The sequence below is a fragment of the Primulina eburnea genome, chromosome 2 (genome assembly GCF_022965805.1).
Source record: "Primulina eburnea isolate SZY01 chromosome 2, ASM2296580v1, whole genome shotgun sequence".
Taxonomy (NCBI): domain Eukaryota; kingdom Viridiplantae; phylum Streptophyta; class Magnoliopsida; order Lamiales; family Gesneriaceae; genus Primulina; species Primulina eburnea.
Genome location: NC_133102.1, coordinates 32,451,305 through 32,523,393, shown reverse-complemented (window position 1 = coordinate 32,523,393; position 72,089 = coordinate 32,451,305). Strand labels below are relative to the sequence as shown.

The 72,089-nt window shown below is 38.0% G+C and overlaps 3 protein-coding genes and 1 non-coding gene across 7 annotated transcripts; 3 read left to right on the top strand and 1 right to left on the bottom strand.

The window, feature by feature from the left end:
• Positions 1-21,144: 21,144 nt before the first annotated feature.
• On the top strand, positions 21,145-33,425 carry LOC140823033 (uncharacterized). Of its 4 annotated transcripts, XM_073184106.1 has the most exons (10): positions 21,427-21,565; positions 23,702-23,783; positions 23,886-24,088; positions 24,217-24,319; positions 24,825-24,904; positions 25,000-25,077; positions 31,832-31,923; positions 32,730-32,844; positions 32,952-33,077; positions 33,160-33,425. In XM_073184106.1, exons 2-10 carry the CDS (start codon positions 23,765-23,767, stop codon positions 33,268-33,270), a joined length of 927 nt encoding a protein of 308 aa, XP_073040207.1. In that variant the 5' UTR covers positions 21,427-21,565; positions 23,702-23,764; the 3' UTR covers positions 33,271-33,425. The 4 variants fall into 4 exon arrangements, with proteins under 4 accessions (XP_073040205.1, XP_073040206.1, XP_073040207.1 ...); XM_073184104.1 differs by lacking the exon at positions 23,702-23,783 and having other exon boundaries at positions 21,145-21,565; positions 23,876-24,088; XM_073184105.1 differs by lacking the exon at positions 23,702-23,783 and having other exon boundaries at positions 21,146-21,565; positions 23,876-24,088; positions 32,733-32,844.
• Positions 33,426-43,620: 10,195 nt separating this feature from the next.
• Positions 43,621-43,728, bottom strand: LOC140824919 (small nucleolar RNA R71). Its single transcript, XR_012116533.1, has one exon. It is a non-coding gene; the product is annotated as a small nucleolar RNA R71 (small nucleolar RNA).
• A 1,682-nt stretch (positions 43,729-45,410) lies between these two features.
• Positions 45,411-48,372, top strand: LOC140824219 (uncharacterized). The gene is made up of 3 exons (XM_073185815.1): positions 45,411-45,462; positions 47,783-48,193; positions 48,239-48,372. Exons 1-3 carry the CDS (start codon positions 45,411-45,413, stop codon positions 48,370-48,372), a joined length of 597 nt encoding a protein of 198 aa, XP_073041916.1.
• A 16,857-nt stretch (positions 48,373-65,229) lies between these two features.
• Positions 65,230-67,842, top strand: LOC140824218 (uncharacterized). The gene is made up of 7 exons (XM_073185814.1): positions 65,230-65,326; positions 66,197-66,312; positions 66,679-66,794; positions 66,838-66,965; positions 67,155-67,279; positions 67,373-67,447; positions 67,528-67,842. The coding sequence occupies exons 1-7, from the start codon at positions 65,230-65,232 to the stop codon at positions 67,840-67,842; spliced, it is 972 nt and encodes a 323-aa protein (XP_073041915.1).
• Positions 67,843-72,089: the final 4,247 nt, after the last annotated feature.

Genomic DNA, 72,089 nt, shown 5'->3' with positions numbered 1-72,089 from the left:
ATTGATACCCTTGATTTCTTGCTGGAGGGTGGTGCGCGTAAGTGGTGGAGGTCTACCTCTGCACCGATAGTTCAGCGACAGGGTCGAGTTCTTTGGGCCGATTTCCGAGCCGCTTTCATGTTGCTTTACTTTCCGCCAGCTCTTCTGCAGACCAAGGCGATTGAGTTGATCAATCTGAAGCAGGGAAGTTTGTCTGTTGATGAGTATCAACAGAAGTTCTTTGAGTTGCTTCCGTATGTTCCACATGTCAGTGATAATGCTATGGCCAAGTATAACCATTTTCTCCAGGGCCTCAATCAGGAGATTTATGATCGGGTTGTTGTCTGTGATGATCCGACATCGTATGAGGGTCTTGTGAACCGATGTCGCCAGGCTGAGGGCAGTTTGCTGAGAGGTCGAGCCATGCAGTCTGCTCGTCCTACTAGTTCTTTGGGTCCCCGCGCCAAAACATTTAAGAAGGCTGGATCTACTTCTTCTTCCTCTGGATCTGGAGGAGTTCACCATTTTGGGAGGAAGAAAGGCCCGTGTCTTAATTGCGGGAAGGATCATCCGACGGAGCGTTGTCGCAAGGTTGCGGGTGCTTGTTACAAGTGCGGTGAGATGGGCCACATGAAGAGAGATTGTCCACAGACGGGCGGAGGATCAGGATCTGGTTCTCAGGCTTCAGTTCATCAGAGGCCACAGCAGGGACAGTCTACTCAGGGTTCTAACCTCCGACCGCGTACTCAAGGGCAGGTCTTTGCTCTTAACCAGGATCAGGCGGCTGAGGAGAACGAGAGAGTTATCGCAGGTGTGTTTTTATTATGTGGATTACCTGCTTACGTTCTCATTGATACTGGTGCATCGCATTCATTCATATCTGCGAGATTTGCTAAGCGTCATAAGTTACCTTTCACTTCTTTGGACGTTGTGGTATCTGTTTCCACGCCGATGGGTCATTCGGTGCTAGCTAAACGTCTAGTTTTGGGTTGTCCTCTAGAATTTGAGGGAAATATTTTAACTGCTAATTTGATGATTCTTGCGATGGAGGATTTTGATTGCATTCTGGGAATAGATGTGCTGACTGTGTTTAGAGCTACTGTGGACTGTTATCAGAAGTTTGTGCAGTTTCGTCCAATTGAGGGCGACAGTTGGTTTTTCTATGGAGAGGGAGCGCGACCCCCGATGCCTGTGGTTTCTGCTCTGAAAGCCTGTCGTGCTTTAGAGTCGGGCGGGGAAGGCTACCTTATCTATGCTATTGATTCGTCCGCAGTTAGTGTCGGTATCAGTGACATTCCAGTGGTTTGCGATTTTCCGGATGTTTTTCCCGAGGAGATTCCTGGTTTTCCTCCCGTTCGGGAAGTGGATTTCGGCATTGATTTAGTGCCAGGCACGGCACCAATCTCTAGAGCTCCTTATCGTTTAGCTCCATCGGAGATGCAAGAATTGAAACAGCAGTTGCAGGATCTTCTTGACAAGGGGTATATTCGACCCAGTGTGTCCCCGTGGGGAGCACCAGTTCTTTTTGTCAAAAAGAAGGATGGTTCTATGCGGCTCTGCATAGATTATCGGCAGTTGAATCGTGCTACGATAAAGAATAAGTATCCGTTGCCACGGATTGATGATTTATTTGATCAACTGCAAGGTACCTCTGTATATTCCAAGATTGATTTAAGGTCTGGTTATCATCAGCTTCGAGTTCATCAGGGAGACATATCGAAAACTGCATTCAGGACCCGGTACGGGCATTATGAGTTTCTGGTTATGCCTTTTGGGGTGACGAATGCACCAGCAGTTTTTATGGATCTGATGAATCGGGTATTTCGGGATTTCTTGGATAAGTTTGTTGTGGTGTTTATAGATGATATCTTAATCTATTCGCATAATCAGCAAGAGCACGTACAACACTTAAGGATTATTTTGCAGACACTTCGCGAGAATCAGCTTTATGCGAAGTTGAGTAAATGTGAGTTTTGGACTGACAGAGTTGTATTCCTTGGTCATGTCATTTCTAGCAAGGGAGTTTCAGTTGACCCGAGCAAGGTGGAAGCGGTATTGAACTGGTCGCGTCCAACGACAGTAGCCGAGATCCGCAGTTTTCTGGGATTGGCTGGGTATTATCGCCGTTTCATTGTCAACTTCTCTCAGATTGCTAAGCCACTCACTCAGCTCACTCGGAAAGATGTTTCATTTGAGTGGACATCAGAGTGCGAAGAGAGTTTTCTGGAACTTCGCAGACGTTTGACATCTGCGCCTGTTTTGGCTTTACCGTCTGGATCTGGTGGTTTCAGTGTCTACACCGATGCTTCTTTGCAGGGACTAGGGTGTGTTCTGATGCAGAATGAGCATGTGATTGCTTATGCGTCGAGACAGTTGAAGTCTCATGAGGAAAACTATCCTGTTCATGATCTGGAATTAGCAGCGATCGTTTTTGCTTTGAAAATCTGGCGCCATTATCTGTATGGTGAGCGATTTGAGATTTTCACTGATCATAAGAGTTTGAAGTATCTGTTCACTCAGGCTGAGTTGAACATGCGTCAGCGTCGTTGGATGGATCTACTCAAGGATTATGATTGTGAGATCAAGTATCATCCAGGATCTGCGAATCTCACGGCCGATGCTCTTAGTCGGAAGGTGAGATTGTCTGCTCTTCAGACTTGTGCTGTATCTGAGATTATTCAGGATTTCTGTTCGATGGGATTCAATTGTAAGCATCGGAAGGGAACCGACGGTATCCGTGTAGCTACTATTTTGTCTGAGCCAGTTCTGTATTCTCGGATTAGAGATGCTCAGATGTCTGATTCTAAGGTTCAGAAATTAGCTCGGTTGGCTGATGGAGATAATACTTCTGGATTCCACTATCAGTCCAAGGGTCTTTTGTGTTTATCTGGTCGTGTTGTTGTACCGGAAGATGACACTTTGAGGGAGGAGATTTTATCCCAGGCTCATCGTAGCAAGTTGAGTGTTCATCCGGGGAGCAACAAGATATATAAGGATTTGAGGACTCGATTTTGGTGGAAAGGTATGAAACGTAATGTTTATCAGTATGTCTCCAAGTGCCTAGTCTGTCAGCAGGTGAAGGCTGAGTATCGACGACCTGGAGGGTTATTGCAGAATCTTCCTATTCCGGAGTGGAAGTGGGAGCATATCACGATGGACTTCGTGACTCACTTGCCTATGTCTGTGGGGAATAGAGATGCTATCTGGGTGGTAGTGGATCGGCTTACTAAGTCTGCCCATTTTCTTCCGTATAACAGAGATTTCACTTTCGATCGGATGGCACGGTTGTACATTCAGGAGATTGTACGGTTTCATGGTGTGCCCGTGAGTATCGTTAGTGACAGAGATCCTCGTTTTACATCTAGATTTTGGGGCAGCTTTCAGCAAGCTTTGGGCACTACCTTGAGTCTGAGTACTGCATATCACCCAGAGACTGACGGTCAGTCAGAGAGGACTATTCGTACTCTTGAGGATATGTTGAGATCTTGTGTGATGGATTTCGGGCCAGCTTGGCAGGATCATCTGCCACTGATAGAGTTTGCATACAACAACAGTTTTCATAGGAGTATTGGTATGTCTCCGTTTGAAGCATTGTATGGTCGACGTTGTCGTACTCCTTTGTTCTGGGAAGAAGTCGGAGAACGACAGGTCGAGGGTCCGGAATTGATTCAGCAGGCCATGGACAAAGTTCTTGTGATCAAACAGCGGATTAAGACTGCTCAGGATCGACAAGCAAGTTATGCGAACTCTAAGCGCAGACCTCTTCATTTTGATGCAGGCGAGAAAGTGTTTCTCAAGGTATCACCTTTTCGGAGGATTCTGAGGTTTGGACTCAAGGGTAAGCTATCTCCGAGATTCATTGGCCCTTTTGAGATCTTAGAATGCGTGGGAGATTTGGCCTACAGATTAGCTTTGCCACCGTATCTGTCTAGTGTTCACAATGTGTTTCATGTGTCCTTGTTGAGACGATACGTAGCGGATGAGTCTCATGTTTTGCATCCAACAGAAGTTCAGCTGAATCCGGATTTGTCTTTTGTGGAAAGACCGGTTTCGATCTTAGACCGGAAGGATAAGGTACTGCGGAATAAGACTATTCCTCTTGTCTTAGTGCAGTGGCAGCGCCGAGGTACTGAAGAAGCTACTTGGGAGCTAGAGAGTCGCATGCGGTCAGAGCATCCAGAGATGTTCTAGTTGTAGTATTTTCAGTTATGATTGTAATTTCAGTTGTGCTTTCAGTTGTAATTCATTCTTAAGTTGAATGTATTGTTGTTCAGAATTGTCATTCTTCAGACTCGATTTCGCGGACGAAATCCTTTTTAGAGGGGGAGAATGTAGTATCCCGATGCCTAATTTGAGTTAATTATTGGATTAATTGTATTTCGGTGGGATCGGAAGGACCGAACCGGGTTCGGATCGTCCGAAGTTGGTTCGGATCGTCCGAAGTGGGTTCGGATGGACCGTTCTGTTCGGAGTCAGACGAGTCATGTCATGTCAGAGTTCGGATCGTCCGATCAGGGTTCGGATCGTCCGAAGACAGGTGGCTGGACACGTGGAAGACATGCAATGTTCGGATCGTCCGAAGTGGATCGGATCGTCCGAAGTGTACCGGATCGGAGCGTCCGAAGTGGATCGGATCGTCCGATCGTTGTCTATAAATAGAAGCGCGAGGCTTCACTTTTCACTCGCCAATTCCGAGAGTTCCAGAGCGTTTTAGTCGTTTCTGATGGGTTTCTAGTCTTTTCCCGAGGTTCGGGCACTAGCGGGGAGCTACTGGTTTTGTAGCGGAGCTGTGCTCTAGTTGGGGGCTAGCGGCATCAGTGGGCTGACTACGGACGCAGGTATAGTTCTGGGTTCCCTTTGAGATTTGGGAGTATCTATTAGTCTAGTTAAGGCTTTTAGATGTGGTTTAGTGATATGGTATCACTTGGATTGTAGGCTTGATTCTAGGGCTGATTGCTAGGATCTACTGATTTGAGGTACGAAAGTACTATCCGAGATAGCAGGATTGAGTATGCTTTACTATGTGTTGCATGTTTATATGTTGCATTATTATCTGTCATATGATGCATGGTTTATTATGCGGCATTTGCATAATCATGTTGAGCCTGATTATCTTTGAGATAGCCTGTTGAGAGGGTGCTCAGCCCTCATTTGTTGTGGATGGTTGGACCCCGTTGGCCGACGGTGGTCAGGTCACCGGTATATCCACAGGTTCATTTGGTATGGGAGCCACCTCCTGGTGCGACGGCGCAGAGTGCTACATACCTTGACGTCATTTGTCTGAGCAGTATTTCGATATACCCAGAACCTGGTATCCAGTACATTTTGCATACATGCATGTCATAGTCTTGTATACTCATGCTTTCGGTACTGAGCGTTTTATGCTCACGTCCTCGGTTTATCTCTGTTTTGGACACCCTATTCGATGGGGCAGGTCTCAGGTTAGACGGTCCAGGAGGGAGTGGACAGGGAGCTGGCAGAGGTTGACTTGTAGTTGTTGGTATTTGTTCTTGGAATTTAGTTCGATCTGGTTGTTTAAGTATTTTGTACTTACAGATTCGATTGGGTTGTATTATTGTTTTTCCGCTGTTTACCTGATTCAGTTTTAAATGTTAATTTTGCATGCTTAAGTTCTGATTAGTAGGTGATTCTGGAACGGGTCACTACAACTAGTGTTTAATTAATTCAACACTTGAATTAATTTAATTTAGTCCATAATAATGCTTATGAAAATCACAATTTTCAAATATATTATTTACTTGGCCAAATTTTAATTTAGGAACACTTCCATAAATCAAAATTTACATTTCTCTCATAGAAGTCATACTTCTATTTTTCTTTACACTTATAAACTCATTTATAAGCCGTTCAACACATTGAACTAGTTTCTCCTTTATAGAACTCATACTTCTAATTTTTCCTTACGCTTATAAACTCCTTTATAAGCCGTTCAACACATTGAACTATTTTTACTTCTCAACGGGATCTAGAAAGCTAGTACTTGTGTGGCCCTCAATGGTTCACTGATACAACTAGCCGTGGGTTCACATCTCTATGTGATTCGGACTAAACATGTCCTTATATGAGCATACCCCAATTGCTCCATTCTTATTTATCAACACATTGATAACAAGAATGTCAGAACTCAAGTCTGATAGTACCCAACCAATCATGTTAAACGCCTAGCAGCATCGCTTACATGATTCCCTAGGTATCAAATGATAGTGCCTGCAAGAACCATTCAATTATGGTTAGCGTACAGTACGGTCCCTTCAACTCGTATATCCCGATCAATTCGACAACCATTGGTTTATCGAGAGTTGTCAATGAATCGATACTATGTGTCATGTCGTAGTTGCATCAATGGTGTAATCTATGAAACCCCTTTCATAATTACAACCATACTCTGGCCAGAGATTTCAACCTACATACACATGATAACACATAGGATATCCATACCCGAAGGTAAGCGGTGAATCCCCGACTACAATGCATCGACTCCTATATGTTTCGACATGACACCCAACCTTGCCACCTGATGACCCCATAAGAGTCGGTAAACAAGTCAAAGTGAAATGCTAACACATCGAGTCTCAATGTTGTCCTGGGTCATAAGGACTAATGGTGTACAACCATAAACTAGGACGTTTCCACTCGATAAGTGAGAACCACTTGGAAAGTCCTTTAATGGAGGGTTGTTCAGTGCACTCTACCAGGAGCACCTATCTGCATGCTCGGACATCACAATGTCCCCTACCAATGAAACATGGTACTCACATCGCAGATACTAGTCTCTAACTCGAGCGGCCTATATCCATCTTAGTGGCGGCTGAATCGACTAGAAACCGTTTAGAATATACAGTATTACAAATATGAGTTTCATGATACTCATCATATGAGCATCTCATATTCTTTCTACTATTTGTATATTCAAGGGCTTTATCTATGCAACTAGCATGGGTATACAGATAAAGATGTGCCAAAATAATAATATCAAATATTACTAAAATAAAGATTGATTATACATAGAGTTTCATTGTGAACACTCGGCCAACACTTGGCTCGACGGGCACCTACTCTAACAGTAGGTACTGCATGGTGTGTGTGTGCCGAAAAGGAAAGGCACGGACCCCGTCTATAGGTCTGGGTCAGGGTCCGTGTACCTACTGTGAAGGGAATACTCGGAAAGGAGAGGGGCACGGTCCCCGTGCCAGGGTCCGTGTCCGGGTCCGTGCACCTGCGGGACGCCAAAACCTGCGAGAAGAAATCTTACACTATGCATATTCCACCCAACAAACAACATGGAACACAAGTGGACACCTCAAGACCCATCCTGGACTACTATAATATTGACTCAAACTTCTACAATCGCTTCCAAACAATCACACATCCTAAGCGACACCATAAACTCGTGGACACGAATTTGGCATAACGATCAAACCCTATGACCACTATTGAATACAAGGGCCTAACGGCCCTAACCAACCCGTTGAATATCAACCCAACATCATAGGAATCATACCTAGACGCAGCAACAATCACCCGTCGATTCCCCAACGAAACCTACAACAAATAACTTCAAGAACACAATTTTCGTAAAAATTCGCAGTTTGAGCAGTCCCACGAAAAACGCCATAACTCACTTAATTTTCATCCAAAAATCTCTAATTTTATATCAAATCGAAGGCATCGAAAAGTTCTACAATTTTGTAGTTGAAAGATTTCTCAAAATCTCGACTTAAAAATTGCAGTTTCAACCAGAACAGTAAAAAATGTAAATTTCATATCTAAAGAGGGTTTCAAAAGCGATTTAAACATGATTGCTCAAACTTCTACACAACATACACAAGGTTTTACGCATAAATAATAACGCACGCATAATATGACATGATCGATGCATCAAGAACAGAATATACGTGCCTTTAAATCTTTAACGTTACCGAACCGACGATATCGAAGCGGAAACGGTGCGAGGCTTGATCCGGGACGATCGCGGCACTAATTATCTTGCGATGAAAACTCTCGAAAATTGATGGAATGGTGAAGGGGGTGGGGCGGCTGCTGAATGCTATGGAACCCTAGGTTTGCTCTCCAAAATAATGGGGAAAGAAAATGTGTATGTGTGTGGTGTGTGTTAGACGTGTAGGTGTGTGCATAAGTGTGTGTGCGTGAGTTAGGTAGTAATTTAGGGAATGATTATTGCTTAATTAAACCATTAATCATGCTAATCAATATACTAATTAAAATGTTACTCAATTAGCCAATTAATTAAAATGCTATCCCTACTCACCTTTAAATAAAAATTCCCTAAATAAAATAACACACATTAAATGCTACTTTTAAAAGGTCTAAACTCTTAAATTACTAAAATATAAATAAGTGTTTTAAAATACTAAAAACTTAATAAATTATTTAAAATGCCCCACTCTTAACTTAAAATAAAATATCACATTTAAAATCGCCAAAATCGTCACCGGTCTCTTTTCCTCGATTCCGCCCCGAATAATCGCCTGAAATATAACACTCAAGGAAAAAGTTTTAATGTGCATCATATAATCATTTAAAATAATGCAAATTCATAGATCATGAATTAAAACACAAATCAATGAATTAAGCATGCATTAAAACCATTTAATAAAATACATAAGGAATTTAATAACTTGCACGCACGTGGTTCATGTGGATCTCAAATTTCGGGACGTCACAAGAGATATGACTGAAAAAGTGAAACTGATTCAGAAGAAAATGAAGGCAGCTCATGACCGACAAGCCAAATATGCCAACCTTCGACGACGACCGTTGGTATTTGAGGTAGGAGACCGAGTATTCCTGAAGATTTCTCCTTTTAGAGGTGTGGTTAGATTTGGAAAGAAAGGGAAATTGTCTCCACGATATGTTGGTCCTTATGAGATTCTCGAAAAGATAGGAGATTGTGCCTATCGACTCGCCTTGCCGCCTTCATTATCCGGGATACATGATGTTTTTCATGTATCTATGCTTCGGACATGTCTCCCCGATGATTCTCACGTTATACAGCCAGACGAGACCGAGCTGGATGAGACATTGAGTTATGTCGAGAAACCGATTCGGATTATCAATCGTAAAGGAAAAAAAAGCTCAGAACAAAGACGATTCCTCTTGTAAAAATTCAATGGACTCGTCATGGCATCGAAGAAGCTACTTGGGAGACTGAATCATATATGAGACAAGAATTCCCAGCATTATTTCACTGATAGCAACAGTTCTGCAACACTGTCGCTATATAGCGACGATTTTTAGAAAAACTGTCGCATTTTTTAAATTAGGGACGGTTTAATAAAAAAACCGTCGCTATTAGCGACGATTTTTGCTTAACCGCGACTGTTTTTTATTAACATTCGTTAATTGCGACAGATTAATAAATAATTGTCCCTGTGTTTCTTTAACCGTCGCTATTAGTTTATCAAATTACCGTCGTTAATAGCGACAGTTTGACCGAAAACCGTCGTAAATTATCTATAAATATTCGCATTTTTGGTTCATTTTCCTCCACACAACTTCACAACACTTGAAATTTTCCTCTTTTAGACTATTTTAGTTTCGATCTAGGGTAAATTTTTTCGTTTCAATTTTTGGTAAATTTTTTAGTGTTAGTTAAGATCATGAATATTCTAAGTATAGTTAGATTGTAAGTTTTTTAGATTTATTAAATTATTAAAAGTAATTTTTTTTATTTTACTGATAAACTTAGCGACGGTCGTCATGAAAAACTGGCAAACCGTCGCTAATTTTAGCAACTGTATATTAAACCGTCGCTAATTAGAGAGTTTTTATGATGTCCGCTAATTTTAGCGACAATATGTCATAATTAGCAAAACCCGTCGCAAATAATACCTACGACAACGGATTTTTCGTATGTCGTTTTTGTTGTAGTGCTCGGTTGTTCCAACGGATGTTACTGACCATTCTTTGAAGGTTCCTCGTCCTCCTACAATCTCTTTTAGGATATTTTGAATCGTACGTCTCCGATTTTACATAGTCAGAGTTTCGCAGACATTATTGACTCTGTGGAAGAAATGCCTGCTATGATGGTTCGTGATGGGATTCCCGGTATTTTGTTCACGGGTCAGGTTATTTCCTCACTCCCTGCTCCTTTTAAATTTGCTTTGTTAGGGCGCATTTTTGGGAACCGGGGCATGACCCCGAATAAGGATATTTTATCTGCTCTTTCTTGCACTGGTTTGCTATGCTCCCACACTGTTAAATTTCTTCCTCGTGGGTATATGGTTCTTACTCTTTCTTGTGAGGAGGATTATTTGAAGTTTTGGGAGAAACCTGAGATTTCCATTCAGACTGTGGTTACTCGGTTTTCTAAATGGACTCCGGAGTTCAAGTATGAGGAGGATTCTTCTGTTGCCCTGGTTTGGGTTAGGTTTCCTGATTTGTCGCTGCATCTGTATGATAAAAAAAGCTTGTATCTGATCGGAAAGATTTTAGGTAATCCTGTTAAAGTAAATTAAGACCGCTGATGGTTCCAGGGGATCTTTTGCCAGGGTATGTGTTGAGATTGATGTACTTCAGGCTCATCAGAGAAGATTTGGGTAGGATGAGGTGATCATAGTCAGATTGTTGAAGTTATTTATGAGAAAGTTCCCTATTTCTACTCTCACTGTAAGATGTTGGGACATTCTCTTGAGTTTTGTTCCCGTCTTGGCAAGTCATATCGCCCGCGCAGGCCAAACCCTCATGGTAAGGGTGTTGTATTTGATTCCCCATTTCAGGCTCCTAGCATGCCATCTCAGGGTGTTACTTCTGATCAGACCCCCTCTAGTGATATTGTGACGTCCCGAAAATTTGAGGTCCACATGAACCACGTGTGTGCAAGTTATTAAATTCCTTATGTATTTTTCTAAATGGTTTTAATGCATGTTTATTTCATTAAATTGGGTTTTAATTCATGATTTATGAATTTGCATTATTTTAAATTATAATATGTTTAGTTGATTCACGTTAAAACGTTTTCCTTGAGTTTTATGTCTCAGGCGATTATTCGAGGCGGGATCGAGGAAATGAGACCGGCGACGATTTAGGCGATTTTATAATGCGGTATTTTTATTTTAAGTTAGGAAGGGGTATTTTGAATAATTTATTTAGTTTTAGTATTTTAAAACCTAAATTATTTATTTAGGAAGTTTAGAATTTTAAGACTTTTAAAGTTGGCATTTGTGCATTAATTTTAAATTAAGAGAGTTTATTTAAAGTTAATAGTGGATTAGCATCTTTATAACATTTTAACTAGCATTGTTAAGGAGCAACTTGATTAGCCTTTTATTTAGCAATCTAATAGGACAATTAAACAATTAAATTACCTAAATTTTACCCTAACACACGCACACACACCACTAACACACACTTACACACGTTAAACTCACACAACACACACATACGCATTTCAATTGAATATTTTGATAAGAAAACTTTAGGGTTCTTGGCACCACAGCAGCCGCCCCTTCCCCTTTATTTTCCAACTAGTTTTCGGAGCTTTTATTGCAAGATAATCGAGCCACCATCGTCCCGGATCAATCCTAGCGCCATCTCCGCTTCGGTATCGTCGTTACGGTATTTTTAAATATCAAAAGGCACGTATAATCTGTTCTTTCTGTATCGATCATGTCATATTAAGAGTTGCGTTGTTTTATGCGTAAAAGTATGTGTGTGACGTTCGTCGTTTGAACGGAAATTGATTCGGATCGGTTTTGAATGGATTTTAGATCTGAAAACTCGTTTTTACTGTCCTTTCTGAATACTGCGAATTTTCGGTACATAATTTGAGAAAACTTTCAACTAGAAAATTGTAGAACGTCTCGATAGCTTCGATTTGATATATAATTCGAAATTTTTTGATGAAAATTGAGTGAGTTAGGATGCTTTTCGTGGAACTGCTCAAACGGTGACTTTTACGAAAATTGTGTTTCTTTAAGTTTCTGTTGCAGGCTTCGTTGGAGATCGACGGGCGATTGTTGCTGCGTACGGGTATGTTAGTAGTGATGTTAAGAGTGTCTTTGAGGTTTCGTTTCATGTCGATAGGCACTCGAAGTAATTAGAAGTCGTAGGAGACGGTTTGATGTCATTGGTCGTATTTTGGGTCGTTTGTGTCGTAGAGCGAACGTTATTGCTTTGGAACGTTTGTACAACTTGTATTGATATTATGGAATGCTAGGATGGGTCTCGAGGTGTCGGTGCATGGTCCGTATAACCGAGTCTAGAAGGATAAATATTAGGTGTTCAGAATTTTCGTAAGTTCGCGATTACAGTGGGTACACGGACCCGTACACGGACCCTGACACGGGGTCCGTGCCTTTGTTTTCTTCTCGGAGTCTTTTTCCAGTATCTACACGGACCCCTACACGGATGAGGGCACGGGGTCCGTGCCTTTGGGTTTCACTTAGTGTATATTTCCAGTACCTACACGGACCCTCACCCGGACCCTGACACGGGGTCCTTGCCTTTGCTTTCCTTCGGCGTCAATTTCCAGAGCCTACACGGACCCCTACACGGATGTAGATACGGGGTCCGTGTCCTTCATTTTTGGGGAAAAATAATTTAGTATGCTTTGAGGTTAGACGTCATGGGTTAGTACAATGATTTACAAAGTCGAGTCATGGGAATTGTAGAACGTCCTAAGGAATTGAATGAACTCGTAAGTGAGCATGATTACCTACGTCTAAGTATGCAAGTTAAGCATGTCAATTCATGATCAGTATGCGCAGTAACGGCCCCGATCGAAGTCCAACGAATCCCTCAACGCCAAGTAAGTATGTATGACGTGCAAAGAAAATATGTTTAAGTTTTTGAGGTATGCTAATTGACTTGTGACCAAATTATGAATGGGTTTGGAAGTCGGTGAACGTGGCCGAGGACCTCTCCGCCCCGTTAAATTATGAACGGGTTAGATCGTGGTTGGGAAGCGTTAAATTATGAACGGGTACCAACCAGCCCGTTAAATTATGAACGGGGATCTCATGTATGCGGCAGTGGATACGTCCCTGTCAGCCCAGTACTGTGGTTTGTCTGATCAGGCATTTATTATGTATGGGTCACTTGCTTTGAAACATCCTCTACGCAAAATGATGAAGTTATGTATGTTCAAGTATGCAGTATGTTTATGAAAGTTTATGTTGATGGCACGTCTAGTTATGTACGTACGTATGTTCAAGTTTATTATGCCAGTTCAAGTTTCAAGCTATGTATGTCCTATTTTAAAGTTGCATGTGATTTTATTATGTACTACTCGTTACTACCAGTTTATACGTGTTGAGTCTTTAGACTCACTAGACTTGATCGATGCAGGTGAGTATGTTGATGAGGAGACAGGAGGTGGTGACCAAGGGGCAGGCTTGGACTGAGCGGGAGGCTAAACCCGAGGACCGCCATGTTTAAGTTTTATGCAAAAGTTAAATTACTCTGATTTCATATTTTGATGGAAATACTTTGAGCAAACCTTTTGTGAGCAAATTTTTATTTTAGTTATTTTGAACAACCATGTCTTATGGGGGACTTGGTTGAGATATTTTATGGCAGACATTGAAAGTATTTTTACATTCAAGAAAATTTTTAATTTTTCCGCAAATTTTAAGTATGAAAAGTACGGTTCGCTACAGTTGGTATCAGAGCGGTGTTCTTGTAAAGGGTTATGCCTACTGCCAGTCGCAAGAAGCTCACGAAGTCACACCTCAAGTCTGTAAGTTTTAAGGTTTTAAATTATTTCATGTATTAAGCATTCAAGTCATGATTTCAGCAAGTGCATGTTTTAATGCAATCACCTGTATGTTTACATGACGTACGTTTTAGAATACATGTTTATCTGTCGTTATGAATTGAGATTGGATCTCTAAAAATTTTATGCATGTTACGACATGAAATGAGAAATTATTTAATTTTCTTGCATGCTTGCGTGGTGGACTTGGACATGATTAAGAATTTAGCTTTTGGGCGTTACGAAGTGTTGATAGCGATTTGAGTATATTGATTTTTGGTTATTAAGCACTGATGTTCTACTCTTTCAGTCATAAGTTAGTCATGAAAATTCCGAATGCTTTTGGGAAGTAAAATTTTTTAATACTGATGATTCGTGGTTACTAGATGAGTTAAGTTTTGAAAACTTCGTATAAAGATTAATGATTCGAAATCTGTGACGACCTTTAGAAGTATAAAGAAAAAAAAGAGTATAATTTGGGATTTTAAGTATTGATGGAAACGTAAGATTAGTTATAAGGATTGAATTGCATAAATTGAGAATTTTAAAGACCTAATAGTAATAACCAGTAATTGAGGACTCAAGTGCAAAAAAAAAATTCTAAGGGACTATTTTCGAATTTACCGAAGTTTGGGATTAAATTCTGAGTTTTGAGGATTTTAAGGTTAAATGAGGCAAAAATCGAAAATTTTATTGGGGACCGGAAATGCAAATTTCGTGTGGTTGTCGGGCCAAAATAGTAATTTTCGAGAACTTTAAGGGCCAAATTACAAATTTCGAAGTTTTTGAGGATTAAGTTCGAACTTTTGAGGAACACTTGAGTAAGATCAGCAGCTTTTCGAGGTTATGGAATTGATTTTGGGTTTAATAAGCTTAAAATTATTGAACTTTATGTTACGAGAAATCTATAAGATGGAATTAGGAACGCCAAAGACTTATGGGTAATTGTAGGATTTTCAAAACTATGGACAAGGTTGAGTGATTATCAAGGAAATTAGGATTTGATTTTGTAATTGTTAAGAAATTGGGGAAACTAGTTTAGCGACAAGTGAGAATTGAATGGTTTAAATGATAGGAATTTTCAGGGATTTAGGCTAGAAGGATATTTCGAACCTTTATATATCTGGGTTATAATGTTATAAAGAATGGTAATCAAGGACATTGTTGGATGAATCAATCTTAGGCTTGAAAGGTTAAACGTTTGTGAAATAATGCTGTGGCAAATTAGGAATTCAGAGTGATGAAGATTTAAGGTAAAGTTGATCGGTTAGCTAAGTTATAAGAGTAGACATTGAACTAGCAAATTTTTGGGAAATTAAGTTTGACGTGTCATAAGTTTTAGTCATGATCTTAACAATTAGGACTATATTTTTGTTGGAATATGGTTTTTCTAGAAAGTTGGGTATGATTGATGGTTAGGCTACTCGATAGACGCATGTAAGAATGGAGGTAGACATCCTATCTTCAGAAATTTTTGTAAGTTATTAAGAAACTTGAGAATAAGTGAATATGTGGGTTGAAATTATGTTGTCCAAAACTAATTGGGTTGCGTAAGGTTGAATTTCAAATTTATAGGATATTTGTTCATACGAAATTTTTGGGTGAAATAAAAACAAAAGGGAATTAGTAGTGTTCAACATAAGTTATCAATGAATGAATATTAAGATTTTTATTGAGTAAGAAATCCAAAAGCTTGATATGGGGATTCTAGAATTCTATCGGTTATAAGTGGAGTTGATTTATTAGAGTTAGTCTATCATTAACAAAGGAAACTTATTAAGTTTTATATGCTAGAATTAATTGAGTATTGAGGATACGTCTAAGTGGGACATACGTTCCAATGAGGAAGGTCCAAGTGTCTTAGGCATCAACTATATTGTAATCGTGAAGAAAATATTTTAAGCATGTGATTGATGCTAGAAATATTTTATTATTTAAGTAGAAGATCAACATTATGTATGTTGAGTTTATGGATTTTTGTTATTCGAAATTAAAGATTGGCAATAATCTTATATTTGAGACGTACTTGTAAATCACTAAGTTACGTAAGTTTGGTGTCGTAAGGAAAGATCTGATTCAAGGATTGTAGGCCAATATTATTATGGGGTTAAGATAAGATTTAACTTTTAAGTGTATTGTCGAGGATAGAAGTTGCTAAGTAACCTTTGGTGCTAAGAGTTCTTAAGTTGAACTGCATAAATGCTAATGTAATAGGTCGTTGACATTACAGGTATAGTATAAGGAATGTAAGATACGATAAGTTTGAACCTCCATTTCTAATATTGAGAACGGTGAGAAAAGTCAGAATTCGAGGTCATAGTAAAGTAAAGCTAAGTTACCATAAGTCGTTTTAAGTCGCGATTAGAAAACGAGGTTTTTTTTTTTGGTAGGCAACTTAATTAGGATTGAAGAGACGTAAAGACAACATAAGATTTAATTTTATTCAGAGTAGCGCAGCGGTAGCATGGATCGTTGGGATACTAGAATTAAGAATCTAACTTTTAGATTATCGAGGATAAACGAATTTCGGGGACGAAATTCAAATTAAGGGGGATAGATTGTGACGTCCCGAAAATTTGAGGTCCACATGAACCACGTGTGTGCAAGTTATTAAATTCCTTATGTATTTTTCTAAATGGTTTTAATGCATGTTTATTTCATTAAATTGGGTTTTAATTCATGATTTATGAATTTGCATTATTTTAAATTATAATATGTTTAGTTGATTCACGTTAAAACGTTTTCCTTGAGTTTTATGTCTCAGGCGATTATTCGAGGCGGGATCGAGGAAATGAGACCGGCGACGATTTAGGCGATTTTATAATACGGTATTTTTATTTTAAGTTAGGAAGGGGTATTTTGAATAATTTATTTAGTTGTAGTATTTTAAAGCCTAAATTATTTATTTAGGAAGTTTAGAATTTTAAGACTTTTAAAGTTGGCATTTGTGCATTAATTTTAAATTAAGAGAGTTTATTTAAAGTTAATAGTGGATTAGCATCTTTATAACATTTTAACTAGCATTGTTAAGGAGCAACTTGATTAGCCTTTTATTTAGCAATCTAATAGGACAATTAAACAATTAAATTACCTAAATTTTACCCTAACACACGCACACACACCACTAACACACACTTACACACGTTAAACTCACACAACACACACATACGCATTTCAATTGAATATTTTGATAAGAAAACTTTAGGGTTCTTGGCACCACAGCAGCCGCCCCTTCCCCTTTATTTTCCAACTAGTTTTCGGAGCTTTTATTGCAAGATAATCGAGCCACCATCGTCCCGGATCAATCCTAGCGCCATCTCCGCTTCGGTATCGTCGTTACGGTATTTTTAAATATCAAAAGGCACGTAAAATCTGTTCTTTCTGTATCGATCATGTCGTATTAAGTGTTGCGTTGTTTTATGCGTAAAAGTATGTGTGTGACGTTCGTCGTTTGAACGGAAATTGATTCGGATCGGTTTTGAATGGATTTTAGATCTGAAAAGTCGTTTTTACTGTCCTTTCTGAATACTGCGAATTTTCGGTACATAATTTGAGAAAACTTTCAACTAGAAAATTGTAGAACGTCTCGATAGCTTCGATTTGATATATAATTCAAAATTTTTTGATGAAAATTGAGTGAGTTAGGATGCTTTTCGTGGAACTGCTCAAACGGTGACTTTTACGAAAATTGTGTTTCTTTAAGTTTCTGTTGCAGGCTTCGTTGGAGATCGACGGGCGATTGTTGCTGCGTACGGGTATGTTAGTAGTGATGTTAAGAGTGTCTTTGAGGTTTCGTTTCATGTCGATAGGCACTCGAAGTAATTAGAAGTCGTAGGAGACGGTTTGATGTCATTGGTCGTATTTTGGGTCGTTTGTGTCGTAGAGCGAACGTTATTGCTTTGGAACGTTTGTACAACTTGTATTGATATTATGGAATGCTAGGATGGGTCTCGAGGTGTCGGTGCATGGTCCGTATAACCGAGTCTAGAAGGATAAATATTAGGTGTTCAGAATTTTCGTAAGTTCGCGATTACAGTGGGTACACGGACCCGTACACGGACCCTGACACGGGGTCCGTGCCTTTGTTTTCTTCTCGGAGTCTTTTTCCAGTATCTACACGGACCCCTACACGGATGAGGGCACGGGGTCCGTGCCTTTGGGTTTCACTTAGTGTATATTTCCAGTACCTACACGGACCCTCACCCGGACCCTGACACGGGGTCCGTGCCTTTGCTTTCCTTCGGTGTCAATTTCCAGAGCCTACACGGACCCCTACACGGATGTAGATACGAGGTCCGTGTCCTTCATTTTTGGGGAAAAATAATTTAGTATGCTTTGAGGTTAGACGTCATGGGTTAGTACAATGATTTACAAAGTCGAGTCATGGGAATTGTAGAACGTCCTAAGGAATTGAATGAACTCGTAAGTGAGCATGATTACCTACGTCTAAGTATGCAAGTTAAGCATGTCAATTCATGATCAGTATGCGCAGTAACGGCCCCGATCGAAGTCCAACGAATCCCTCAACGTCAAGTAAGTATGTATGACGTGCAAAGAAAATATGTTTAAGTTTTTGAGGTATGCTAATTGACTTGTGACCAAATTATGAATGGGTTTGGAAGTCGGTGAACGTGGCCGAGGACCTCTCCGCCCCGTTAAATTATGAACGGGTTAGATCGTGGTTGGGAAGCGTTAAATTATGAACGGGGACCAACCAGCCCGTTAAATTATGAACGGGGATCTCATGTATGCGGCAGTGGATACGTCCCTGTCAGCCCAGTACTGTGGTTTGTCTGATCAGGCATTTATTATGTATGGGTCACTTGCTTTGAAACATCCTCTACGCAAAATGATGAAGTTATGTATGTTCAAGTATGCAGTATGTTTATGAAAGTTTATGTTGATGGCACGTCTAGTTATGTACGTACGTATGTTCAAGTTTATTATGCCAGTTCAAGTTTCAAGCTATGTATGTCCTATTTTAAAGTTGCATGTGATTTTATTATGTACTACTCGTTACTACCAGTTTATATGTGTTGAGTCTTTAGACTCACTAGACTTGATCGATGCAGGTGAGTATGTTGATGAGGAGACAGGAGGTGGTGACCAAGGGGCAGGCTTGGACTGAGCGGGAGGCTAAACCCGAGGACCGCCATGTTTAAGTTTTATGCAAAAGTTAAATTACTCTGATTTCATATTTTGATGGAAATACTTTGAGCAAACCTTTTGTGAGCAAATTTTTATTTTAGTTATTTTGAACAACCATGTCTTATGGGGGACTTGGTTGAGATATTTTATGGCAGACATTGAAAGTATTTTTACATTCAAGAAAATTTTTAATTTTTCCGCAAATTTTAAGTATGAAAAGTACGGTTCGCTACAGATATTGACTTTACTGAGCATGGTTCAAAGCGTCCTTGACATCGGCCTGTTTTGAGGAAAGATCCGAATCGGCCTATTTCTAAGAAGAATTATTATGAGGTTCTGAATGATTTACCTACTGACTCTGGTCTTGGTGAGTCTTTGGGTGTTGTGCAAAACCGTCCCCTAAAGGTCAAGTCTCTTCTGAGTAAGCTTGCGGTGGAACAAAATGCTAGAGGGAGTTATCTATCTCTAGTTGTGGCTCCGTCTATCTCATCTCAGGCTACAGTTATGGTTGAGGTTGTGTTTCCTGCTGTTGGAGTTGTTCTTGCACCTGTGGTTGTTACGGTTCCGGTGGTTGATACTCCTGTTTCTGTTACATTGCCTTTATTTGCTGTGGGTTCAGGGAGTGCGGGCTGTGAGGAGGGTGCCGTGTCTTCTTCTACCACTGATTTTTTATCTTTACCGCTCCCCGGTTGTATGCGCTCTCAGCAGCGAAGGTATTACAGACAGAAGGAGCTTCAGGCGAGTTTACCATATGGGCGACCTCCTGATCTCCATTGATTTTTCCGCCTTTTTTGACTTGATGTGAAGAGCATTCACTGAAGAGTTCTCCTTGCCCATCGTTGTGATTATTTTGCTTGATGTATTCCGAGGCATCTGCTGGTTTGTTGATTTTTTGTTCTGCTGTATTTTGGGTTGTCCTGTTGTAGTATGTTTTTATTTATGTTTTGTTGTTATGATGTATAGCTTTTTGTGGTAGTCGTGGCCTAGTCCCCCTCCCAATAATAAAAAAAAAAACATATTGTGCTACTTTATAACATCGACAACACGATATTTCATGGGCTCCAAATATATTAATAATTATCATTATGCTACTTTTAGAGCACCTAAAAATATCTCATTAAATTGATTATTAACAACATGTTATGCTATTCTAATAGTATCAATAGAACGATAATTATTTTCTTTCTCAGTTGTTTACATTATCTTGCTGATAACATATTATAAATCATAAAAGAACTATAAAAGAATATATGGAAGAGAAGAGAGAATGAGGTACCTCAAAAACTTATGTGAGACGGTTACACGAGTCATAATTTGTGAGACAGATCTTTTAATTGGCTAATCAATGAAAAAATATTACTTTTTATGTTAAGAGTATTACTTTTTATTGTGAATATCGGTATGATTGACCTGTCTCACAGATAAAGATTCGTGAGATCGTCTCACAAGAGACTTACTAATGAGGTAATACCCTTATGCAATTTTTAATTGAACTCAATCATCTTATCTATAAAGAAAAATAAGAGAATTTTTTTTTTTTACATATGTTATTTTGTCAAATTTATCTTTTTTTACAGATGTTATTTTGTAAAATTTATCTTGATCACAAATCTATAATAATAAAGGATGTCTGGTAATAAATGATGGTGATTAGTGGTGTTCAAACTTCAGATAAAACCGAAAAAATCGAAAATCCAAACCGAAAAAACCGAACACTAAACCGAACCGAAAACCGAATTTTATAATTCGGATATAAATGTTAAAATCGAAATTAATTTGGTTCGGTTTCGGATTATAAATGTCAAAACCGAACCGACCGAAAAATCCGAAATTTAATTAAATTAATAATGTTATTTTTATTTAATATTTTTAATTGAGATGATATTAGTGAATGAAGAATTATTTTGAATAATACTTAGTTGATTGTTGTTTATGTAATTCATTTGGACTTTATATTTAAATATTTTACTAAGAAATCATTTAAAAAGATAACATATTATATTTTATAATATATTTATATTATTGATTTAAATAATTGTATCAAAACCGAAATAACCGACCGAAATAACCGAACCATTTTGTAGAAAACCGAACCGAACCGAAGAAAAATGGTTCGGATATCGGATTATATATTAGTAAAACCGAAAACCGAAATAAAAAACCGAAAATCGAACCGAACCGACCGATGAACACCCCTAATGGTGATGGCGAGGAAAGGCCCACCCACACCCATGGGCTCCTTACTTGTTAATCTCGGTTGTGTGGTCCACAAATGTTCGAAGCAGGGCCAAGGTTCATTTGTTGGCCCAAATTACGCAACCTTCTCCTCCTTCGTTTCGTTTGTCCTAAAACCCTAGCCCATTTTTGTGCGTGTAAATTCTCCTCCATTGTTACTGAATCGAAACACTGTAGATGGCTTCCTTCTACGTGTCTTCTTCCATGGAAGCGCTTTCCAGTTCAACCTCGCAGCTTCCCAAACTCTCAGATGCCACCCCCACTCACTCTCTTAAGACAACCCACTGCAATTCTCTCTTGTTGAAATTCAATTTAAGCTCCTCTAGAACCAAGACGTCGCGAATTTCGGCGCTGCATAGCAAATTATCGGAGGATGGCAGCACGGAAGAGGACAGTCGGTTGGATAATAATAGTACTCACAATGATGCGTTCAGTTTAGTCTCGGGAGAACATGATTTTCCATGCCAGGTAATAAGTTATTGGTATACATAGCAATTCTTCTATTCTTCTTCTTCTTCTCATTGTGTGAATTCGAGCTGGTCTGGTGATTTCTTGATGATTCGTTTCATGTTTTCTCTTTTTCTTTGGTATGTCCTGATCAAAATTTGGGATTTGATTGCCTCTAGGTATCTTGTACTGTGCTTTGCTTGTGAATTTACCACGAGTTTCTTATCCCTTTTCCCTTAGAAAAGCAAAGCGATAGCCATTATTCTTTCTTCTGATTTATATTCACATTGGGTTCAGCTGAAAGAAGAGGTGCAGTGTACTCGATGCTTTTCCTTTTCACCGAATATGTTAATTTTCTCATAAGTTTTAGCCACAAATGTAGTTTGCTTCTTATCAAGTCACAGGTGGAACTGTTTTATGATTTTGCTTGTAGTGCCATAAAGCATGGCCTTGAAACTGGAGATGGAAACAAGTACATAAAACTAGCCATTCGATTTTAGTGATTGTAACATGTTCCATGGAACATCCTTTGTTCCAAACATGTAAAGCTTGTTCATAACCTTGTTCGAACATCTGTAAAAAATTGAAAAGTGGGGAGTTTAAACTGCAGTCTACTGGTACAAAATTTGATCACAATTAACCATATAGATAATAACTTGCATGTCTCAGTTGATCACAATTATAATTACTTAAAAAATTTATCATATTTATATTTTAGAATACCAGAACAATTAGAAAAATAACAGAATACTCATATTAAAATTGGCTCCACTAATACCATGGGTTCGTCTGGGCTTTATCTGATCTCAGTCTTAGCTATTTGTTCCACTAGGCAGTCCGGATAAAAAATTAGTTACTTGCACACAATGCTTCCAGTTGTTTAACACCCTAGGTAGACCTTTGCATGCCCAAAATGATTCTATTATTAGGATATACGCATCTACCACTTGCTTCCAAATCACCAATAGCTGTAACTGTTACTGTTCAAAAACTCATTCTCATGTTAGAAGTAGATTTCCTTGCATCATTGATGAAGGATTACATGGTACTTTATGAACATATAATGATTTGAACACGTCTCTTTTCAAACTGTATTTGTATGTATGTAAAAAAAATGGTTTCATCAAAAAGTACTCAAGAAAGGACGGAAGCCAGAAAACTAAGTGTTCTCGAGACATAGGGTGATTCGATCTGTAGTTGTATACAAATTGTAGCTCGTGAAATCTCCACCAGCAAGAGCATATTTCAGCAGGCCATTGTGATTTTAGGTACCATCATTTGGGAGATGCAGCAAAATCTTGAGAATCCTTTTCTGTTATACTCTTTACTTCTAAGTTCTAACAGAAGAAAAGGAGTACTACGATGAAATCCGTTCTATAAGTTTGATGATTAATCCTTTCTTGAGAATCTATTGTCGTCGCAGCCCTTCATGTGGATGACAGTTTGGCGTATATGCTAGAAGACTAGATGTAGGGTCAGGACTTGTGTCTTCAACTATAATTTAGTTTTGACTCTCCTTTTTGTCGTAACTTCATAGTCTTCAAATTACTCTGAGGAGGAGTAGTAGCTCTCTCCCATCTTTATCATACCATTTATGATCTCATTACTCCTTTTTTGTCACTTGATGAGAATTTAGTTCCCGTTGCTGTTCGGGAGAATAAGAGTTTAGTTCTTGATTTTCAAATGTTCTAGTAACTTCATTAATTTTGAAGATGAAAGGATAAATTCCCAACTTTTAGCTCTTCTTAAGTCCTAATGTCTCGAGACTGGGCATGGGAAAGATCCAATCCTTATACCCCCATTACACCACACACTAACCTCATCTCATCTCAAGAGAACTCACTTGAATGCATGACTTAATGATAATGGCAGTGATACTTTCATTTTTGAGCCAGGAGGCATTATGAGGGGAATGGATTGAAACGAGATATAAATGAATACATAATGATAGTGAAATATTAACCAACGTTTTTGGAAGCTTCAAATTAAAATCTAGCTAAATGTAACTACAAGCTCAACTTTTGAAAACATTGAATAAGTAGGATTTAGTTTTAAAGAAATTGTAGGAGTAAATGATCGAGGGTTTACATCCTACTTTCACGAAGCTTGAAACTGTCAGGAAGATAGATAGATATCTAATTGTTTCTTATGTTGTAGTGTGGCAGAATGCATATTCTTGGCTCCTGCTGACAAGCTAGTGTCATTGTGCTTACTCTGTTCATGAGTCATGATAGGATTGGTTAGTTGTTATTTGTATGTAGTAAAAACATATTTGGACATTTTAAAACGCTTTTTCAGATTTATTGTGATGTCATTTCTCGTATCCTGAAGGATAATTCAGATCTTAGACAAAGTAACCAAACGGATACAGATTCTGATTTAAATTTGACGACACCACCTCCTGTGATCTCATATGGAAGCTTAACTGGGGGTGGGACAAGAGCTGGGCTTTTTAGAACGCCGATATCTGGTGGAGTGCAAAGTGCAACTTCTGCTCATGGGTTACCTAGACCGGCCTTAGCAGTTCGAAATTTAATGGAACAGGTAAATTTTTTATTTGCTGATATATTTTGTGCAGTCATAGTGATATACCTACGCTGGTCCAATCTTAAACAAAAACTACCTCTAACGTGTTGTTCCTCTATTATACGGCTTCGTTGAAATATGAGAAGGCCAGGTTTGCTCATCTGTGTACTGTTATGTCTCGGATGCACCATCGTCGGGAAGGCTATCCATTTGGTTCCCTCGTAGATTTTGCAGCAGATCCTATTGGGCGTAAGTATCATAAATTTTTTGCTCTTATGTCCACCTCTGGATTGCCTTGTGTGCTTTCTTGCAGTGTCATGTTTATCTTTAGTTTCAATAAAATTTTGATCCATTTTTATTTATTGCTGACATTTCATGGAATTTGATAAGTTATTAGTGTTACCCTATGTAATTGGCCTCAAAGATATTCTCTTTAATTATTTATAGTGTTAACATTTAGACTTTTTATTTGATTTGAATGACAGTAGAGGTGTATTTGGTTCACGAATTGGATGTAAGGGATTCAGAAAAACATAATTGAGAATTCAGAAAAAATTGATGTACCAGATGCAGCTTTTGGTACTAGTAACTGGGCTTCTTTTTTTGGTGCAGAAGTCGCTCCTGATTCTCCATTTCGGGGGTCATTAAGATCTCCCTATCAAGCTCTTAAAAATAAATGATTGAGTCATTGAGAATGCCCCAACCGAGATATTCATCTTGACATTGGATTGGTTGTTTGACTTATCTTTTGCAGATCCAATCTTTTCGTTTTCACCATTGGCTATACATACAAGGAATTTGTTAGCTGATCCAAGGTGCTCTCTGGTTGTACAGGTAGCTGTTTCGTTTTGCAATATTTTTAGCTGTCATCACCAAAAATATTTCCATGTATTTTGTTTGTGGGTTTGACAAACATGAAAATTCACTAGATTCCTGGGTGGAGTGGCTTGTCAAATGCACGTGTAACGATCTTTGGTGATGTGTACCCACTCCCCGAAGACCAGCAGGTGATTTTCTTCTTCAGCTGATTTCATTCATAAATGTTTCACTTGATATGCAATATATAAGGTAATGACTTGCTTTGGAATTCTTACATGTTTGATAGAAATCATTTTACATAATAAGCGGATGAGTAATCCGCACAATGGGTTAAAAACCCCAGGGAAACATCACTCTAATAATTTCATGCCAAAACAAATTTCCAATCCCTAATCAATTCTGAGACAGACAAATGACTGAATTCTTTAATGTTGGTCGTCCAACTAGCCACCCTGAACCTGATCTTCTCTTAAACCTGTTCACCTGTCTCGTACTCATCTTTGAAAATTCTGTTATTTCTCTCTAGCCAAGTAGACCAAAATGTACAATGTACCACCAAGTACCAGAAGATCCTCGTGTTTGTGCTCCAACTTCCTCCCGGATCGATAACAAATGAGCATGCCGCCCTCTGTGGTAAAACATAATAAAAACCCAATTCCAGCTGAATTATTGTCCAAATACCCTTTGAGAAAGAGCAGTGGAGCAACAAATGATCCTGATCTTCGTCATCATTTTGACACAACGTGCACCAATGCGGACTCAACACACAATTCGGCCACCTTCGCTGCACTAAATCACAAGTCGGTAGTCTTCCCAATGCCACGATCCACGAGAAAATTTGAACCTTTTTAGGGACAAATACTTTCCAGATGTTTGCGTGGCACGCGAAGAATGGAAAAGACGAAGGTGGAAAGAAGGAAATGTAAAAAGATTTAACAGAGAAAAGACCCGAAGAATCCCCCAACCAAATTCTGAAATCTCCCACTCCCCTTTCTAATCTAACCGAACCCAGAACTCCCAAAAAATTAGCAAACTCACTCAATTCAACCTCATTTACATCTCTTCTAAATCGCACATCCCACTGAATTGAAAGAACACTCGACTCCGCTGTCAAGAAAGTGTTGATTGGTTTATTAGTTGATGTACAAATTTGAAAAATAGATGGAAACCTTTCTTCGAACGACTGACACCCCCCCCCCCCCCCCCCCCACACACACATCTTCCCAAAATCTAATGATATTGCCCTCTCTTACCACCCCTCCCACTAGTTTCTGAAACGCCGGATAAGCACGAGACATGAATTTCCATGGGCTTCTAAAAGTCGAAATCCTTGCTAACCCCGCATCCCACCCATTATCTTGTACTCCATAAATGCTTATTACTATCTTTTTCCACAAAGACTCCCTTTCCACCGACCCTCTCCACCACCATTTCCCCAATAGTGCTCTATTTCTCATACAAATATTCCCCAATCCTAGTCCTCCCCTGTCCTTTGGTCTACTTACATGTGCCCACCCAACAACATGACAATGCTTATCTCCATCTGCGCTGTCCCACAAAAAATCCCTCATTATTTTTTCCATTTTTTTCTCCACCCGGCTTGGAACTCTAAATAAAGACATGTAATATGATGGCATAGCGCTCAACACTGACTGAATCAACGTCAAGCGACCACCCCTTGATAGGAATGCCTTTTTCCATGCAGCTAGTTTCCTTGTCATTTTTGATAAAACCGGTTCCCAGAAAATCAATTTCGTAGGATGACCCTCCAAAGGAGCCCCTAAGTACTTGATCGGCCAGTTATCTCTTTTATATCCAATTGCCTGAGCCAAAGCATCAACTGCCTCTTGCGTTTGATCAATCCCCAACACAACACTCTTCTCCCAATTAACTTTCAATCCTGATTTAAGCCCAAAACACGTAAGTATATTTGCTAAAACCAATACATGCCTCTCTGTCTGAACCAAAAACAAAGTATCGTCGGCGAACTGAAGGTGAGATATCTCCAATTTCGCCCTCCCTATCTCGAACCCTCTAACCTCATCCGTCCCCTTGGCCTTATCTACCATTCTTCCCAAAGCATCAACGACCAAGTTAAAAAGAAAAGAAGATAAAGGATCCCTCTGTCTAAGTCCTCTTTCCCCTTTGAATTTACCCCTCGGCCTTCCGTTGATGAATATCGAGAAAGAAACATTTGAAACACAGGCCATCGTCCACTTCCTCCATGTCACACCAAATCCTTTCATTCGCAGCACGTAATCCATAAATCCCCAATCGACATTATCATAGGCTTTTTCCAAATCAACTTTGAATACCCACCCTTTCTTACGTTTCCGCCGATATTCCTCAATCACCTCATTAGCAATGAGGCAGCAATCAAGGATTTGTCTTCCCTTAATGAAAGCACACTGATTCTCCGCTACAGTACTTGATAAAACCTTTTTCAATCTGTTAGTCAACACCTTAGCCATGATTTTATACAAACTCGTCGTCAAGCTAATCGGTCGAAAGTCCTTCACCTTAAATGCATCTTGTTTCTTAGGAATTAAACAGATATAAGTTTCATTTGTGATACCATTAACCACACCGCCCACATGGAATTCAGCGAACACTTTCGATAAATCTTCTTTGACCGTTTCCCAATTTTGTTGGAAAAATGCCAAAGTAAATCCGTTAGGCCCGGGTGATTTCGCTCCATCACAATCAAACACCGCTTTTTTATCTCTTCCATCGAGAAATCTAATTCCAGCTCCTCCGAGTCAAGCAAATCTATGGGACACCATTCCACTCCATCGAGCTCCCCCCCCCCCCCCCCCAGCCCCGTCCGATTTTCTGCACAAGTTCCTGTAGAACTTGATGATGTGATCCTCAATTTGTTTCTCATTCGTAATCACTGTCCCGTCATCCAATTCCATTTTATCTATTGTCGCCTTGTTCCTTCTATTTGTAGTAACGAATGAAAGAATTTCGAATTCTGATCCCCTTCCTTTAGCCACTTAATTTTTGCTCTTTGGTTTTCCATTTGAAATTTCTCAAAAGACACATTTTCCAATTCACACTTTGCTGCCCTTCTCTCCTCATTCAAAGATTCCGACCATCCCCCCTCCGCCTCGATCTCATCCAATATCTTAATCCTGTCTGTCAATTCTTTATGTCTAACACCAACAGCCCCAAAAACCTCTCTACTCCATTTCAAAACTTCCACTTTGGTTCCTTTGAGTTGGTTCATAAATTCATACCCTTCCCACCCTTGGCAAGCCACATTGTTCCACCACGCCTTAACCAGATCTTTGAAGTTTAGTTGGGACAGCCAAACATTTTCAAATCTAAACGGGGCAGGTCCCCACCGCAACTTAGAAGTATCAAGTGTCACAGGGCAGTGGTCTGATGTAATTCGTGGTAATACCATTTGCCTGAAATTGGGAAATAAAGCCCTCCATCCCCTGGAGAAAAGAAATCTGTCTAAACGGCGACAAATCGGATGTGCCCTTAAGTTTGACCATGTAAACTTAGCATTCAAAAGTGGAGGATCGTGTAATCCCATCTCCTCAATCAATCTGTCAAAGCACAACGTGCTCGATGTGTTGGTTGTGCTATTAAATTTCTCTCTCGTATTTCTAACCACATTAAAATCCCCTCCCAAACACCAATTTTCACCACAAATTGAGCTCAATCCCGCTAAGTCGTCCCAAAAAAACTCTCTATCTCTTGGTTTCACTGGACCGTATATGGCAGAAAACCGCCACTTGGTATCTTCACTCCCATTTATCTCAATGGACACTGAGTAATCCCCTATCAAGTTATTGCTCACAACCACCAATCTCGGATCCCACATAACCAGTATTCCCCCGCACTTCCAACCGACGGTAGGAATACCCAATCAACAAATCTATATTTCCACAAACTCGCCACAAAACGTTTATCCACTTGCTGCTGCTTAGTTTCCAAAACCACTACTATATCCGGATTTTCCTTTCAAACCACCGTACGAACTAGTTCTCTCCTTTTTGCCGCGCCTCCACCCCTTATATTCCAAGCACAAATCTTCATAACATAAGGATTGATCTCTTCGAGGTAGATCCTCGATCATAGTTAATATCACACTTCAACCTGTTTAGTTCTTTTTTTAAGATCCCAGTCGATTTCTTCACTCCCTCCCAGCATCCGTTTTCTGTACTCCCTCCCCCAATCTCGACATCAACACATGCTTTTATCCACTTTAGCCCGGCTGGACATCTTTCTCTCGGAACCCTGCGTTTCAATTCCCCTGACTGCCCCCCGCCTAAAATACCACTAGACATCCCCAATACTGAGTAGGACGAAGGTAAGAGACAGTTGAGAGTGAAAGAATGATTAAGAAAGGTTGAATGAAAGCCTGAAAGTACCTGCCCCGTATTAGATTGGTCATTAACTGGTGGAACCGTTGGAATTGGTTCGACAATAGCTGTAGAATCCTTCAACGGTGAGAACAGCCCCTTCGTTACCACATCTTCCTCAACTGATTTAAAAGACTCCTCTGAAAAGTAAGAGTGTTGGCTGTCAGAGTCAGAACTATCAAGCTCATTCTCGAAAGAATCCTCCTGTGAGTCGTTGAATTCTGGTTCTACTCTATCATCACAATCGTGACCCCACTGCTCCAGGCAGTCTTGATTGATAAATATTCCTTCAGCGCAGTTCCCATTCTCTACGTAACCCACATTTCCTTTGCTTTTTCTGGTATACACTTTCCCATAGGAAGGCACCCATCGGTATCTGCTATTCGTGGCTTCCGAGATATTTTGGTCCACAACAACATCTGTACTCATAGAGTGGATTGGTGAATGTCTGAACTCGTCGACCTCTTTTGGAACAACGTTTCGCAATATCTTGAAGACTTTTCCCCCCAACTTAGAGGCTGCTGATAGATTCTCCGTAACAGCACATTGATTCTGATTCCTCACTGATTTTGTCCCCTTCATCGAAGAATTCCCCTGCGCACCAAGAATTGAATTTTCATTGCAATCATTTTCGATGTAGCCTCTGTATCCTTCGTGGCTGCGTTTTGCAATAAAGGTGTCTTCGCATCTTTCTGTCCACCAGTAGACCAACACATTGGCACTTCCTTTCACACCGTATTTCTTTCCATATTTTTGTTGCCCCAGCCCGCCAACGATTTCTTGCCATTCACTAGTACTTGTGCATAAGTTTGACGTTCGTAGTGTTTGTAGGCTTTCGAATCAAACGAATCTACCCGAATTCTGACCTCTATGCTCCCCTCCTCAATCGGAATAATCATCTTGTTATTAATAAAACCTCCAGCCGTACCCTTCACCTTAATCTTGGCTGCCTCCATGTCTCGGAATTGCTCTGTATCATTGCTAATAGCCAGTAACCCTCCGCATTGATTCCCAATAATTGTAAAGGTATCTCTCGACCATAGGTTCCAGGGTAGCCCCGATATGCTAAGCCAACTGTTGCAACATTTGTCTACCACATCTACTGAGTTGATATCCTGTCTCCATGCCTCAAGCATCAAGCAAACCCCACCGTCGAAGAATCCCTTATGCAGCTTTGAGAAATATGCAAAATCCTCTGAATTCGATGGCCACCACACCGCTTTATTCGCTTGAAATGGAAACAATTCGACGACTGAATTTGGTGAATTCCGGAGGACGGCTCGAATGCAATCCCAAGATATATTCACCCTATTTTTTGTAACAATGAGTGCTTCATTCCACTTCAAATCATTTTTAGCCCTAATGGTGTCCTCTTTAGCTGCCATTGGCCCTCGAACACGGTTCCTTTGCGTGGATCTATCTTTGTAATTCTCTGTGGTTCTTCTCACCGTATTGTATTCATGACGAGGCCCATGCTGAATATCCCATCTTCGGTAGTTCCTTGACAGTAGCTTACCCATAATATCCGAAATGTTCTTCCATCCCCCTGATTTGAATCCACTGGGCACAATTGTGATCTGTTTTTTTTGCCTTTCGAACCGAATTTATTAACCTCAACAAAACTTCCACATTTGTTAGTGAATCTTTGTACCTTGAAAACCGCATTCTTTCCTCTGTAACGATATAACTCAGCGCCTGACCCGGAGTTGTCCGAGAAATCCTTGAATCTCAAGCTTAACCACCTTGCTTCCTCCCTATCGAAATCCATCATGTAGCTCGTTCTTCTAGTTTTTTCAGCCCACCATACCGATCTGCCCCCGTTTCCCAACCTCAAAGTAAGAACTTTGTGTTCAATCTTAATCACTTCATCCACGCTCCACGTGCTTGGGGTATACATAGTGACCAACCCAACGATTTTCTGAATAAAAACCACTTGCAAAAGAAAGCCAGACAGATTAATAACGACTCGAACGGAATGGGCTGGAAGAATGGAAGTTGACCGATGAATCGATTATGCACAAAGGAAAGGGCATTTTGTTAAATTACAGCTAGAAAACGAGAAAAAGTGAGTAAATGATGTCCGCCGAAGGCCGACAGCCGTCGCCGGAAGCGAAGAAAGGGGCGATCAAACTGAGTCAGGAAAAGAGGATGTTAATAGAACAGTTGAAGAAGCCGATCGTTTGATTTTTGAAAAAAGGAGAGAGCATTTTCAAAAAATGATCTCACTAGAATTAAAGATGTGATCCAGTTTTTTCTCACATGTGAGTAGCTAGTAATAAGAATGACTACTGTTTAGAGCTATTGGTCATCTCGCCACATATTTGGAAGAAATTTTCATCTGAATTTTGACCTTCTTTAATGATTGGTACTTGTTGGTGTTCATTTAGAAACTCGTTTATATGTAAATATTAATGATTGATGCTTATTCCTGAAAGTTCCATACATAATGGTGGAGTTACTGTATGCAGCTTCACGTGTCTCAATTTACTGGCATTTCACAACCCAGATGATTACAGTTTTATGCTTTATTTCTTGTTGGTGGTAATCATGTCTCATTGCATTACAGGAATGGGCTCATAAACAATATATGTCAAAACATCAACAAGGACCTTCTCAACAGTGGGGAAATTTCTTCTATTTTCGGATGCAGAACATAAGGTTTGTGTATTCTTTGACATAGTTGTTCACAATGATTAGTTTTACAAATGATCGGTTTACTTTTTTATTTATATTTAAGACATTATATCTTAATATTAGTCAAATTTGATGACTTGCATGAGTTGACACCATATAGAACTGCATGGAATCTTCCTCTTCCCAAGCATGACCTACTGCACCTGTTCCGTTGTAGTGTACTGGTGCTAGTTTCATTGAATAATCACTCACCAGTTATCACCAAAAAAGAAAAATAGGCTTCCATTTTCTTCCTATTTTTGAATAAACAATGGTTAAAGCATGATATATCTTCCACACAGAATTCATGAGGTGGATTAATCAAATCCCCTCTTTGGCTCTTTGCTACGTGAAGTGCTGCTTCAACCAAACAAGTGATTTGAATAATTGTGATAGTTGCATACTTGCATAACTCGGATTACTGCCTTTATCTGTGTGTATCCTGGGCATGACACTTGTTTGATTGTTTTGAAGTATTTTTGTGTATTGTTTGTATTTTGGCTGGGACCAGCGATCTTGTGTCGGTCACCTTCGATCACAATTCCTTGATCAGACTTTCTATCCGCTGTTGTATTGTGGATTCAATGGCCCTATTAGCTACATTTACTTGTAACATATGACTAGAGTTTAAGCTCGATGCTCCTCTTTATGTATTTTTAATGTTTATTTGTGAATAAGCCCGAATCAATGGTGATTTAGAACAAATAAGTTGGAGGAAAAGAATAGTAAAACGAAAAGCTACTGTTGAGATTAACAGCCTTAAGATTTTGATTTGCTTTATCACCTATTAGCAGTGATATCTATTTCATTGGAGGCTTTGGAACTGTTGCTTGGGTTGACGTTAAAGAATATGAAGCCCTTCAACCTGATAAGATTGCAGTTGATGGAGGCGAACAAAATCTAAAGGTTTATCATCTAAATTTCATTCCATTTATAACCGAGAGTTGTGTCTTGATCAAAGTGATGTTTTATGGCTCCACTTTCTTTTAGTAACATTTATGGTACTCTTGTAGGAATTAAATGCATTATTTTCGAAGCCTTTGAAAGTTGTTTTGTCTAAAGAAGCTGAGGTAGATGATGCTGCTCTCATATCAATAGACAGCCGGGGTGTTGATATTCGTGTGCGCCAAGGCACCCAGGTTTCCTATAGATTGTACTGTTAAATAGAAGAGGTTGTTTTGTTTGCAACATGTTTTTGATTGGTTTGATAATACCTCACAGTTCAACATTCAGAGGATTTCATTTGAACAAGGACGGATTGTTGAAACACTAGAGGAAGCTAAAGCAGCGCTTTGGAAGCTCATAGATAGAGGTGCTAATTTACACAAATGACCTCCACATCTTGGAAGATTTATGATAATATTTTTTGTATAAAGACAAAAGAATGCGTTTGTAGATTATATTATTATTAGCAGGAAAAATGTTAAGAGGATCTTGTATTATCGGCATTGATATTTTATTATTATAATTATCTCTACTATTTATTATTATAAAGTAATAATAATCATAATAATATATGAATTTTCTGAAAGGGAGGTGCATTATCATTTGTCGGGGTTCCATGAAGACGTGTGTGCGGGGAGGAAACTCCTAAAAAATGCCAACTCACTGTGTTTATTGTACTTTTTGTTTTTGAATTAACTAATTTGTTTGGTTCCTTCACCTTGTGCTGAATGAGTTTTTACTTATTTTGAAGGGATTTTTTTTTATGATGGGTGAGAAGCAAAAGAGAGAATGTTTGGAAATAAAAATCAAAAGTTAATATAAATTTAAATTTGAATGCTACTTAATTATTTTCAAATTTAATCTTTAATAATGACAATAATATCTTAAATATTACATATTTTTCAATTATCTAAATTTTAATATATAGATCATTAACAATGTATTTATGTAATTATTATTATATTTAGAATATTTTTTATATAAATTAATTTATTTTGTAAAATTATGAATGAACATTTATATGAACTTAATAAGAATATTTGTTAAAAAATAAATGTTTGTTAAATATGATTAGAATTTTATTAATTTCCTTCAAAACTCTTAAAAACTAATACATAAATATAAGTCTTCATTTTAAAAAAATTTCAAAAATGTTTATACAAATTGATAAAAATTGTAATATATCATAAGATTTCTAAGGATAAAAACGTCAAATCATTATTTTAAATCACAAAATAGTAAAAGCAAAACAGAAGGTGAAGCGGAAGTAGGTACCCTCATACAAACCAAAAACACTTTCACTCAACTGTAATTCAGGAAGAACTTTCTACAAGCTCTTACAAACACACTCTGTAGGTGTCCGTAGGGTAAAATGAATGACATTTAAAGGAATCAAATCCAAATTCTAAAAATTATCACACTTCAATTCTGTTTTCAATACGATTCTTTAAATTTAAAGAGCAAGATCAACCATCTTCTTGTAAATATGTTCATCAAAATCAATTCATGTGGCTAAAATATTAAGAAAAATTCTGGGAAATAATAATAGTCTTTGTTTTGTTATGTGACTGAGTTAGTGTATGATTTTAAATATTAAAATTGTAATATTAATGTCACCTATAATTTGTACCAAATTGATTAATATTTATTTATTCATTTTTAAAAAGGTTATCTTTTTTTCCTTGTGATTATCAAAATTCTGAGGGCTTTTTAACAGTTTACGTCACATTTGGTACAAGTTTAATAAAGTAATGTAAAAAATAAAAATTTAACAATATAATGTGTCACGCCTCTTCAAGAGGCAAGAGGCGTGACTTGTTTTTTTTTTTTTTAAATAAAACCAGTCACGCCTCTTGAAGAGGCGTGACTTGTTGTTAATTTTTTTTTTTTAAATAAACAAGTCATTTGCTTTATCACCACATGTGAAAAGCTATCCAACAAGACTACATGTGATAAAAGCTGCGATACATTAAATTTCGGACTACACATTATTAAAGCTGCGACACATTAAATTCACATGTTGAAAGCTGCGGAGACCATATTTTTAAAAATTTTGAATTTATTATGATATTATAAATTTTCTACTATAAATTGAACACTTGTTTCATTCTTTTCATTCACTCGTTTCATATTTTTCATTCACTCTTCTCGTTTTTTCATCAGTAAGTTTTTGTATATGTTTCAATTTCTATTTTTACATTTCGCATATTTTTCAAAAGACGCGGACTCAACACATATTTTTTTTTTGTTTTTGCAGGTTTCTTTTATTTGGACAACTTATATCAAGGTACGTATACTTACATAAATTAATATTTTAATGATTAATTTTATAAATGAAATTATTATTTATGTTAGACTAATTTTGTAGTGTTATTTAATTTTTTTTTCAATTTTAATAATTACGTGATTTTTTAAAAATTACTAATTTTTTAAAAATTACTAATTTTTGTAAAGAAGCAACTTTCCTTATTATTTTTTTGATAATTTGCACACTTCCATTAATAATTTACATTATTGTTAAAAAAAACTAGCGTTATTGTTTTTTTTTTTAAAAACAGGCGTGACTTTTCAAATAATTTTAAAAAAGCGTGACTTCCTTTTGAATAATAATAATTTTTAAAAAAAAGGGGAGTCACGCCTACCAAGTAGGCGTGACTTCCCTTTGAAATTAATAAATTTTTTTAAAAAAGGAAAGTCACGCCAACCAATTAGGCGTGACTTCCCTTATGTTTTAAAAAAAATCACACTTCCTTTATTTATTTTTTATGATTAAAAAAATTTAAAAAAAATTTAATTTAATTATTTAAAAAAATATATTTCTTCCATTAATAAAAAAAACGTATAAAAAATCATACTTCTCTTATTTATTTTCTATGATTAAAAAAATTTAAAAAAAATGAAATTAATTATTTAAAAAAAATATTTGTATCGTTGATCGATACAATATGGTCAAAAGCTGCAAATTTATTTGTTGATAATTGGATGGTAGTGAGAAAATTTAAAATCATATGTTTTATCTGTTTTGGAAGCACACGTGACTTGATTAGTTTTTTTTAAAAAAAATAATTTGTGATGTTATTGAAGAACCATGTTACGGTAAAAAAAATGAGTTGCAGTTTTATTAATTATTAACATATGCTTGTTTGGATTTTTTTAAAATTTTACGAAAAAACGTTATAAAAATTTTAATTGTAATTCGTGTGTTAGAGTGATATGAATTTTTTTAATTATTTTACGAAAAAACGTTATAAAAGCAGCAGCGGAAGTACCAGCTTCATCATGAAATCCCATCGAATCGAACCCTTCAGTTATACATGGAATGTATGATTCAGGAACCTCAACATCTACATTATGCTCAACGAAATCCTTTTCGATATACAATTCAATACACCGCATTTCGTTAATAGAATCCAGCATAAACTGTAAATTGTTGTCATAATTGATGTCAAGATGCACTTCTACGCAATGTGACTTATCCATGTAGGAATATTTTGTTGACAATTTTAAATTAAATTTTGAACTTTCAATATTTGTCAGACGGTATATTATTTCTTTCAACTCATGCAAATTAATAGATCTTGGTATTCGTGTTGCCCTCAATGCAGTGGTACTATATTTTACGGTGTGATGTCCTATAATAACATTACCACCTACGAATAAAAGCACCGGCACACTATCCATTCCTTAAAAAAAAATCAATAGTTCACACAAAATAAAAAGGTAATAAATTTTTTTATAAAATTTCAATTGAATAACAAAATGCGAAATATAACAAAATAATACACTATAAAAATTAATTTACATATGCTTTCATTTTTATTATGAATAATTATAATAATAATGACGACAATGCTTATTTTGTTTTACTGAACAACTACTATCAATAATAATATTTTTTTATTTAGTAATTAATTACTAATAAAAAATAATTATGATAATAAATTTCATACTAAATAGGAAAATAATTTAATACTAAAATCATTTATATGTATATTTTTTAAATAAAGTTTTTAGAAATAATAAATTTTATTTTGGTTATGTAAAATAATAATAGGTCCTACTAAATACAAATTAAGTCAATAATAAAATCATACTACTTATTTTTATTTAATAAATTAATAAAAAAAAATTATAATAATAGATTTTATGTTATTTGTGTAAAATAAATCAAGAGTAATATTTTTTTTATAACATACCTAAATAAAACAAAAAACCATAAGAATTACAATTGTAAGTGTTATTTTTATTATAAAATAAAAAATCGTATTTCTTATTTATATCTTACAAGTTAATTATAATAAAATAATATTTTAATAATATTAAGTTTTCACAAATACGCACGTTGAATAAAATAATAATTAAATAAATTAAATATACAACTAATTCTATGTTTAATAAATTAAAAGCAAAAATACAAAATTTATACTAATAAATTTTATATTACTTGTGTAAAATAAAATTGTAATACTTAATTTTTTATATGCTATCCTTATAAAACAACAACATCAATAATAATTATAAATAAAAGTATTATTATTATTTTCAAAAAAAAAGTTGATTATTATTCTAAAATACAAAAAATATATTTTTTAGTTGTATCTTATAAGTCAATAATAATATAAATAATAATTTTTATAATATAAATTTTTGATACTACGCATGTCAGATAAAATAATAACATATGAAATTAATTGTAATATTTATTTACATTTAAGTAATTAAAAACAATATTAACCGTATTTATAACAAAAACATTTATATCATTGGTGTAAAATAAATAAATCGTTATACTAATTTTTTTATATACTACCTGTATAAAACAACAACAATGACTATTTTTATTATCATTTGCATAATATAAAATAATAAAAATAACTAATAATACATAGAAACATAATTAAACATTTTAATCATAAACTCAAAACGTAAGATGATGACAAATTCATAATTTATATTCGAATAGTCAAATAAATTAATTTATATCAACGCGTACTTCAAATAGAAGTTCAAAATCAAAATTTTATCTGCAAATATATAATCACAAATAAATAAATTAAAGATTTTAATCAAATATTAAACCACAAACTTAATTTAAAACATACAGACCTCATGTGCTGCAATTATTTGATCAAACATCGAACCAAAATCTACAGGAATGCACAATAACGATGCATTTAAAGGAATGCACAATAACGATGCATTTAAATGCAGAGAAACGAAGAATGATAGAAGCACAAGAATAATACATTTGCACCGAGGGCAAACATATATAAACAAATTTTCATCAGATAAAAAACACACCATGTTAAAAGTTATCAGTGATACATCACATCACTTTATCACGCAAATTTTAATTCAAATTTTTTTATCGTCTTCTTTGTAAAAGAAAAAAAAGATGTATGCATTATTGATTTGATACATCAGATCACTTTATCACGCAAATTTTAATTCAAATTTGTTTATCGTCTTCTTTGTAAAAGAAAAAAAAAGATGTATGCATTATTGATTACATGGTTTGTCAGTATTTCACATGCAACAGTTCTTTATCCCAAACGTCCAACAATTATTTTATAAAAAATTCAACAAGTCACGCCTATTTACTAGGCGTCACATATTTAAAAAAAAAATTAAAATTAAGCAAGTCACGCCATTGGAGATGGCGTGACTTGCTTTTTTTAAAAAATTAATTTAGCAAGTCACGCCATCTCCAATGGCGTGACTTGCTTTTTTTTTTTTAAAAAAAAATTAATTTAGCAAGTCACGCCATTGGAGATGGCGTGACTTGCTTTTTTTTTGCCATTGGAGATGGCGTGACTTGCTTTTTTTTTTTTTAAAAAAGCAAGTCACGCCATTTCCAATGGCGTGACACATTATTTTGTTAAAAATTTTTTTTTTACCTTATTTTATTAATCTTTTAACATATATACTGTAAACAATTAAAAAGCCCAAATTCTGACCTTTGTAGGCTTTTCTTTCTGTCAAATTAGCTCCCACAGAACTTCTCAGTCAAATTGTTAGTTTATATTTTAAGGTTGAAAACACAATACCGTAATCCAACGACATATAAATCTAGGAAAAATAAAAAATGTTTAATTAAATTATTTTTAATTGCATTGATTAAATGTGGTAGGCATATTTATATGTTTAAAAATGTGGGTTTTTATTAGAATGCATAAAACAATGTTTTAAGAGTTATTCGAGATGCGACCAAGAAACGGAGACCGATGACTATGAAGGGAAATTTTTTTTGCTAAATGATTATTTTTAATTATTTAATATATGGTATATGTAAAGTACCGTAAATTTTAAACATATTGAAAATTTTCGGAAAATAAATTTTTTTCTTAATTAAGAAATTATCATTCAAAATGCCACATAATAAAAATGCTTGAACAAATATTTGAAATTGTAAACAACTTGCAACAAGTACTTGTTTAAAATATCATAAAGTAAATTCTTTAAAAATCAGAGTAAATGAAACAACATGCATAAAAATCCTTAAAACTAAGGCGGTCCTCGGGTTAGTCCACTGCGCAGTCAGAGCCAACTCACTGATCACCACCTCTCGTCTCTTCATACTCGTCCTCACGTACATCGATCAAGTTTAGTGAGTTTAAACACTCATGTATAAACTGAGAATAGCAAGTAACATATAATAAAACCACATGCATTTTAAAGTAGCGTATACGTAACTTTACTTCGAACATACTTACATAAGCATAGACGTGCCATTATTTCATAAACATTTTCGTAAACATACTTGCATCAGACATACTTAAACATGCATAGTCATCATCATTTTGCATAGAGATATATTTCAAAGCAAATTACCAGTAACATAAATGCGCCTGATCAGACTAAATCATAGTACAAGGTTGGCAGGAATGTTCACTACCACATACATAAGATCCCAGGTCATACTTTACCGGGTGGATTGGTCCCTGGTCATACTTTACCGCTTTCCAATCCTGATCAAACTCGGTCATACTTTATCGGGGTGGAGAGGTCCCCAGACACGTTCTCCGGCTTTCAAACCCGTTCATAATTTGGTCACAAGACATTTAACATACCTAAAAAATTATAAAATATTTTCTTTTGCAGGTCGAACATATTAATACATTATGTATGCCTGCCCAAGACAATTTTTTTCCCTAGAATGGTTGGCGCTCGGGCAGTAAAATCTTACTGCTCGAGCGTCGTCATGCGCCAAAAACTTTGAAAACCAACACAATTGAGCAGTCACACAAGAATGATCATAACTCACTCATCTCTTGTCCAAAAATTATGAATTTACCATCAAATCGAAGATATCAAAAAGTACTACGTTTTATATGTTGAACGTTTTTCCAGAAAACCAACCAAAAACTAACAGGATTCGAAATGACATCGTATTCGATTTTTGAGATATAAAAAAAATCGTTTAAATCACACGAAAATAATCATAACTCACTCGTTTCTTGTCCAAAAATTACGAATTTACTGTAGAATCGAATGTAACAAAAAGAAGTACATTTTATATGTTGAAAGTTTTTCCAGAAAACAAACTAAAATTTCACAGTAATAAAAATGACAGCAAACACGGTTTTGAGATCTAAAATTTTGATACAAAAACGTTTCAAACTTTTTGCACAACATACATGGATTTCGCATACAATACTCATCAAAATACTTATTCCACAAGAGTGATGCAAAAAATAAAAGAATATACATGCCTTGATCTTTAAAAACTCATGATACAGCGAGTAACAAAACAATGTGGTGCAGGAAACGATCCGAGCGACTTGAGGCCCAATTTGATGATAAAATGAACGTGTGAAAGATGAAATAATTTGAAGGGGAGGGTGGATGCTGGAGAAAGAACTAAGAACCCTAGTTTTCTCACAAAAAAAAATGAAATGAAGAGACAATGAAATGTGTGGGTGTGTGTAACGTGAATGTGACAGTGTGTGTGCGTGTGTTTAAGCTAAATTAAGGGAATGAAATTGCTTAATTAATAATGAACAAGCTAATTAAAATACTAACCCCTCCTAACTATTCTAAAATATCTTAATTTAAAATAAAACGTACAAGTGACCACTTTAAAAGTTTTAAAATCTTAAAATCACCTAATAAATAAATTAGGCTTTAAAAATGATAAAAACATAATAAATCATTTAAAATGCCACTTTCTTGACCTGAAATAAAATACCACATTTTACAAATCGCCCAAATCGTCGCCGATCTCATTTCTCCAATCCCGAATCGAATAATCGCCTGAAACATGAAACTCGAGAAAACAATTTAACGTGCATCACATAAACATAAATAATTTAAAATAATGAAAATTAATAAATCATGCATAGCTAAGAAAATCATTTTAAAACTAAATAAATAATTTAGAAATTTAAATAATTGCATGAATTTTACGTGTACCGATTTTGGGCTCTACAATTCCTCCCCTACTTAAATAAATTTCGTCTTCGAAATTAAATCTTACCAAACAGTTCCGGGTAGCGATTTCTCTAATCAGATTCGGCCTCCAAAGTGGCATCTTCCACTGATTGATTCAGCCACTCGACTTTGACCAACTTGGTCACTTTGTTCTGAAGTCTCTGCTCCTGTCTGTCTAGAACTCGGACAGGTCTTTCTTCATACGATAGATCTGGATCCAACTACAACGGCTCAAGACTCAAGACATGCGAAGAGTTTTCTATATACTTCTTGAGCATCGAGATGTGGAATACATTGTGTAATCCGGCAAAATTCAGCGGTAGTGCTACACGATAAGTGATAAGTGCAATTTATTGTACTTTATTACTTGTTTTTAACTTTGAATTTTGTGAATCTAGAGCAGGTTTTATTTGATTTGTTGTTGTTTTTGTTATTGTAGTTTGGAAGCTTAGACATGAGAGTTTGGAGTAGTATATTGATGAATTAGAAGATGCAAAGTCGAAGCACGACCGCACCCGCAGTCATGCAAGGACCGCACCCGCGGTCTCACACGCTGAACAAGAGGAATTCTGCCGAACATACACCGCACCCGCGGTCCTCCTGGCACCGCACCCGCGGTCGTGCACCAACATTATTCCGGAAATTGTGAAACTTTGTGGACTTTGAATAAAAGTAGAGGAAAATGGTGTGCTACGTGTGGAATCCTGTCTAGACTATAAAAGGATATCTTTTTCATCATCTAGGTCATATTGGAGGAGCAAGAACAAGGGTGGAGGCTACAAGCAAAGGATTGAAGATCAAGCTCATCTTCTTCAACAAAGTTCTTGCACACTTTTGGACAAAAACTTCATACACTCCAAAACTCTTGTTCTAAGTTCTTCTTTCTTTATTTTCACTTTTATTTGATATGTCTTGTTTAAGATTTATGTGTTGTTGTGTTATTTGTATTATTATGAACTAAATCTTAATTCTAGAGGAATGATGGAACAAAACTACAAACCATGTGTTGGGATTTATGATTAATGCTATATAAGTTTTCTTATTGTTCATTTGTGTTTTTCCAATCTTAATGCTTTCAATTTATTGGCCATATCTTGAATGATTCTTATGTTTATAAATTATCACTTGGAAAAGGGAATTTATAAACAAGAAAGGGAAAAATACATCAATGGTATTTATATAGTTCGGGAGGACATCTATTGCTATTGAAGCCATAAAAAGAAGCTAGTGCTTATTGTGTTATTTAATTATAGATTGTTGATGGGGACGTTACAATTTTTGTTAAATAATTAGTATCTACTTAGCACTCGGGAGAGGGAGTAGATAATTATAGAATTCTTGGCTAATGAATAAGAAGGACATTTATAATATAGTTACACAAAATAGCACATGGTGGATAGTTGCGTGAAATCGGACCTCTAGATCTTTATTTCCATTGTTGTTCAACTTTGTTTGGTAATACAATTAAATTTATTTTTCAATCTAGTTATTGAGGTGAACAAATCTGTTAATTGAATATTCTAAATAAAATCGAGACTATTTTAATTACAAGCATTAATATAAATTTAGAAATACATTCCTCGTGGGATCGACACTTGTACTCAAAATTACATTTTACTATAACTTGACGTCGTGCGCTTGCGAGCAATCAAGAAAAAACGCAACAAGTTTTTGGCGCTGTTGCCGGGGAATATCAAATTTGAATTTATATTAGTATTGTTACCAATTAGTCTAGATTTTAATTTAGAGCTGGTTTTATTGTACTACATTGAACATTGATTTGTTTATTGTCTTTGTTTGACAGTGCATGCGAAGATCGCAAAATCCAGACTTGCTTATCTTTGATCCTGAAATCGAAAGAACCGCAAGAAGATTAAGAAAGGAAAGAAGAGAAGAGATTCGAGCAATGGCCGAGAACAGAGATAATGAAAATCCACCTCCTGCAATACCCATCAGAGATCATTTTAGGCCGGTACTGAATGCTCATTATTCGGGCATAGCAAGAGGAACTATTAATGCAAACAACTTTGAGCTCAAGCCTGCATTGATAAACATGGTTCAGCAGAATCAGTTTGGAGGAGCCGCTACTGCAGATCCTCATTTACATCTCAGAACATTCCTTGAAATTACTGACACGGTAAAAATAAATGGTGTTTCTGATGATATAATTCGATTGCGTTTGTTTCCTTTTTCTCTTAGGGACCAAGCAAGAGGATGGCTCCAATCGCTTCCTTTGGGGAGTATCACTACATGGCAGGATTTAGCAACCAAGTTTCTTGCAAAATATTTCCCACCTGCGAAGTCTGCACAATTAAAAATTGAGATAAGTACTTTTAGGCAGACTGATTTTGAGCAATTATATGAGGCATGGGAACGGTATAAGGAGTTGTTGAGGAGATGTCCAAACCATGGTTTTGAAGATTGGGTACAGATTGAATTATTTTACAATGGTTTGAATGGACAAACAAGAGGCACTGTTGATGCAGCAGCTGGTGGCACAATATTTGCCAAATCACCCGATCAAGCATATGATTTGCTTGAACAGATGACCATTAACAGTTTTCAGTGGCCGTCTGAAAGGTCAGGAGTAAAGAAGCAAGCTGGAATTTATGCCATAGATCCTATTACATCACTCACCGCTCAAGTTTCAGCTTTGACAACTCAAATTGCAGCAATGAATAAGGCTAGTACATCAGAGGTTGAAAATGCATCGGTTGTTACTGAAGAACCACATATTCCTGATGAGGCTCATTATATCAACAATAGGAATTTTGGTGGGTACGGAAGATATCGAGGTAACCTTCCCCCTAACACTTATCATCCTGGTTTGAGAAATCATGAAAATTTTTCATATGCCAATAATAAGAATGTGTTGAATCCTCCACCGGGGTTCAATACATCAAAGGGGGAAGGTAAGCCTTCACTTGAGGATTTAGTTGGGATATTTGTTGTTGAATCTAATAAAAGGATGGCTAGGACTGAATCTCGTCTTGGTGGCATGGAAACTCACATGGGAAATATGGGTGCCACAATGAAATCATTGGAGACACATATTGGTCAATTGGCTAATGCATTGAGAGATCAAAATAAAGGTCAATTTCCAAGTAACACTGAAGTGAATCCAAAGGAGCAATGCAAAGCTGTAACTTTGAGAAGTGGAAGAGAACTTGAGGGTAAAAATTCCAATGAGAAGGATGAAAATGAGATAACTGTTGAAGAAGTTGAAACTGAGGGATCCAAAGCTGAAGTTGTAGTTGAACAACCTCCGGTATTCAAGCCAATTCTTCCATATCCACAGAGGTTCAAAAAAGAAGAAATTGGATGATCAATTTGCCAAATTTTTGGAGATCTTCAAGAATATTCATATCAACATTCCATTTGCCGATGCTTTGGAGCAAATGCCAAACTATGCAAAGTTCATCAAAGATGTGATGTCAAAGAAAAGGAAGTTGCATGAGTTTGAGATAGTTAAGTTGACTGAGGAGTGTAGCGCCATACTCCAAAAGAAACTACCACAGAAACTCAAAGATCCAGGGAGTTTTACTATTCCTTGTGTTATTGGTGGTTCTAGAATAAATAAAGCTTTATGTGATTTAGGTGCCAGTATTAATTTAATGCCTTTTTCTATTTACAGGACTTTGGAGCTTGGCGAGGTGAAGCCTAGCACTATTACCCTGCAGCTGGCGGACAGATCACTTACATATCCACGGGGTATAGTGGAGGATGTTCTGGTAAAGGTAGACAAATTTATATTTCCTGCTGATTTTGTTATTCTAGATATGGAAGAAGATCAGGACACTCCGCTTATCTTTGGAAGGCCATTCTTGGCCACCGGAAAAGCTTTTATTGATGTACACAAGGGCGAGCTCACATTGAGAGTAGGTGGAGAAGAAGTCATGTTCAACATCTACAACACAATCAAAGAACCAAATGAGGTAAGTACTTGTAATAGTATTGATGTAATTGATTCATGTGTATCTCATGTTGGTGCAGGTAGATTGACGAAAGATTCCTTGGAGAGATGCTTGTTGGAATCGGCGTCTACACTGGATGAAGATGATTGGGATGTACAAGAGGAGTTACTTGCTCTTAATACAATGCCTAAAGAAAAGAGTGATGTGCATCATGTAGAGTTACTTGAAGATGCAAGTAAAGAGGTACCAAAAGCATCTCCTGAATTGAAGGAATTGCCAAGCCACCTTTGTTATGCATTTTTAGGTGAAAATTCGACATATCCAGTAATTATCTCTTCTTTTCTTACTTGTGTTGAAAAAGAGAAATTGTTGAGAGTGTTGAGGGAATTTAAATCTGCTTTGGGATGGACAATTGCTGTATAAAGGGGATTAGCCCTACTGTTCGTATGCATAAAATCTTGATGCAGGAATCATATTCGCCCTATGTTGATCATCAGAGAAGGCTTAATCCAGCAATGAAAGAAGTTGTGAGGGCTGAGGTATTAAAATTGTTAAATGCTGGTGTTATTTATGCTATATCTGATAGCTCGTGGGTTTCACCAGTACAAGTAGTGCCTAAGAAGGGAGGAATAACTGTAGTGAGAAATGAGAGCAATGAATTGATTTCAACTCATCCAGTGACTGGTTGGCGAGTATGCATAGACTACAAGAAATTGAATGATGCTACTAGGAAAGATCACTTTCCACTTCCATTTATTGACCAGATGCTTAATAGAGTAGGTGGTTATCATTATTATTGCTTTCTAGATGGTTATTCAGGTTACAATCAGATTGTCATAGCACCGGAGGATCAGGAGAAGACTACCTTCACTTGCCCCCACGGTACATTTGCTTTCAGGAGAATGCCATTTGGTCTATGCAATGCACCTGCTACTTTTCAGAGGTGTATGATGGCCATATTTTCTGACATGGTCGAGAAAATAATGGAGGTTTTTATGGATGATATCTCTGTGTTCGGTTCATCTTTTGATCACTGTTTGCAAAATTTAATGCTTGTTTTGCAGAGATGTCAGGCGAAGAATTTAGTTTTGAATTGGGAAAAATGTCACTTCATGGTTCCAGAAGGTATTGTGCTTGGGCATAAAATTTCGGCTAAAGGAATAGAAGTTGACAGAGCCAAAGTTGTGGCAATTGAAAATCTTCCTCCACCGAAGAATGTGAAAGGGATCAGAAGTTTCTTGGGACATGCCGGGTTCTATCGTCGTTATATAAAAGATTTCTCTAAAATTACTAGACCTTTATGTAATTTGTTAGAGAAAGATTCAACATTTATTTTTGACGATGATTGTTTGCAGACATTTAACAGGATCAAGAAAGCACTGATTTCTGCTCCCATTATGATAGTGCCTGATTGGAAGGAGGCTTTTGAGCTCATGTGCGATGCTAGCGACTATGCTGTGGGAGCAGCATTGGGACAGAGGCGAGATAAGATGTTCAAGGCTATATACTATGCAAGTCGTACACTTAATGCAGCTCAACAGAATTACACAACTACTGAGAAAGAGATGCTAGCAGTGGTGTTTGCATTCGACAAATTCAGAACATATCTCATTGGTACAAAGGTAACGGTTTTTACTGACCATGCAGCTCTTCGTTACTTGTTTGCAAAGAAGGATGCAAAGCCCAGGTTGATACGATGGATACTCCTACTTCAAGAATTTGACTTTGAGGTCAAAGACAAGAAAGGTTGTGAGAACCAGGTGGCTGATCACCTATCACGATTAGAGCTAGAAGAAAGAACTGAAGGCGGAGTTATCAATGAGTCGTTTCCAGATGAACAACTTTTCAAGGTAAGTGTTACACATCCGTGGTTTGCAGATATAGCTAATTTCCTTGCTGCAGGAGAATTACCTTCAGATTTAACTTATCATCAAAAGAAGAAATTTCTTCATGATGCCAAGTTTTATCTGTGGGACGATCCGTTCTTGTTCAAGAGATGCGCTGATCAGATAATCAGACGATGTATAGCAGAGGATGAAGCAGGAACAGTCCTAGAGCAGTGTCATCACCCTACGGTGGACACTTTGGAGCATCTAGAACATCAGCTAAGGTATTACAGTCAGGTTTCTATTGGCCTAATTTATTTAAAGACAGTTATACCTTAGTAAAATCTTGTGATAAATGTCAAAGAGTTGGCAATATTTCTAGACGTCATGAGTTACCACTCACAAATATTTTGGAGGTGGAACTTTTTGATGTCTGGGGTATTGACTTCATGGGTCCATTCCCAGCCTCTTTTGGTCAATCTTATATTTTACTTGCTATCGATTATGTGTCAAAATGGGTGGAAGCAATCGCCACCAGTACAAATGATGCTAGAGTTGTTGTTAAGTTTGTCCACAGGAACATCTTCACAAGATTCGGAACGCCTAGAGCCATTATCAGTGATGAAGGTACGCATTTCTGTAACTAAATTTTTAACTCACTATTGGACAAGTATGATGTGAAGCACAGGGTGACACTGGCATACCACCCGCAAGCTAATGGGCAAGCAGAAATATCCAACCGGGAGATCAAGCAAATACTAGAAAAGACCGTGAAGACAAACTGGAAGGATTGGGCGATCAAGCTAGATGATGCATTATGGGCGTACAGGACTGCATACAAGACCCCTATTGGGATGTCACCGTATAGGTTGGTCTTTGGGAAAGCTTGCCATCTACCTTTGGAACTGGAGCACAAAGCATTTTGGGCTGTCAAAAAGCTCAATTTTGATATGGGAACATCGGGAGAGCAACGACTGTTGCAGTTGAATGAGATGGAAGAATTCAGGAATGATGCTTACGAAAATGCCAAGATATATAAGGAAAAGACCAAGAAATGGCACGACAAGCAGATTCTTCGACGAGACTTCGAACCAGGACAACAGGTGTTACTATTCAATTCTCGACTGAGATTGTTTCCTGGTAAGTTAAAATCACGATGATCTTGGCCATTCACAGTCGAAACAGTGTACCCACACGGTGCAATTGAGTTGAAGTGCAATGATGGACGGACTTTCAAGGTCAATGGACAACGAGTTAAGGCATACTATGGAACTGAAGTGAGGAATATTGACAATTTCAGTCTGGGTGAACCCATTTGAGAAAAAAAACTGGTAGTCGGGCTGATGACGTTAAACCAAGCGCTTATTGGGAGGCAACCCAAATTTTTGTTTCTCTTTTACATGTTGATTTCGGTTTTGATTTTATTTTATCATGTTATTTTTGGTTGTGTATTTTTAATATAGTGTGTGCTTAAATCTTCCAAAATTTAATGAATCCCAATTGTTTTCTTTTCAGGACTGAAAATTGAGAAGAAAAAATATTTTGACGAAACAGGAGTGCCCCTGCGGTCTCATGTGCACTGCACCTGTGCTTGAGGTGCATTCAAAATACAAGAAAATTCGAAGCAGGAGTGCACCCGCGATACAAAGACACCGCCCCTGCGCTAGGTTTGCCGAACTTATACCGCACCCGCGGTGCTAACATAACCGCACTCGCGGTCTTGCAGTGTCGAAAAAATGCATGAAATGCCGAACATGCACCGCACCCGCAGTCTTACACACACCGCACCCGCGCTGCACAGCCCGAAGAATCACCGCTCCTGCGGTACACATAACACCGCACCCGCGGTCAATTAAAATGAAAAATGTGCTGCAGCCCCGAACTTATACCGCACCCGCGGTGCTTATAAGACCGCACCCACGGTCGCACCTTTTTAAAACAGAATCGGGCAGAAACACACATTTTCGAAGAACAACACTCAAGAAAACCCATCTCCATTTCGAAATCCCTACTCAAGAAGACAATTTTTCCACTAAATTTTTCTTATTCCTTCAACAAAGTCACCACTACAAACTACATAGCTTCACTCATTCCATCAAAAAAAAAAAAAATCACATTCCTTTCCACCAAATTCAACATAAAACCTAGGGTTGAAAAGGGGCTCGAAGATTTCTTCAAGAATTTGAACAAAACTTTGTTTTTGTTCTTTAAGAAACAATTCAACACACCCAAGGTGAGCAAATTCATTGCAAATTTGTTGATAAATTCGAAAATTGTTGGTGATAGTTGCTTTGGAAGAAAAATTCATTTGGTGAAGCACATTCTTAATTTTGGGGATATTGTGATTGATTGTTGTGTACATTGTTGAATTGTGGATATTGTGAGTAGTAGTTTGGGGGAGTGCAAGAATCCTTGTATTTTGAGAAGTGGGTTGAAGTGAAGTTGTTGTTTGAAAGGTGTTTGATACAATGCCTCCAAGAAGAAAACAATCTAAGGGTGCATCATCCTCATCAACTGTGAATTATGATGCAAGTCGGTTTTATGATGAGAAGGCGGAGGAGCAATATGACAAGATTTTGAATAGAAGCATTATAAAAGAAAGGGGATTTGATCTTAGTGCCCCTCATACTGAAATTGGACAAATGCTTAGGGCTCGGCAGTGGGAAGAATTTGGCAGGCAGCCAAAAGATGCTGTCATTTCATTGGTGAGAGAGTTCTATGCTAACCTCAAGGTTAGGTATGATTGACTGACGGTGTTTGTGCGTGGAAAATGGGTAGGCTTTGATGCACATACAATTAACACGTTATATGGTATCCCTGCAATCATGCACGACGAATATGAAGAATACAGGAACGAGCATGTTGATTATAACAGTATTCTTCAAACAATTTGTATACAGGGAGCCGAATGGAGAATGAGGGACGATGTGCACTTGAGCCTAGCAAAGTCTGATCTGAAGACTGTTGCGAAACATTGGTATTCATTCATTTCTGCTAAGATCAAGCCTACCGAACACACCACTACTGTCATCAAGGAGAGGGCCATCCTCATTTTTTGCATTATGACAGGGAAGACAATTGATCTAGGTCAATTGCTTCAGAATTCGATTATCGACTATGCAAGAGGTAACTCTCCGAGTGGATTTCTCCACCCCTCTCTCATCACTGTTTTATGCCAACATGCGGGAGTTACTTGGGCTACGAATGAAGAGTTGTTGAAGCCAAAGAATGAAATTTTGGTTATTCAACCATTTGGGGGAGTCAGAAATTACCAAGCTGCAGAATGTAGAGCTGAAAGGGAATTCAATAGGAGAGCTGCAGAGAGACGTGATCAAGCCCAGGCTCAAGAACCACCACCGCAACAAAGGCACAAGAGAGACAGATTGACTATGTTGGAAGAGGACATGCGAGTTCAACGCCAAGAGATGGATGCGTTTCGGTATAGAACCGATACATTCATGGGGTACATGATGGATTTCACATCGGTGTTGGCTCAGCAATTTCCATCTGCTTCCACTTCTGGTAATCCATTTCCACCTCCTCCACAGTGGCCACCCGTTTACCACCCGCCGGAGTTCCAACCACCACACGACGACGAAGATGAGGATGATGGCAATGACCACTGACGGTCGTTGCCCAGTGTATGTGTAATCTCCTATTTATCATGCTTATTTACATCGAGGACGATGCACATGTTTAAGTTTGGGGGAGATTTAGTTTATTTTATTTGGTGTGTTTAAATTTTTTTATTTTATTTTATTTGGTGTGTTTATTTATTTAGGTTATTTTGTGTGTTTTTAGTCATGAAATTTTTATTTCGAATTGGCCAATGATGAAAATATTTTTTTGAATTGAAAAGAAATGTCATGCATTATATTCATGTTAATCGATCAATTTGAAAAATTTAGAGAATAATCATGAGAATTGGTAAGTTTGAGACTTATAATTTCTATAAAACTTTGTGATTTTCATTGGATATTGAAATAAATTTTTTGCAAACACATAAATGATTGAGGCAATCTTTGATTTTATTTGGGCCATTTATATTGTTCATAAACATTCATTTGAAGCCCTTTTGAGCCAATATGAACAAAGAATTGTGTTTTTGAAATTCCTTGGAAGCCAATCACTTTTCTTTTTGAATATATATGTATTTGGTTGATGCATTGAGACACCATTTTCACGAGGATTAGATTCTACTCTGTGTTGATGAATTGAGATTTTGTCTAGAACTATCCAAACATCACTCGAGGCGAAATATGGACAAATTATGATTTAGGAATGATTTAGGTGATTTTTGGATCGATTGAGCCTTTCAAGCTACCAAATAAAATTAATTTATCATTTGTCACCTCTTTGAGCTTATATGAATTTGAATGTCACACGTAAATATGTGTAAAAGACCCCCATTCGAATATTTTTTTCAAGTATCCCACAATTACCAACCTTTTGAATATCTTATACAATTATTTCCTACCTTCTCAAGGGAGTAAGAGTTCAAAAGATTAAAGCAAGTGATATTCTCCTACAAAAGAAAACAAAAGAAAAATGAATGATTTTACATTGATGAAGTTGGAGAAAAAGGGGAGAAAAAGAGATGAAATGAATAAAGAAAAAATGGAGATAAAAGAAATAGTGGAGTTTAAAAAAAAAAAAAAAAGAGATGAAATTCAATTTACTCCCTTATTTGAACTCCTAATCTTTATTTGTAGCCATGAACCGATGCCTAACATTACAACTATTTAAAATCCTATTAACCTAGTCATAGTTGTCCAATATACTAGTGGAGAATGATTGGGAGGATCTAGCTTATGGACAATCGATAAACACTTTCATTGAGTAAGAATCTTGATCAATTTTACACACACCTCATTGCATCAAATATTTATTGGGTATCCATTTCTTGAATGAATATTGCTTTGAACCCAATCTTTACCGAAAAAGACCTTGTGATGTGTGTTTGTAAAAATTTGAAATCAATTGAGAATGATTTGAAACATGGTTGAAGAGATTTGAAGTTAGAGAATTAACCAATCACATGATTTTATCCGGATGAACAAGTGGTTGAATTGATGTGAATTGTGAATGCATAAAAGGTTTTAAATTTATCTTGAGGCCAAAGTCTTTAAAATATTTCATGACTTGTTTGTTTGTTTGTTTTTGTTTTGTTTTGCTCGGGACTAGCAAAATCTTAAGTTTGGGGGAGTTTGATAAGTGCAATTTATTGTACTTTTATTACTTGTTTTTAACTTGGAATTTTGTGAATCTTGAGCAGGTTTTATTTGATTTGTTGTTGTTTTTGTTATTGTAGTTTGGAAGCTTAGACATGAGAGTTTGGAGTAGTATAGTGATGAATTAGAAGATGCAAAGTCGAAGCACGACCGCACCCGCAGTCATGCAAGGACCGCACCCGCGGTCTCACACGCTGAACAAGAGGAATTCTGCCGAACATACACCGCACCCGCGGTCCTCCTGGCACCGCACCCGCGGTCGTGCACCAACATTATTCCAGAAATTGTGAAACTTTGTGGACTTTGAATAAAAGTAGAGGAAAATGGTGTGCTATGTGTGGAATCCTATCTAGACTATAAAAGGATATCTTTTTTATCATCTAGGTCATATTGGAGGAGCAAGAACAAGGGTGGAGGCTACAAGCAAAGGATTGAAGATCAAGCTCATCTTCTTCAACAAAGTTCTTGCACACTTTTGGACAAAAACTTCATACACTCCAAAACTCTTGTTCTAAGTTCTTCTTTCTTTATTTTCACTTTTATTTGATATGTCTTGTTTAAGATTTATGTGTTGTTGTGTTATTTGTATTATTATGAACTAAATCTTAATTCTAGAGGAATGATGGAACAAAACTACAAACCATGTGTTGGGATTTATGATTTATGCTATATAAGTTTTCTTATTGTTCATTTGTGTTTTTCCAATCTTAATGCTTTCAATTTATTGGTCATATCTTGAATGATTCTTATGTTTATAAATTATCACTTGGAAAAGGTAATTTATAAACAAGAAAGGGAAAAATACATCAATGGTATTTATATAGTTCGGGAGGACATCTATTGCTATTGAAGCCATAAAAAGAAGCTAGTTCTTATTGTGTTATTTAATTATAGATTGTTGATGGGGACGTTACAATCCTTTGTTAGTTAATTAGTATCTACTTAGCACTCGGGAGAGGGAGTAGATAATTATAGAATTCTTGGCTAATGAATAAGAAGGACATTTATAATATAGTTACACAAAATAGCACATGGTGGATAGTTGCGTGAAATCGGACCTCTAGATCTTTATTTCCATTGTTGTTCAACTTTGTTTGGTAATACAATTAAATTTATTTTCAATCTAGTTATTGAGGTGAACAAATCTGTTAATTGAATATTCTAAATAAAATCGAGACTATTTAATTACAAGCATTAATATAAATTTAGAAATACATTCCTCGTGGGATCGACACTTGTACTCAAAATTACATTTTACTATAACTTGACGTCGTGCGCTTGCGAGCAATCAAGAAAAAACGCAACAATAAGCTACTGTTCCAACTCTGTCAAGAATTTTGAACGATCCAATGAATCTCGGACTCAGCTTGCCTCTCTTACCAAACCTCATAACACTCTTCATAGGTGCTATCTTCACGAATACGTGATCTCCTACGGCAAATTCGAGATCTCTCATTCTCTTGTCAGCATAAATCTTTTGACGACTCTGTGCAGTTTTCATTCTGTCAAAGATCTTGACCACCACATATGCAATCTGCTGAACGATTTCTAGACCATGTTCTAATCTCTCACCGACTTTATCCCAATGAATTGGCGATATGCACCATCTTTCTAAGGGTGGAATGCCGTACTGAATAGCAACTTCGTCCCCATGGCTGCATGTAAACTCTTCCAAAAGGACGATGTAAATCTCGAGTCCCTGTCAGACACAATAGAAACTGTGATCCTGTGCAATCAAACTCTCTCCCTGAACTCTGTATACTGAGTCATGGAGAAAGTCATCTTCACCGGAAAGAAATGTGCCAATTTAGTAAGTCGATCCACTATAATCTAAAAGGCATTGGATCCTCTAAATGACCTCGAAAAGCCAACAACGAAATTCATGGTAATATTCTCCCATTTCCACTCGGGGATAGGGAGCGGCTTAAGCATTCCTGCGGGCCTTTGATGCTCTGCTTTCACTTGCTGATAAGTGAGACATTCAGACACAAATCGACGGATGACTCGCTTCATACCTGGCCACCAATACAATATCTGCAAATCCTTGTACATCTTGGTACCTCCTGGATGGATGGAATATGAATATGTATGTGCCTCTGACAAGATATTTTCTCTGATCGAATCAACACTAGGCACCAACATCCTTCCTCTGTATCTCACAATACCATCAGACACTGTGTTAAGGACACTGCCCTTGGCCTCATCCTTCAGTCTCCACTTCTGTAGCTGTTCATCTGAAGGCTCACCTCTACGGATTCGGTCTAGAAAAGAAGACTTGACTGTCAGATTAGACAGCTTAGGAGCTTTGCCCTTAGGGTAAACTTCCAGGTCAAACCTCTAAATCTCTGACTGAAGAGATATCTGCGCTGACAGTTGTGCTACGACTGCAACATTTCTGCTCAAAGCATCTGCCACAACATTAGCTTTTCCTGGGTGGTAGCTAATTTCACAATCGTAGTCTTTTACTAACTCCAACAACTGTCTTTGCCTCAGATTCAGCTCTTTCTGCGAGAAAAAGTACTTGAGACTCTTGTGATCAATGAATATCTGGCATTTCTCGCCGTAAAAATAATGTCTTCAAATCTTCAACGCAAAGACAACGACAGCTAACTCGAGATCATGAGTCAGGTAATTCTTTTCATGCAATTTTATCTGTCTGGAGGCTTAAGCTATAACTCGACCATGCTGCATCAAAAGAGCGCCTAACCTGAGCTAAGATGCATCGGTGTACAACAAAAAATTTTCAAGCCCTGATGGCTAAAACTGGCGTTGTGATAAGAGCTTGCTTCAAAGTATCAAAGCTCTTCTGGCACTCATCACTCCAAACGAATTTAGCATTATTCTTAGTCAATGAAGTGAGTGGCACTACAATCGAGGAAAACCCCTGAATAGATTTCCGGTAGTAGCCTTCTAAGCCTAGGAAACTGCGGATCTCTGACGCATTCTTCGGCTCAACCCATTCCTTAACTGCTGCCACCTTAGCTGAATCCACCTCAATGCCACTGTTATATGACCAAAAAATGCTACTTTCTCCAACCAGAATTCACGCTTACTGAATTTTGAAAACAACTTGTGGCTCTGCAAGATCTGCAAAACTGTACCCAAATGCTGACTGTGCTTCTCATAGCTCTTCGAGTAGATAAGAATGTCGTCAATGAACACTATGACGAACTGATCTAGGTAGGCCTGAAATACTCGATTCATCAGGTCCATAAAAATCAAAGGAGAATTCGTCAGTCCAAATGGCATTACTAAGAACTCGTCGTGCCCATATCTGGTTCTGAAGGCTGTCTTATGAACATCTGCATCTTTTACCTTCAATTGATGGTTACCCAGATCGTAGATCTATCTTAGAGAACAATGTAGCTCCCTGTAACTGATCGAATAAGTCCTCGATTCTTGGTAGTGGATATTTGTTCTTGATCATTACCTTGTTCAGTTCTCGATAATCGATACACAACCTCATGCTCCCATCTTTGTTCTTTACAAAGAGCACTGGTGCGCCCCATGGTGAGAAACTAGGACGGATGAATTCTTTGTCTAGGTGCTCCTGAATTTGTTGTTTGAGTTATAAAATTTTTGTCGGAGCCAATCTGTATGATGTCTTAGAGATTGACACAGTGTCTAGCACAAGGTCAATGGCAAACTCCACCTCTCTCTCCGGTGGAAGGCCTGTGACGTCATCGAGAAAAAAGTCAGGAAAATCTCTGACTATTGGTACATCATATATTGACGGAGTGGGTACGTCAGGTGCGGAAATAATACTGGCCAAGAAAGCCTGACACCCCTTATGCATAAGTCTCTGTGCATACATGCAAGAGATCATGCGAGGAAAAGTTTTCCACCTGTTCGGCTCAAAAATAAATTGCTCAATGCCCAACGGTCTTAATAACACTGATCTTTTCTGAAAATTAATTAGAACTCTGTTCTTCGTAAGCCAGTCAATCCCTAAGATAATATCAAACTCTGGCATTGGCAAAACAATCAGATCGACGTAAACTAGGTGGTCTTGTAGTTCAAGATCATTATCTCTGACCAAGATAGTAGCTGATAGCTCCTCCCCTGATGGGACTATCACGGAGTAGCTCATGTCGAGTCCAATGGACTTGACATCCAAATGATTAGCGAATGTCTCTGAGATAAACGAGTGAGTAGCCCCGGAATCTAGCAAGGCCTTCGTGTCTACTCTCTTTATGAAAATATTTCTTGAAGGAAGTTAGCACAACACAAAAACTTATACCTCAAAATGCTAATCTTAACCTCGAGCATAGTTGAAAATAATTTCTACCCAAGTTCCAAAATACGAAAACAACATACTAATATCCAAGAAACATTCGAAGCATGCAAGACAAAAAATAAATATTGTGCTGAATTAGATATATTACCAGTCAGTAGTGTCGTGTCTGGGTTCGCCTCCTCGGCATGCATTGCAAACACTCTTCCTTGGGTTGGCTGCCTCCATTGTGGGCATTCATTCGGCATGTGGTTACTGGCTCCACACTTGAAACATTTGCCAGAACCCCATAAACACTGACCCATGTGCTGACGGTTGCACTTCGGTCACACTAGGTACTCAGGCTTCTGAGGAGCCTTCTGTTGCTGAATAGGACCTTTGCCTTTCGGTGGTCCTTGTAATGGCATCTTTCCCTACTGACCCTGGAAAGGAAAGGCCTCTTAAGCTGCTACTGCTGTGAATGGTGCTGCTGGGGAGCCTGATAGGGACTTTTACCCTACCTGTCATTCTCGATATCTTTTTGGTCCTGCTCAGCCGCAAAGGCTCTTGATACCCCAACAACATTGGTACTAGGACCAGCAAATCTAACATCACGGCGCAATATCGGCCATGATCCATCAATGAAATGCCTCAGTTTCTCCCAGGCATCATTTGCAATTAGGGGCACAAAGTGACACCCCCTCTCAAACTTCCTTACGAACTCCGCTACGCTGCTATCTCCCTATTGTAACGTCACAAAATCCCTGGTCAGTCAGAGCATACTTCTTCAGTGAAGTACTTCGAGTAAAAAACCTCCTTGAAACCATTCCACGTCAGCGTTTTCAAGTTCACTGACACTGATGCGCTCTCCCACCACAGTCTGGCATCTCCGGTCAGAAGGAAAGTGGCACACCTGACCCTGTCTGCATCCTGCAGCTCCATAAACACAAAAATTACCTCGATGGACTTAATCAATCCATTAGCTATCATCGGGTCAGTAGTCCTCGAGAACTCCTTTGGATCCATCCATCTGAACCTCTCATAAACCGCCTCTGGTCTTGGCCTCGCCCCTGTATCCACTGCAGCATTGGCCCGCATATTGTGAGAAGAACTGAGTCATCCCTGCAAGCATCTGAGCCTGCATATTTGGCGGTGGACGAGGAGGAGTGGCCCTCTCCCCATCCCGAGCTTCTCTATTCTCATCGCCTGCTTCACGCACAATCTTACGTCTGGGAGGCATACTGCTCCAACATTTACCCAACACATAAACCCATCATGCATGAACATAATATCTATATCATAAGATGCACGTAATTTGAACTAAACATGTACGTGCTGAAATCATGACTTGATGCTTACTACATGAAAGAATTTAAAACTTAAAGACTTGAGGTTTGACGTCGTGAGCTTCTCGCAACTGGCAGTATACATAAACCTTTACAAGAACACCGCTCTGATATCAACTGTAACATACCGTACTTTTTAAACATATTGAAAATTTGTGGAAAATAAATTTTTTTCTTAAATAAGAAATTATCATTGAAAATGCCACATAATAAAAATGCTTGAACAAATATTTGAAATTATAAACAACTTGCAAAAAGTACTAGTTTAAAATATCATAAAGTAAAATCCTTAAAAATCGGAGTAAACGAAACAACATGCATAAAAATCCTTAAAAATTAAGGCGGTCTTCGGGTTAGTCCACTGCACAGTCAGAGCCAGCTCAGTGATCACCATCTCTCGTCTCCTCATACTCGTCCTCAACTGCATCGATTAAGTCTAGTGAGTCTAAAGACTCAACATGTATAAACTGAGAATAGCAAGTAACATATAATAAAAACACATGCATTTTAAATTAGCCCATACGTAACTTAACTTTGAACATACTTACATAAGCATAGATGTGCCATCATTTCATAAATATTTTCATAAACGTACTTGCATCAGACATACTTAAACATGCATAGTCATCATTATTTTGCATAGAGATATGTTTCAAAGCAAGAGACCTGTAACATAAATGCGCCTGATCAGACTAAACCACGGCAGACAGGGATGTCCACTACCACATACATAAGATCCTCGGTCATACTTTACCGATGGATTGGTACCTGGTCATACTTTGCCGCTTTACAATCCTGATCAAAACCCGGTCATAGTTTACCGGGGTGGAGAGGTCCCCGGACACGTTCTCTGGCTTCCAAATCCATTCATAATTTCATCAAGAAGACATTTAGCATACCTAAAAAATATAAAATATTTTCTTTTGCACGTTGAACATACTAATACATTATGCATGCCTGCCCAAGACATATTTTTTTAATTTTTTTTTCCAGAATGGTTGGCGTTCGGGCGATAAAATTTTACCGCTTGAGCGCCGCCCTGTGTGAAAAACTTTGACAACCAACACAATTGAGCAGTCACATGAAAATGATCATAACTCACTCATCTCTTGTCAAAAAATTATGAATTTAATGTCAAATCGAAGATATCAAAAAGTACTATGTTTTATATTTGAAAGTTTTTCTAGAAACCGACCGAAAATTCACATGATTCTAAATGACAACGTATTCGATTTTTGAGATCTAAAAAAAACTTTTAAACATCACAGTTTGAGCAGTCACACAAAAATAATCATAACTCATTCGTTCTTGTCTAAAAATTACGAATTTACTGTCAAATCGAATGTAACAAAAAGTAATACGTTTTATATGTTGAAATTCTTTCCAAAAAACCAAACAAATTTCACAGTAATCAAAATGACAGCAAACTCGATTTTGAGATCTAAAATTTTGATCCAAAAATGTTTCAAACATTTTGCTCAAACTTTTTGCACAACATACATGGATTTCGCATACAATACGCATCAAAATATTTATACGACAAGATCGATGCAAAAAATGAAAGAATATACATGCTTTGATCTTGAAAAACTCACGATATGACGAATAACGAAACTACGCGGTGCAGGAAGCGATCCAGGCGACTTGAGGCACGATTTGCTGATAAAAAGAACGTGTGAAAGCTGAAATAATTTGAAGGGGAGGGTGGCTGCTGGAGAAAGAACTAAGAACCCTAGTTTTCTCACAAAATAATGTAATGAAGAGACAATGAAATATGTGTGTGTGTGTAACGTGAATGTGATAGTGTGTGTGCGTGTGTTTAAGCTAAATTAAGGGAATGAAATTTCTTAATCAATAATTAACAAGCTAATTAAAATACTAGCCCCCTCCTAACTATTATAAAATCTCTTAATTTAAAATAAAATGTACAAGTGACAACTTTAAAAGTTATAAACTCTTAAAATAACCTAATAAATAAATTAGGCTTTATAAATGTTAAATACTTAATAAATAATTTAAAATTTCACTTTCTTGAACTGAAATAAAATACCACATTTTACAAATCACCCAAATTGTCGTCAGTCTCACTTGCCTGATCCCACATCGAAAAATTGCCTGAAACATGAAACTCGAGAAAAAAATTTAACGTGCATCACATAAACATAAATAATTTAAAATAATTCAAATTTATAAATCATGCATCGCAAAGAAAAATCTATTTAAAACTAACTAAATAATTCAGCAATTTAAATTAATTCATGAGCTTTACGTGTACCTATTTTGGGCTCTACAGTATATTTATGGCGTGATTTTCGAAAATGGTGTTTTTTGAAGTGTTTTTACATGCCGAGTTGTATTTCAATCTGGTAATCGATTTTTGACGAAAACAAAGACTTTTTGGAGGCTCAGTTAATATTTTCGAAAACTTTCTTAAACAAGATAGTTTTCCTACATTATAATGGGCATATTATACCAAGGTTATTCGGCTTAACTTTCTACCCAATTATTTATATAAAATAAGGAGTTTCTAAACCACAAAACACTTCATATCACACAAGAAACCTAGGGTTTCTCCCTAGCAACACACGACAATGCACACACCCATGTTTTTGAAGAAATTCACATCGATTTTTGAAGGAAAAATGCAGCAAGGTCTCCCTTGTCTCTCCGCCAACGTTCTTCGCGTCTACAGTTGTTTAGTCGCGCGTGAATCACGCAAAGACATGTCCTATTCCTTCTTTTCTGATCATTTATACCATATTATGTGTAAATATAATTGTTGCATGAAAAATCTGATGTCCTTTCTTATATTTTCGTTTTTATGGCATATACATTGGAAAAACTTGATTTTCGTACATGATTCTTAATGTTTCTTGATGGTATGAAGGGGCTGCCAGATTTCTATGGTTAGGGGGCCAAATTAAAGTAGGTTTAAGGATCGTTAGATGCACGGTTTAGGGCTGGAACGAGGCAAGAGAAGGGCTACATGATTTTTGTGTTTAAGGGAACTAAGGTTTCCAAATTTTGTTTCTTTAAGGGTTCAGCTGTGTGCTATGGTTGGGTGTTTTCAAGGGTCCTAAGAGGGTCGCTATATGGTCCTAGATAGGTTGAGGGGAGGCTGGTGCAAGGCCTAGGAGGGTAGCCGCATGGCTTCGCCGTGCAAGCCTTGCCGTGTGTAGGAGTTGAAGAACCATGGACATCCTCATGCATGGCCTATAGGGCTTGGCCTATTAGGTTCCTAAGGATTTGATCTAGGTCCTAGGATGACTGGTTAAGGGCTGGTCGCGCCGGCTAAGGGCTATGCTTGAAGGAACTCTCAAATGGTTAGGGCTAGGGTTTTGACAAATAAGAACTGAAATTTCCAGAATCTTTCTATGAACTTTCAATGGATTTGGATGGCTCAAATTGGGTTGAAAAATGTTTGGTTAGGTGTTAGTAAGCTATGGTTAAAGTTTGGTAATTTTTGGTTAAGTTTCGAGCTGCTTCGAGTTAAAAGCGAGACTTCGCTTCAAGTTCTAAAACGAATTACGAATTTAGTCAAGAAAATTAAGTTTATATCTAAGAAATGTCGATGAGTGTACTTTAAGGTGTTATGGTAAGTTTGGATGGATTCGGGTCGTTGTTTTAAGGTCCAAGGGTAAAATGAGAAAGTTAGGGTTTCATGGGCAAAACGGTCAATTTACACCTGAATTACGTTAGCATTCCTGACAGTGTAATTGATCAATCAACAACCAGCTGATTCGAAAGTCACAATTAATAATCTGAATTCATCTAAGAGGGAAAATGTATATGTATATGTATATGATGAAAGAAAAGGTTCAATTTTATGCATGTAAGATCCATGAATTTAATTCACGTAACCTGAATGCATGAAATCTAGGATTTTATTTAAATGGCGTGGTTAATTATTTTTATGCTTTTATGCATAATTATTGCATGATATGATTTATTTCATGGTATTTTAAAAATTCATGCATCAGGGTTTCTAGATGCATTTCGCACTCGAACGAGGAACGGAGACCGGAAAATTATCAGGAAAATTATTTTCATTACATGATTAATTTGTATTAATTAACATAAGTTGTTTTAAATGTATTTTTCAAGAAATGAGCTTTGTTGGGTATTTTTACCCGCTAGAGCATATTTTTAAAAGGTACGCGAATTTTATCGAATCAGTGGACTTTTTGAAGGTTCAGACAATAATTTTAAAAACGTACCTAAATGAAATATTTTTGGGGATTGTGTTTGGACTTGTTGGGCCTATTTTAATCTTGGTGGGCTCAAGACTCTTTGTAAACTTTATAAATAACATCTAAAGGCCCATTATTTTATTATTAGCTATTTAATTAATCATAAGCATCCACTAAACCTAAACCTAATCATTCCATTAGTCGACACCCTACTCCACTCACCATTCCCCTTTGGTTTTCAGCAACCCCATAGCAGCAAGGATTTGGCCAAGTTTTTTTCTTGCACGAAAGTTCCTCCGGCAATTCCCCGATGCTCGTTTCTTCAATCTTCTTGCGTAAAATTCATCAAGGCACGCATGTTCTCCACTTGAGCATAATACACGCTGTTAATATGTGTAAAGTTTGTGTAAAATCATGTAAAACTCTCGATCTATGCATATGTGTTCATCGGTGAAGGTTTCTGCATGAACTATTGTTTTTTTTTTGTGATGATAACTCACGTTTCTCATGTTGATGTGCAAGGGTTGTTTGCTTCTGTGCTAGGGGAGGGCCGAAACATGTCATGGTGTAGAGGAAATAGGGCTGGAGTCGGTGTTGGATGAATCATGGTGTAGATCGACAGTGGTTTCCAACTTTGGCTCGGTTTTGAGGAAATTGCATGAAAGGGTCAGACTGACAGTGCAAGGACTCATCCGCTCCATGGATCAGCTCCTGGTGGGTCTGATACTGGGCCTGTAAGGGCTCAGCACCTGCTGGAACCAAACCCCAAGCGCGATCGATCGATGAGGGAAGAAATCGGTCGCGGTAGTGCTCCTTCAGTGTCTAGAGGTCATAGGCTTAGTGCAACTTTCATGGGACTGTGTTCATGATTCTAGTGGGTCCAGTAGGGTCCTAGGATGGTCATGGGTAGGTTGGTTCCTGGCTGGACCCGCTGGTTGAAGGCTAGGAGTTTAATTATGGAAAGTATGGGATTAGGGTGCTAAGGGGAGTTGCTGGAAAATTTCAGCAGCTATTGGGTCTGTTTTGTGGGTCTTTGAGGTCTGGAAGGAGTGTTTTAGGGGCTAGTAGGAAGTGTTTTAAGTACGGTAAAAGTTTGGGAAAAATTTGGGTGAGTTTCGAGGCGATTCGGATTAAAATCGAGATCCCTGTCCAAGTTTTAAAACAAATCGTTAAAGTCTAGGAATGCTTAAAAATAAGTTTTGGGATATTTTAAGGAGTTTGGTAAGCCTTAGTCAAATTTTAGAGGTCCAGGGGTAAAATGGCCATTTTGGATTTCGAGGGGCAAAATGGTCGTTTTGCACCCAGGGTAAGATTTTTGGTCATGGCAGCACCTTGAGCACAATATTATCATGGTTTTAAATGTTTATGCATCATGATCACGATTTTATGAATTTATGAAATATACGTTGCATGCTTGATTTTAAGAAATTTTTTTGCATGTGCATGATTTTGATAAGTGATGAAAATGATGATGTTTTGAAGGATGAGAATTAGTTGTGGCTATCAAAGTATATGTAATTGCTTAAGACGTATATGTAAATGTTGATGATGAGGCCTAGGCACAGTGGATGGGTAATACTGTCACTGATGTCCGACAGTCACCGGATATCGCGGTTCTATGTATGATTGATCCATCGTAATGATGAATGATATACGATAGTCACAACTAATGAACTGAATTCACTTTATAACGATGTATGATGAACGATAAACGATGAATGATCAACAATGATTAATGATGAGCTGTTTTGACATGTAACGATTTCATACAACACGTTTACATTACGCTTTTTTAAAGTTCATGAAAGGTATGTTGAGTATTGCATTTTTCACTGTTGTGTGCGATGTATATGTACTTGTTATTTCTGGTACATGTGTGTTGAGTCTTTAGACTTACTAGGCATGTGTGATGCAGGTGAGCTTGATATCAGTGGGTCTGGAGGTGCCGAACTCTGAGCCGGCAGGCCTGGTGAGGCGACACGACCCTAGGATTGCATGTTTCCCGTACATTTATGATTTTATGATGTTGAGAGGATATGAGTATTTTTATACGTTGATTTACTTCAATGTTGGGTGTTAATATTTTTACTCGATTATATTCCGTTAGATTTTTATTGGCAATTACTTGTGATTATTTTTTTAAGATATTTAAGTAGGACTGCATGCATGCAATTCAATCAAATGCTTATTTTCAAAATGTGAGCTTTATAATAAAATATATATAAAATTTCCGCACTTTTAAATCACTAGACGTTACAGTTGGTATCAGAGTAAGGGTCCTGTATAGGGTTGCACCGCTGCCAGCTTTTGCCGCTCAGTCTTCAAGCCTCAAGTCTGTAAGTTTTATGTTTTAAATTTTTTAAATGATTTATTGTTATCACCTGCATGTTAACATGATTTACGCTTTATGATGATTTGTCGTACATGTTTAACTGCTTTTACGATTTAAAGATCTACTGTTTTAAAAACTTGATTAATTGCATGATGGGTTACATTTATAAATTGGTCTGTATTCAGATATGCCTCCCAGACGTGCTCCCAGTATAGACAGGCAGGATGATATTCCTGAGGGCGACAGGGGCCCTCCACCACCACCGCCAGCAGATCCAGCTACTCGAGCACTCGAGGGGATCGATAGGATCATGAAGCAGGCTCCCCCGCCCACAGACTGATGTTTATGAGAAGTTCTGTCGGCTTAACCCAAAGGAGTTCCGGGACCACCGATCCATTTGTGGCAGAGGGTTGGATTATGTCTATGGAAGTGCATTTTGAGTGCTTATAGGTGAGGGATGGCGACAGAGCCAAGTGCACCATTTATATGCTGAGGGATGGCACGTCCCTATGGTGGGAGGGAGCTGCACATGCAGTGGATGTGGCTACTCTCACTTGGGCCAGATTTAAGGAGATGTTATTCGTGAAGTATTTTCCAGCTAATGTCAGGGGCCGCCTGACGAGGGAGTTCACGAGTCTCCGGCAGGGGGACTTATCTGTGGTGGAGTTTATCCGTAAAATTGACAGGGTCTGCCATTTTGTGCCCATGATAGCGACAGATGTCGCCCAGAAGCTGAGGAATTTCTTAGATGGACTGAGACCCACCCTTCGCCGGTACATCATGCTGATGAGCCCGACAGGTTATGATGAGGCCACCGCCTGTGCTTTTCAGGCGGAGCAGGCGCTGTGAGACATAGACATCGAGATGCAGAGGAAGCGGCATCAGACTCAGTCCATCTCCCAGCCTCAAAAGAAACAGTTAACAGGGCCATCGAGACAGCAGGGGCAACAGAAGCCCCAAGGTCAGTATAGGAGTCCCCAGCAGCGGAGACCCCCTTAGGCACTAGGGGCGCCTAAGCCAGATGACAGGCAGCCATGCCCGTAGTGCAACAAGTTTCACATTGCCAAGTGCTTATGGAGGACCTACAAATGCTTCGTTTCTGGACAGGAGGGTCACAAAGCAGCGGACTTCCCTAAGAACACGGGCCCTACTACCAGCTAAGCTTTTGTGATGCGTGCCGAGGAGACCGAGGCAGAGCCAGACTCGACATTGATTACTGGATCTTAGGATAATCACCGATAAGAAATTACTTAAGTTTCAAAACTATTAGATTTGATGGTATGTTTTGTCGCAAGGAGGATATATATTGCAGGTGTAGGTGGCCACACATGCACTGCTAGATGCAGGGGCTACACATTCGTTTATATCTGAATCTTTCGTCAAGCGACTAGGAATCATACCATTAGCGATGGATTCAGGGTTCAGAGTATCGATCCCATCCGGGGATTAGATTTTCACTTCCCCGACAGTGAAGAGATTGGAGCTTAAATTACAAAAGTATACGGTGCAGGAAAATTTGATAGTGCTACTGTTGCCGGAGTTCGACATCGTCCTAGGCATGGAGTAGCTATATTCTCATGGCGCAGTCATAGACTTTCGATAGAGGTCAGTGTCCATCTGACCGCCCTGTGGTAGGCCATTTTTTTTGAGGCAGCCAAATACCGGCAGTTGCCGTACGTCATTTCCTGCTTGTGTGCGAGGAAGCTTATCAAGAGAGGCTGCTAGAAATTCTTAACCAGCATTGTATCATCGACAGAGCCAGTCAGTCAGAGGATTGAGGACGGGGATATAGTCAGTGAGTTCTCTAGTGTTTTCCTTGACGATGTTTCAGGAGTTCCACCAGATAGAGAGGTGGAATTATCTATTGAGCTCATGCCAGGGACAGTGCCGATATCTAAGGAACCCTACTATCTAGCAACTGCCGATATGAAAGAATTGAAAGATCAAGTACATGATTTGCTCGATAAGGGTTTCATTCGCCCTAATTTTTCTCCTTGGGCACACCAGTTCTTTTTGTCAGGAAGCAGGATGGCAGCATGCTACTGTGTATTGACTACAGAGAGTTGAACAGAGTCAGTCAAAAACATGTATCCGTTTCCGAGGATCGATGAATTTTTTGGTCAGCTACAAGGAGCATTAGTTTTCTCAAAGATAGATCTTCGATCCAGTTACCATCAGCTGAAAGTGAGAGAGGCTGACGTGCACAAGACAGCCTTCCAGAAGCATTATGGGCACTATGAGTTTATGGTGATGCCCTTCGGTTTGACGAATGCTCCAGCGATATTCATGGATCTCATGATACGCGTGTTTCAGCCATATTTGGATCAGTTCGTCATAGTTTTCATTGACGATATTCTGATCTATTCGAAGAGCAGGGAGGAGCATAGTCAGCCCCTGAGGACATTACTGCAGACTCTACAGGATAGACGGTTGTATGACAAGTTCAAGTAAGTGTGAGTTCTGGCTTGACAGGATGGCATTCTTCGGCAACATTTTATCTCAAGATGGTATAGAGGTCGACCCAAGTAAGGTCGAGGCAGTCATAGATTGGTCAGTGCCCAAGGATGTGATAGATATCTGTAGTTTCTTGGGATTAGAAGGTTGCTACTGAAAATTCATCCAGGGCTTCTCTTCTATTGCGGTGCCTATAACCGCCTTGACGAAGAAGAATACCAAGTTTATCTGGGGACCTGAGTGTCAGGAGAGTTTTGACAGACTGAAGCTTGCGTTGACCACTACACCAGTTCTAGTTATGCCATCAGGGCAGAAATAGTTTGTGGTTTATACAGATGCATCGAATCTTGGTTTGGGAGCGGTTCTGATGCAGCAGGACCGAGTGATAGCCTACGCGTCCAGACAGCTAAAGGTCCGTGAGAAGAATTATCCGACTGATGACCTCGACCTAGCCGCTATGGTATTTGCCCTGAAGATCTAGAGACACTATCTGTATGGGGACAAGTGCAGGATTATTACTGACCATAAGAGCCTGAAATACTTCTTCACATAGAAAGAGCTGAATATGCGACTAAGAAGGTGGCTTGAGCTTGTGAAGGATTATGATTGTGACATAGCTACCATCCCGGTAAGGCTAATGTGGTTGCGGGCACTTTGAGCAGGAAGCACTCTATGATTTATCATTTGTCAGTGCAAAGATCGCTACAGACTGAGATTCAGATATTTGATATTGCAGTTTATGCTAGGGGAAAGGCCCCAAATGTTGCCACTCTGACAGTACAACCGACTCTGAGAGACAGAATTCAAGCAGGGCAGAATTCTGACGAGAAGTTACAGAAGTGGAGACAAAGGGACGAGGCTAAGGACCAGAGACTGTATATAGTTGTGGACGGCATAGTCAGATATAGGGACCGCCTATGGGTTCCTGACAGTGATTCCCTTAGAGCATATATCCTGAGCAAGGCCCACTACACACTGTACTCCATCCATCCAGGGAGTACGAAAATGTATAAGGCTCAATAGATTCTTTATTGGTGGCCGGGCATGAAGAGGGATATTCTGCGGTTTGTCTCTGAGTGTTTGACTTGTCAGCAGGTCAAGGCAGAGCCTCCGAGAACCGCAGGGAAGCTGAGACCACTCCCTATTCCCGAGTGGAAATGAGAGAACATTACCATGGACTTTGTGACAGGGCTTCCGAGGACTACTGGAGGATTTAATGTCATCTCGGTGATTGTTGATCGGCTCACTAAATCAGCACATTTATTACCGATCAGGAATACTTTCAGCATGACTCAGTACGCAGAGCTATACATCATAGAGATCTTCAGACTGCACGGGATTCCAGTGTCCATTGTGTCAGACAGGGATCCGAGGTTAACGTCTGCATTTTGGAAGAGTCTCCATCGGGCGTTGGGTACGAAGTTATTGTTTAGTACTGCTTTCCATCCTCAGTCAGACAGACAGTCAGAGAGGATGATACAGATTCTGGAAGACCTATTCCGAGATTGCATACAGAGTTGCACTACCGCCGAATCTGGCGGAAGTTTATAATGCGTTCCTCGTCTCCATGCTGCGGAAGTACATGTTGAATACTTCACATGTTCTGAACTATGAGCCACTTCAGCTGACACCGCACCTGTCTTCCGAGGAGAGACCCACACAGATACTGGACATGCAGGAGAAGAGGCTCCGGAACAAGGTGAAACCAGTGTTTTTATAACCGGACCGTTAATCGAACCGGTCAAGCCTTAAAAAATGGTTCAACCGGTTGAACCGAACGGTCGAACCGGATCAATAAAATTAATATTTTATTTATTTTATATAATAAATAAAATAGTAAAATATTGATTATTTATGTTTTTATAGTTTTTACTTAATTTTTAAGATGAAAATTACAAAAATATCCAAATAACCGGTTCAACCGGTTCAAAATGGTTCAACCGGTTTTTCCGGTTCAACCGGGTTTTAACCGGTTTTTTCCGGTTAAACCGGTTTTTCGGGTTTTTACGTATCTTCGGACCGGTCTGGAGGCCGGTTCGCGGTTGAACCGGTCCGACCGGGCGGTCCGGTCCGGTTTTGAAAACATTGGGTGAAACAGATGGTCAATGTCAAGTGGCTAAATCGTTTCGAGGAGGAGGCTACTTGCGAGACCAAGACCGAGATTAGGAGTCACTGCCTGGAGTTATTCAATACGTTCTAAATTTCAAGGACGAAATTTTATTTGGGGGCGTGGGGGGGGGGGGGGGGGGGGGGAGAGTTGTAAGGTCCAATAATTTAATTCACGTAAACTGAATGCATGCAATCTAGGATTTTATTTAAATTATGTGGTTAATTATTTTTATGCATTTTATGCATAATTATTGCATGATATGATTTATTTCATGGTATTTAAAAATTCATGCATTAAGGTTTCTAAATGCATTTCGCGCTCGAACAAGGAACGGAGACCAGAGAATTATTAGGAAATTTTTTTTCATTACATGATTAATTTTTATTAATTAATATAAGACGTTTTAAATGAATTTTTCAAAAAATGACCTTTTTTGGGTATTATAACAGGCCGAAGCATATTTTTAAACAGTATGCGAAATTTATCGAATCAGGGGATTTTTTGAAGGTTCAAACAATAATTTTAAAAACGTACCTAAACGAAATATTTTAAGGGAGTGTGTTTGGAATTGTTGGGCCTATTTTAAGCTTGGTGGGCCCAAGACTCTTTGTAAACTTTTTAAATAACAACTAAAGGACAATTATTTTATTATTAGCTATTTAATCAACCCTAAGCATCCAATAAACCTAAACCTAATCATTCCATCAGCCGACACCCTCCTCCACTCTCCTTTCCCTTTCGGTTTTCAGCAACCCCATAGCAGCAAGGCTTCGGCCAAATTTTTTTTTGCACGAAAGTTTCTCCTGCAATTCCCCGACGCTCGTTTCTTCAATCTTTTTGTGTAAAATTCATCAAGGCACACAAGTTATTCCCTTGAGCATCATACACGCTGTTAGTACATGTAAAGTTTGTGTAATATCATGTAAAACTTTTGATCTATGCATATGTGTTCATCGGTGAAGGTTTCTGCATGAACTATTTTTTTTTCACGTTTCTCATGTTGATGTTCAAGGGTTGTTGGCTACTGTGCTAGGGGAAGGCCGAAACATGTCATGGTATAGAGAAAATAGGGTTGGAGTCGGTGTTGGTTGAAGCATGGTGTAGATCGAGAGTGGTGTCCAAATTCGGCTCAATTTTGAGGAGATTGCGTGCAAGGCAGACCTGGAGTGCAATGACTCGTACGCGCCATGGATCATACCCTGATGGGTCTGAGACTGGGCCTGGAAGGGCTCGGCACCTGCTGGAACCAACCCCCAAGCACGATCGATCGGTGAGGGAAGAAATGGGTTGCAGTAGTTCTCCTTCTGTTTCTAGTGGTCATAGGCTTAGCGCAACTTGCATGAAACTGTGGTCGCGAGTCTAGTGGGTCCAAGGGTGGTCAGGGGAGGTTGGTTCGTGGCCGGACCCGCTGGTTGAAGGCTAGGAGTGTAATTATGGAAAGTATGAGATTAGGGTGCTAAGGGGAGTTGCTGGAAAATTCCAACGGCTCTTGGGGCTGTTTCATGGGTCTTTGAGGGCTGGAAGGAGAGGTTTAGGGGCCGGTATAATGTGTTTTAACTACGGTAAAAGTTTGGGAAAAATTTGGGTGAGTTTCGAGGCGATTTGGGTTAAAACCGGGACCTCGACTGAAGTTTTAAAACTAATCGCTTAAGCTTTGAGACAGGCTCAGTTTAAACCTAGGAATGCTTAAAAATAAGTTTTGGGATATTTTAGGGAGTTTGGTAAGTCTCGGGTCAAATTTTAGAGGTCCAGGGGTAAAATAGTTATTTTGGGTTTCTAGGGGCAAAATGCTCGTTTTGCACACGGGGCAAGATTTTTGGTCATGGCAGCACCTTGAGAACAATATTATCATGTTTTTAAATGTTTATGCATCATGATCACGATTTTGTGAATTTATTAAATATACGTTGCATGCTTGAATTTAAGAAAAAATTATGCATGTGCATGATTTTGATAAGTGATGAAAATTATGATGTTTTGAAGGATGTGAATTAGTTGTGGCTATCGAAGTATAAGTAAATGCTTAAGACATACATATAAATGATGATGATGAGTACTAGGCACAATGGATGGGTAATACTGTCATTGATGTCCAACAGTCGCTGGGTACCGTGGTTCTATGTATGATGGATACATCGTAAATGATGAATGATGTATGATAGTCACCACTAATGAACTGAATTCACTTTATGAACGATGTATGATTAACAATAAACGATGAATGATGAGCTGTTTGACATGTAACGATTTCATACGACACGTTTACATTACACTTTTAAAGTTCATGAAAAGTTTGTTGAGTATTGTATTTTTCACTGCTGTGTGCGATGTATATATACTTGTTATTTCTGGTACAGATGTGTTGAGTCTTTAGACTTACTAGGAGTGTGTGATGCCGGTGAGCTTGATATCGGTGGGTCTGGATGTACCGAACTCTGAGCCGACAGGCCTGGTGGCACGACACGACCCGAGGACCGCATGCTTTCCGCACATTTATGATTTTATGATATGGAGAGGATATGAGTATTTTTATACGTTGATTTTTTTCACTTTTGGATGTTAAGATTTTTACCCGATTATATTCCATTAAATTTTTATTGGCAATTACGCATGATTATTTTTTTAAGATATTTTAAGTAGGACTGCATGCATGCAATTCAATCTAATGCTTATTGTCAAAATGTGAGCTTTATCGCATTTGTAAATTAGTAGACGTTGCAATGCATGTCATGAAAAAGCTATTTTTATTAAAAGTATTTTCACTATTGTATGTGGATGTATATATATTACTTGTTACTATGGTTAAGGCTTGCTGAGTCAACAGACTAACTAGGTGTGAATGATGCAGGTGATGATTTTGATGTTGAGACAAATTACACTAACACGAGGACCTTTGCTATTTTTTGCACATCTATTGATTTTACGTTACTTTAAAGATTTTGATGATTTTTTGAAGTAAGAGTTGCTTTTGAGAGGATTATGGCGTTATGCTATTTTTGAAAATGCTAGTTTTAGGTTTTTTGGACGTTTATGTCCTTTTGACTTTTACTGCACTTTTGAGATTTTGAGTAAAATAAATGTTGAGATTATTTTAATTGTGCAAAAAACATATATAAAGGTTTCTTCCAATATTATTTTTTTAAAAAGTTTCTAGTACATT

Excerpts from the sequence above, each read along its gene's own strand:
- LOC140823033 (XM_073184104.1), top strand. The coding sequence starts at position 21,275 with ATGGCTTCCTTCTACGTGTCTTCTTCCATGGAAGCGCTTTCCAGTTCA. Across the intron at positions 21,566-23,875 it reads AACATGATTTTCCATGCCAG|GATAATTCAGATCTTAGACA; the intron begins GTAATAAGTTAT and ends CGTATCCTGAAG. Across the intron at positions 25,078-31,831 it reads CACTCCCCGAAGACCAGCAG|GAATGGGCTCATAAACAATA; the intron begins GTGATTTTCTTC and ends ATTGCATTACAG.
- LOC140824219 (XM_073185815.1), top strand. The coding sequence starts at position 45,411 with ATGCCTAAAGAAAAGAGTGATGTGCATCATGTAGAGTTACTTGAAGAT. Across the intron at positions 45,463-47,782 it reads AGAGTTACTTGAAGATGCAA|AAATATCCAACCGGGAGATC; the intron begins GTAAAGAGGTAC and ends ATGGGCAAGCAG. Across the intron at positions 48,194-48,238 it reads TCGACTGAGATTGTTTCCTG|TGTACCCACACGGTGCAATT; the intron begins GTAAGTTAAAAT and ends CAGTCGAAACAG.
- LOC140824218 (XM_073185814.1), top strand. The coding sequence starts at position 65,230 with ATGCAGAGGAAGCGGCATCAGACTCAGTCCATCTCCCAGCCTCAAAAG. Across the intron at positions 65,327-66,196 it reads GGGGCAACAGAAGCCCCAAG|GAGTTCCACCAGATAGAGAG; the intron begins GTCAGTATAGGA and ends ACGATGTTTCAG. Across the intron at positions 67,448-67,527 it reads GTGACATAGCTACCATCCCG|ACTGAGATTCAGATATTTGA; the intron begins GTAAGGCTAATG and ends AGATCGCTACAG.